The sequence below is a fragment of the Phyllobates terribilis genome, unplaced genomic scaffold (genome assembly GCF_046119375.1).
Source record: "Phyllobates terribilis strain yellow unplaced genomic scaffold, ASM4611937v1 Scaffold_17__1_contigs__length_24005725, whole genome shotgun sequence".
In the NCBI taxonomy this organism is placed as follows: domain Eukaryota; kingdom Metazoa; phylum Chordata; class Amphibia; order Anura; family Dendrobatidae; genus Phyllobates; species Phyllobates terribilis.
The window spans coordinates 13,820,748-13,888,750 of record NW_027362777.1 but is presented as its reverse complement, the minus strand read 5'-3'; the positions used below and the strand labels follow the sequence as shown (position 1 = coordinate 13,888,750).

Sequence of the window (68,003 nt, the reverse complement as noted above, 5' to 3'; positions counted from 1 at the left end):
CAGGACCGGAGTTCCTTTGCGACCAGTGTGAAGAGACTGCCGTTGAAGACAACTTCAGTCTTCAGGATCCAGATGTTGACCCAGAGATCCGTCCTGATGTCAGCACCCTCATCACCAATTCCAAGGAAAAGGATGGCTTGGACTGTCGGCGATTTGATCGCTTCTCCAGATGGACAAGGCTTGTTCGTGTTATTGCAAGGTTAGTCCACATCGCACAATGCTACTGCAATAAGGACAGTAACGCTGAGTGTCGCAGTTGGCACATCTGTCATAAGCCTCTCTCTGCAGAAGACATTATTCTGAGTGAACTGTTTGTGATACATAATGTGCAGCAATGAAATGGAATGTATACTTAAAAAGCAAGATGTCCCTTAAAACAGCCCTATTGTCAACTTAAATCCCGTAATTGATAAGAAGGGTTTACTGAGAGTCAGTGGTCATTTAAACAAAGCCAAGTTGGAGGAGGCAGAAAAGAATCCTCTAATCATTCCTGGCCATCACCACTCTGCTAATATGACATTACCATGAAAAGGTCAAACATCAAGGCAGACACTTCACTGAAGGTGCCTTAAGAGTTGCAGGCCTCTGGATTGTGGGAGCAAAGAGACAAGTTTCCCATTTAATTCATCTTTGTGTTCAGTGTCGCAAGGCAAGAGGAAAACTGCAACAACAACAGATGTCTGATTTGCCTGCTGATAGGACAAGCACAGAGCCACCGTTTACCTATATTGGTTTGGACGTTTTTGGCCCGTGGGAAGTCACTGCATGTAGGACTAGAGGCGGACATGCACAAAGTAAATGTTGGGCAGTGTTGTTCACATGCATGAGTGTACGAGCAATACACATAGAAGTAATAGAATCAATGGATTCCTCCCAGTTTTATCAATGCCTTAAGACGATTCCTCGCCATACCAGGACCAGTCAAGCAAATAAGGTCTGATTGTGGAACAAGCTTTGTAGGTGCCTGTCGAGAACTACAATTAGATTCAACAGCAGTCCAGGATTTCTTGGCAAACAATGGCTTTTCGTGGGTCTTCAACCCTCTTCACGCTTCCCATATGGGCGGATCATGGGAAAGAATGATAGGCATCACTCGTTGGATACTGGAGTCTATGTTGATGGACTCAAACCTCTCGAGACTCAGTCAAGAGACCTTAACCACTTTCTTAGCAGAAGTATCTGCTATTGTAAACTCAAGACCACTTGTTCCCATATCTATGGATTCGGAATCTCCTGCTATTCTTACACCAGCAACTCTCCTCACTCAGAAACTTGGAACCCTTCCTAACCCACCTGAAGACTCTGTGTCCGGTAACAAATATTAGAGACGTTGGAAACACGTGCAACATCTGGCTGTTTCTGGAGTAGATGGAAGAGGGAGTACCTTAATCTTCTTCAAGGACAGAGAAAATGGCAACAAGTTAAACCTAGCTCACAAGTAGGAGATTTTGTTCTCATGAGACCAGAAAGCAAAAAGAAACGCATGGCCTATGGGACTTATATCGAAAACCTTTTCAAGTGAAGATGGCAAGGTGTCCAAAGTGGAAGTAACAGTCAAGAAGCAAGGTGACCCCAAATCTTTCATTAGGCCTATATCAGAGGTCATCTTACTTATGTCAGTTGAGAATTAAGGACTATCCATTCAACCACAAGGAACTTTCCAAGAACTGTAACCACTGGATTACAATTGGGTTGGAGACAGTTTGGCCTAGTGCGGCTTCTCCAATCCGAAGATGGGCATCCTTTGGATTGCTTCAGGAACTGTTATAGACATTCGTCTACCTCGTTTGTTATTTGTTATTGTTGCTTTGCATGCATTGTTTGTCTTTCAGGTTGAGGTATCCCTCAGTACTTGAGGAAAACACCTCCACCTCAAGACATTTAATATAGTGAAATCCAGGGATTTCAGATAGGGAGTGTGCTGTCCAGCTCTTTGTTTGAAAAGACTTTCAGCCATTTTGAGCATTACCTAATGTTACATGATTATTGTATTGTTGTGCTTTGCTGCCATTTACTGGCCATTGTTATAACATGTATTATTCCTGTGTTTTACCCACAACACCTTTCGGTCTGTAACTCCTCCTATCTCCTGCTCAGCACTTCCTTCTTCTTCACATCCATCTTGACTACACATGCTGCAGGACTGGAGAAAGGATTCTCTTGTTACCACTTTACCTAGCAACTCTAATACCTACAATTCCTACCCTTTCCTCATCCTTCACTTTCCCTCATCTCACTTCATCAAGAACTGTAAATAAATCTGTTGAATTCATCACTGCATCATCATTCCGGATTACCACGTGCAGGTCATGAGGAACAGAATCGCAGGTCAGTGAGTTGACGGTATATGCCATTGCTTATACAGAGATCCGTGTCACATCCCTGAGACACATCTCGCCCCACGTACATCGGTGGCAGAATAGTGAGTATCATTAATAGTTTAGTTTCTGCATGTATTTTGTCAATCCAAGGTTGAGATGTGAGTGTCCAGAGAGAGAGGTCCTCTTCCAGTTTCATCCACTGCTTATTTTACATAAACCTAAATCAGTCCACTGTTCTCATAAGAATCGAAGATTGATGGGATTTTTTTTTAGATCTGGCAGATTAGTACCCCATTTTATTCTTTGGGACGACACAATATTTTAACACGTATCCTAGGCCTCGATGTTCCCCATACAAACTTGCTGTTAGAATTGTTGAGATGGGAGAAAAAGGTCTGAGGAACGCAGCACGGAACGGTCTGAAATATATAAAGAAGATCTGGTAAAATGCCAATTTTGATCACATTAAAACGTCCAAACCAGGACAAGGGTTTTAAGTTCTAATTAATTAGATTTTGAATCGTTTGTTCAAGGATGGGGGATATAATTTAAATGATACAGATCATCCAAGTTCACCGGAATTTGTATACCCAGGTACTTTCTAGCATCTTTCTGCCACTTAAAGGGAAAGTTAGAAATAAGTTATTGTGTCGGTTCAGCGTTAAAAGTTATGTTTATGGCTTCTGTTTTAGAGTAGTTGACTTTAAAATTGCTTACATGGCCAAATTCTTTTAAATCCTTTATTATAGAGGGAAATGAGATAAGTGGGTTTGAAACATAGAGCAACAAGTCATCTGCATGTAGAGCTAGTTTATAGATATGTGAGTCTATAGTAACTCCACTAGTATCTGGATTTTTACATAACGCTACCGTGAAATGTTCCATCACCAATGTGTATAGGAGAGGTGATAAGGGACACTCTTGCTTTGTCTCATTTTTAATAGAAAATGTGTCAGAATGAAGGCCGTTTACCATATTGCTTTAGGGTCAGCGTATAAGGATCGAATTTTAGACAAGAAAGAGCGCAACCCAATTTGTGGTAAGGTGCTCTTCAAGAAAGTCCAATGCACTGTGTCAAATGCTTTTTTAGCGTAGACAGAAACAAGGCACATTGGGATCCCCTCGGCTTTTGCATGTGAATTTAACAACAATGTTTTATCTACAGTATATTATCACGAGCTTCTCTAACCTTAACAAAACCAACCTGATCGTTGCTAAGAATTGAGGGTAGATAGTGGGAGAGCCATGTTGTAATTATTTTAGAAAATATTTTGACGTCTACATTAATGAATGATATTGGATGAATATTAGGGCAGGTATTTGGTCCTTTTCCAGGCTTTGATAAAACCATTATATAAGCTTCAAGTGATTGGGGGGTAAGGTCTTCTGAGATTTTATTGAACAATTTAGTTAAAAAGGTAATAACAGAGGTGCAAACATCTTATAAAATCTATTATTGAATCCATCTGCCCCAGGGCTCTTCCCGATAGGGAATGATTTATTGGCCTCTCCTATCTCTTGTTCAGTGAAAGCTTTGTCTAGTACCTCCTGCTCAGGGGTCTGTAAGGAAGGAACGGCAGTGTCCATAATATATTTATAAATTTTTGTTTCAAGAGTATTAGTGGTATTGTCCATGAATATTATATAGTGAGCTATAATAGCAATGAAATGCTTCAGCTATGTCAGTGGGGTTATGAATTTATAGCCGCGGTGCTCCTTTTATTTTGGATACGTATGTCCTTTGCATCCGTAGATGTAACCTTCTTGCCAATGAGAGACCACATTTATCTGTGAATTCGTATGAGTACCTTCACATGCGATCTTGATATTTTGTATACGTTTGATCTAGTAAAGACCTTCCCTCCTTTCTTTTTTTCAATCAGATCATTTTTATTTAACAAAAGAAAGACCAACATTTTGTTTTTGTCATATAAACTTTGTGACAAAAAAAATAATAAGAAAGAAAAACCAGTAAACAATACAAGAACCGGTTTACAATGATATAAATCCCAATATCGCTCTATAGTACAATGTTTTGGAATAGTAATTTTACATTTGTACATAAATATCTGAATACTTCCTGACGGCTTATTTTCACTATTGGGACATCAAAAGAAAAAGAATATATCTAAGAAGGGACAATTGTGTGGACTGAGACAATTAATATTTGCTGACACCTTAGATATAAGGATATACATTCCTGGTTTATTGCAGGGATAATGTACAAATGGTCCAGTATAGTATTTCTGAAGCAATACCTGGGGTAATTAACCATTGCTCCCATATGTGTATGAATTTCTTGAGAGCATTCCTTTTTATATAAGATCCACTTTCCAACCATAGAGTGTTATTTATCCTGGATCTTAGTTCTGTTATCGTTGGGGGAGAATTGTCTATCCAATGTAGTACTAACAACTTTTTGTCTTGGAATAATATTCCTGAGCTAGCTATTGCCATATGGGAGTCTGGGTCTATGTCCTCTCCCAGGAGTCCTAGGATACAGATTTTAGGTTCCAACTGAAGTAATATCCCAAATACAGATAGTACAAGAGCGATCACCCCCTTCCAGTAGTCGCCAATATTTACACATTCCCACGTCATATGCATCAAGTGGGTAACATTTTAACCACATCTAGGACATGTGTCATCCGTTTGTATTTCAATTTTAAATAAAATACTTGGGGATCTATATACCCTATGAATGAGAAGAATTCGGGACAATCTTTGTGACTCTGACAATGAAAGTTTCGGTGTCAAAATCCAGTATTTCCCCCATTGCTCCTCAGATAAGGGACCCACATCCTCCTCCCATTTTGTCTTAACCATCAAAGGATATTTATCCAAATGTAACATAGTATCATAGTGAGATGTAGGTTTCCATGTAAGCAAGTGATGGCTTATTAAGGAAAAGTCTCTACGGCTATATGTATTGTGTAAAGGAGGATAATACGTACAATCCTTTAAGTCTGGATGTAGTATCCTCCATACATCGACCAGTTGGAAAGACCAGAGCAGGTTTAGCAAAGCTTTTGATTGTGATTTAGATTGGTGACACCAGCCCAGGGACGCGTCTAAACAAGGATCCAAGACAAAATTTAAGTCACCTCCAATGATGATAAGGTCCTTAGCAAAAAGTAAGTATTGACGGCCTGTCTTAATTTGGTCACAATTAGGGAGATAGCCGTTTACCAAAGTCAAAATTTTGGAGTAGATCGAGATCTTAAACACATACCTCCTCTCCGTGTCAGACAGTGTTTCTACAATAGCATGCGACAGTGATCTGTGCCGGCCTATACTCAGCACCTTAGACTTCAAAACTGCATTTTTCTGGGACGCCAAGATGAATAATATCTGTTAGAAAACTGAGGTATATGATCGTCTCTAAAGTGTGACTCCTGAAGAAAGAGAAAATGTACGTGCTGTTTATGCCTACGATAAAACACTTGAGCTCCTTTCTCTGGAACATTAAGTCCTCTGACATTCAATGAACAAGTCTTGAGTTGTGCCATATTATATGAAAAAAAAGGAGGAGGGGGAAGAGAGAAAGATTAAAAGAAAAGAGGAAGTATAGACGATAGATAGTAACGTCTACCTCTCAGTGTCTAAGAAGTATAGATTATGAATATATCAAAACAGTAGGAAATTGCGAAACAAGCAGATCCCAATGCAAGTCCCTAACTGGGGGTTGTCTTTACAGGCGTAAGTCAAACTTTCAGTTCTAGGATTCCTATTAGGTGGAACCATGGAATATAAAGCAAGTAAAGTAATACAGCCTGATATTACAGTAGTATCATGTGAACTCAACTTATATGCTGGTCTAAGATCTTATATGAACTTAGACATTCTATATAGTGGAAGAGTGGCACCTAATGCTCTATTTAGATATATCTAATTATATGCTTAAAGAAATAAGTAAGCATCTGCAAACTGTCTCTCATCAGGGAAGACAACATTCATTTCAGGAGCTCATATGATTGGCAGGTTCCTTTCCCATCTGGCTGCATCATCATCAAGTTCCTGATCCATTGAACGCCTTCTGTGACGTGCTGGAACTCTCTGTGGCAATGGTGGAGCAGGTGGCCAGTCAGATATATGGATTCTGGGAATGTCCAGGACATCACAGAAAGGTCTCGTCACTTTGATCTTTCAAAGTATACAATGTTCCATTTTTCGGACCTGCAGCTGGAAAGGGTACCGCAGAAGTACATCAGGCCATTTTTCAATAGAGCATCAAGTAGTGGTTTCAATACCCTTCTTTTAGCAAGTGTCATTCAGGATAGATATGTGATCGATTGTATACGTTTTCCATTGAAAATCACCAGGACTCAACTCCTCTGCTTTCCTCACAATGGCCTCTTTTACATTGAAAAAATGTATGTGACAGATAATGTCCCTTGGATGCTCAGGATCTGGGCCATGATTGCCTAATGTATGGTGTTCCCTGTCAGTCTCCAGCTCCTTATCAATAGGGTCACCAAGGATATTATTGATTAATGTCAATAGTGTTGGCATGATCGCTTGTGCATTGATGATTTCATGTATACCCCTTATCCAGATATTATTGTGATTTTCATGGTCATCAACCAAATTAAACAGACTGTTTATTTATGAGCATTTGGATGGTCCACATCTTGTACGACATCCGCCTCTAATCTCTGTACCTCGTCAGTAAGCTGTGACAGGCTAGAAGTGAGGGGACGTATTTCAGTTTTGTATTTGGTCTCCAGCATTTGTATATAATGCTGCATCTATTGTTTAGTAGGGATAGATGCAATATGATATACAAATCAATTATGGCGTTCTCCATATCAGAATTCCCTGTGGCTGGGGGAGTAAATGTCCCTGTGAAGCAAGCACTGCTCAGGCCGACATTAAGAGAGAAGTTGGTGCAGGATTTACAGGCTGGAGCTGTCTGGCATCATGAGGGTTAAGACTGCTTCTTTTACCACGCTGAGATGAGGCAGTAATGGCTCCGGAGCAGGAAGATAAGACCTTCCATAAGAAACGCTGCATACCAGACATGCTGACGGAGGTGGAGGACCTCAGATTAACCTCCGATCTCCTCTTTCTTTCCTATATCGGACGTCATGTTTGAGGCTGTAAATTGCTTATAATTCCCCCCGGAACACGGTCTGAAGAGAGTGTTTTCAGTGTGTGCGTTCTCTCGGTGCTATGTCCATGCCATGGCCTTCCTGTTGATGTTCAATACATCCAAAGGTGGTGTTGATTAGGAGCAGGATTGTGTGATGTAACAACCTTATGTGAGCACTGGAAACGCAAGTTGTGACAACAATGGAACGGTGCCAGAATGGGAGTTGCGTATGATTGTTTTTTATTTTAACAAGGCCAAACATGAGGAATGAGAAGAAGTTGTCCTAGTAGTGGAAAACCCCTTTAAAAAGATACAATTTTAGATTAGAATGAAAAAGGCTTCTCCCCTGTGTGACTTCTCTGAAGTTTAAAAAAAGTTGATTTCCAAGGAAACCATTTCCCACATTAAGAACATAAAAATGGCTTCTCTCCTGTGTCAGTACTTTGGTAACTAAGAAGTGATGATTTATTCACAAAACATTTCCCACATTCTGAACATAAAAAGGCTTCTCCCTTGTGTGGGCTCTCTGGTGGTCATCAAGATGCGCTTTCCGTATAAAACATTTCCCACATTCTAAACATGAAAAAGGCTTTTCCCTTGTATGAGTTCTCTGATGCTTGTTAAGAGTTGATTTATCTGCATAACATTTCCCACATTCTGAACATGAAAAAGGCTTCTCACCTGTGTGAGTTATTTGGTGATTAACCAAAGCTGATTTCTGGCTAAAACATTTTTCACATTCTGAACAAGAAAAAGGCTTCTCCTCTGTGTGAGTTCTCTGATGATTAACCAAAACTGATTTCTGGCTAAAACATTTCCCACATTCTGAACAAGAAAAAGGCTTCTCCCCTGTGTGAGTTCTCTGGTGATTAACCAAAGCTGATTTATGGCTAAAACATTTCCCACATTCTGAACAAGAAAAAGGCTTCTGCCCTGTGTGAGTTCTCTGGTGATTAACCAAATCTGATTTATGGCTAAAACATTTTCCACATTCTGAACAGGAAAAAGGCTTCTCCCCTGTGTGAGTCCTCTGGTGATTAACCAAATCTGATTTCTGGCTAAAACATTTCCCACATTCTGAACAGGAAAAAGGCTTCTCCCCCGTGTGAGTTCTCTGGTGATTAACCAAAGCTGATTTCTGGATAAAAAAATTCCCACATTCTGAACAGGAAAAAGGCTTCTCCCCTGTGTGAGTTATTTGGTGATTAACCAAACCTGATTTCTGGCTAAAACATTTTTCACATTCTGAACAAGAAAAAGGCTTCTCCCCTGTGTGAGTTCTCTGGTGATTAACTAAAGCTGATTTATGGCCAAAACATTTTCCACATTCTGAACATGAAAAAGGCTTCTCTCCTGTGTGGGTTCTCTGGTGTATAACCAAAGATGATTTATGGCTAAAACATTTCCCACATTCTGAACAAGAAAAAGGCTTCTCCTCTGTGTGGGTTATCTTATGTCTGATAAAACTTGATTTCAGCTGTCCCTCTGATCTCTCGGTACAGTCATCTGGAAAGAATAAAACCAATTATTATTTATGAATAACATATCCTTAAAATTTATATTGTTGAACATTTCTACTTAAACTCTCCGTAAAAATTCACTTTATGTAAAAGTTATTTACCAAGAAAACATCACAGAAAAATCAGTCTTACCAACACCAAATCAGATAACAAATGCACTAGCAATTTAGTGTTGGTTGGGTGTACTGGGGTGTCTGTCCATGTGGGTGCACTTATATAGTGCTGGGTAGCCCTCCTGATCTAATAGTATGAGCATCATCAATAGGCTAAGCCAGACACTGTGCATCAAACCTGCCTGTGTGACTGGTGTCCTATGCAAGCTTCTTCTGTGTGCATCTAATATATATAATTATCTTATCCCGTCTGTCTGTCCAGGAAATCCCGCGTCGCTGATTGGTCCGGCCGCGGCCAATCAGCGACGCGAGATTTCAGAAAAAGATGGCGGCCGTTAGCGGTTCATCTGCCGCACGGAGGTCAGTGGCGATGCAGCCAGCTGCTGGCAACATAAGTACCCCGACCGGAGGCGCCGCTGACCTCCATTCGGCTACCGTCGGGAGATCAGCGGCAACGGGCATTATATGGGGGTTATGTGACTTCCTGCATGGGGCATTATAAGGGTGGGGGGGATGTGTCTTCCTGCATGGGGCATTATAAGGGAGGGGGGGTGACATCCTGCATGGGCCATTAAAATAGAAGGGGGAATGTGACATCCTTCATGGGGCATTATAAGAGAGGGAGGGGATGTGACATCCTGCATGGCGCATTATAAGAGAGGGAGGGGATGCAGGACATGGGGCATTATAAGGGAGGGGGGGATGTGACTTCCTGCATGGGGCATTATAGAGGAGGGGGGAGGTGACATCCTGCATAGGGCACTAAACAGGGGGGAGGGAGACATCCTGCATGGGGCATTATAAGGGGGGTGACATCCTGCATGGGCCATTATATGGGGGGGATGTGACTTCCTGCATGGGGCATTATATGGGAGCGATGTGACTTCCTGCATGGGGCATTATATGGGGGGGATGTGATTTCCTGCATGGGGCATTATAAGGGGGGGATGTGACTTCCTGCATGGGGCATTATAAGGGGGGGGATGTGACTTACTGCATGGGGCATTATAAGGGAGGGGGGGATGTGACTTCCTGCATGGGGCATTATATGGGGGGGTGACATCCTGCATAGGGCATTAAACAGGGGGAGGGGGTGACATCCTGCATGGGGCATTATATGGGGGGATGTGACTTCCTGCATGGGGCATTATATGGGGGGGGATGTGACTTCCTGCATGGTGCATTATATGGGGGGATGTGACTTCCTGCATGGGGCATTATAAGGGAGGGGGGATGTGACTTCCTGCATGGGGCATTATTAGGGGGGGTGACATCCTGCATGGGCCATTATATTGGGGGGATATAACTTCCTGCATGGGGCATTATATGGGGGGGATGTGACTTCCTGCATGGGGCATTATTTGGGGGGGATGTGACTTCCTGCATGGGGCATTATAAGGGAGGGGGGATGTGACTTCCTGCATGGGGCATTATAAGGGGGGGGTGACATCCTGCATAGGGCATTAAACAGGGGGGGGTGACACCCTGCATGGGGCATTATAAGAGGGGGTGATATCCTGCATGGGGCATTATATGGGGGGAAGTGACTTCCTGCATGGGGCATTATAAGGGAGGGGGGGGATGTGACTTCCTGCATGGGGCATTATAAGGGGGGTGACATCCTGCATGGGCCATTATAATGGAAGGGGGGATGTGACATACTGCATGAGGCATTATATGGGGGGGTTGACTTCCTGCATGGGGCATTATAAGGGAGGTGACTTCCTGCATGGGGCATTATATGGGGGGTATGTGACTTCCTGCATGGGGCATTATAAGGGAGCGAGGGATGTGACTTCCTACATGGGGCATTATAAGGGAGGGGGGGTGACATCCTGCATGGGCCACTATAATGGAAAGGGGGATGTGACTTCCTGCATGGGGCATTATATGGGGGGGATGTGACTTCCTGCATGGGGCATTATAAGGGAGGGGGGGGATATGACTTCCTGCATGGGGCATTATATGGGGGGGAGGTGACATCCTGCATAGGGCATTAAACAGGGGGGGGGGTGACATCCTGCATGGGGCATTATATGGGGGGATGTGACTTCCTGCATGGGGCATTATATGGGGGGGATGTGAGTTCCTGCATGGTGCATTATATGGGGGGCTGTGACTTCCTGCATGGGGCATTATAAGGGAGGGGGATGTGTCTTGCTGCATGGGGAATTATAAGGGGGGGTGACATGCTGCATGGGCCATTATATTGGGGGGATATAACTTCCTGCATGGGGCATTATATGGGGGGGATGTGACTTCCTGCATGGGGCATTATTTGGGGGGGATGTGACTTCCTCCATGGGGCATTATAAGGGAGGAGGGATGTGACTTCCTGCATGGGGCATTATAAGGGGGGGGGGGGGGTGACATCCTGTATAGGGCATTAAACAGGGGGGGGTGACACCCTGCATGGGGCATTATAAGGGGGGGTGACATCCTGCATGGGGCATTATATGGGGGGAAGTGACTTCCTGCATGGGGCATTATAAGGGAGGGGGGGGGATGTGACTTCCTGCATGGGGCATTATAAGGGTGGGGGTGACATCCTGCATGGGCCATTATAATGGAAGGGGGGATGTGACATACTGCATGAGGCATTATATGGGGGGATGTGACTTCCTGCATGGGGCATTATAAGGGAGGTGACTTCCTGAATGGGGCATTATATGGGGGGTATGTGACTTCCTGCATGGGGCATTATAAGGGAGGGGGGGATATGACTTCCTGCATGGGGCATTATAAGGGAGGGGGGGTGACATCCTGCATGGACCATTATAATGGAAAGGGGGATGTGACATCCTGCATGGGGCATTATAAGGGAGGGGGGGATGTGACTTCCTGCATGGTGCATTATAAGAGAGGGAGGGGATGTGACATCCTGCATGGGGCATTATAAGGGAGGGGGGTGACATCCTGCATGGGCCATTATATGGGGGGGATGTGACCTCCTGCATGGGGCATTATATGGGGGGGATGTGACTTCCTGCATGGGGCATTATATGGGGGGGGGGTGACTTCCTGCATGGGGCATTATAAGGGAGGGGGGATGTGACTTCCTGCATGGGGCATTATAAGGGAGGGGGGTGACATCCTGCATGGGCCATTATAATGGAAGGGGGGATGTGACATCCTGCATGGGGCATTATATGGGGGGATGTGACTTCCTGCATGGGGCATTATAAGGGAGGGGGGGATGTGACTTCTTGCATGGGGCATTATAAGGGAGGGGGGGGTGACATCCTGCATGGGCCATTATAATGGAAAGGGGGATGTGACATCCTGCATGGGGCATTATATGGAGGAGATGTGACTTCCTGCATGGGGCATTATAGGGAGGTGACTTCCTGCATGGGGCATTATAAAGGGGGGATGTGACTTCCTGCATGGGGCATTATAAGGGAAGGGGGATGTGACTTCCTGCATGAGGCATTATAAGGGAGGGGGGGTGACATCCTGCATGGGCCATTATAATGGAAGGGGGGATGTGACATCCTGCATGGGGCATTATATGGTGGGGGGGGACAAGGGACATCCTGCATGGCGCATTATAAGAGAGGGAGGGGATGTGACATCCTGCATGGGGCATTATAAGTCCTCACTATAATTGCCCGGTCCTCACTAACACGGTTCGCTGACTGGTCGCGACCGGCGGCTGCGACCAATCAGCGATATCAGCCCCAAATTTAAACACCGTCTCCGGCCAATTGGCGCCAGATTTAAAATAAGTACGCCACCGTCGGGAGACATATTCTAGAATACCCGATACGTTAGAATCGGGCCACCATCTAGTCTTTAATACTAGGCAACCACACCCTCCATGAATTGGTAGGTTTGTGAGTGATTGCTCCATAAGTATTTTGCACCTGCACTGCCTTTATCATGGGGGTCTGCAGCATCCTGCTAGTGCATTTGTTATATGATTTGGTGTTGGTAAGGCTGTATCTTTTTCAGAGATTTTTTTTTAATTTTGCCTTATGTTAGCCGTCATTATTCACCAAGACAATAACAGTTCACAGTCTAATAGAAAACCTCATAGAAAGAACCAGTGGAGCGTGGTGTTCAACTGTTTGTTAATTCTGCCTCCAAAATATGGAATAAAAAGCCACCAAACAATGTTATGTAGGTGAAAAAATACCAATAAAAAGTTCTACTCATCTCACAAAAAAACAAGTCCTCACTCAGGTCCATCATCTGTCAGTGGAAAACCAGAGGTTTCCACATCATTAGTGGCTCAAAGGCTTTTGAAAAGCAACATGGCTTCCATAAACCAATCCAGCAATATCCGCTCTCCCAAAGTCAGATCTCCCCCTCGCTTCTGAGCCTTGCAGTGCGCCCAAAACACATTTAGCATCCATGTATTTGGCATTACTATAGTGAGAAGAACCCACTTAATTGATGGTGTGTGTCTCCTGGAGCACAATCTGGACACTATGTGTTGAGCAATAAAATGATATATTTGTAATTTTCACTCTCCAACATCCACTGCGTGCTAATATCCAGAAAGTGCCTGTGGAGTCAAAATAGTCACTACTCCTATAGATTAATTCACTGAGGGTTATAATTTCCAAAATGGAGTCACTTTATGGGGATTTCTACTGCTCTGGTTTTCTGAAATTTGGTCACATTAGGGCTTCTGTAAATGGTGGGTCCCATCTCCTCTGGGATCTGCTCCTGCGACGTCTGCTTCTGTCACCAGGAGCCGCCTTATTCATCCTGCAGGCAGCGCTGGTGATGGAGGAGACGTCAGAACCAGAAGCTCTGGGCGGAGCAGGCTCTGTCCAGCCAGTAAGATTAGGAAGCCTGGGACCTGTAGTACTATCCAGTCTGGCAGTATGGGTGTGTGTGCTGTCCAGCTGGAGTAATCTGCTTCCTGCTTCAGCCAATTGGAAAGCACCACACCCTACTAAAGCTGAAAGCATATTGCCGGAAGCTGCCAGATACAGGCTTGTTCTCCTCTGGTTCAGTCCTCTGTGCTCAGCTCCCGGCTTGTGTATTTGTTTCCTGTTGTGACCCCGGCCCGTTTACTGACTACTCTTGCGTCTTCTGATTTTGTATTTTCTCTGCCCTCATGGATATGACCCGGCTACCTGACCATTCTTCTTCCCATCTCACACCACAGAACAGCAGGTAACACCATGGCCCAAGCCTAGGGGTCTCTGTGTAAGTCCAGATCCATGTAGAGGGGTTAAAGGGTGATGAGCAAGGCAAACCCAGGGATCAGGAAAATGGAGTAGATGGCGCCAAGTCTGTTCGTGGTAGCCATCTTTTGAGCTGCCAGGTGACTATGAACAGTGCCCCCAATACATTGTGTCTGCGAACTATTCTATCAAGATCTGCATTCAAATAGCTAAATGGCGCTTCTTCCCTTCTTAACCTGCCATGTGCCCAGACAGTAGTGTACAACCGTATATGGGGTAGTGTCACATTCAAGAGAAGTTGGAATATTATTTGTAAGGTCCATTTGCTTCCTATTATCCTTTGTGAAGAATTCCAAAATTATCACCACATAAAGTGACACACGTCAGATTTGAAAAATGGGCCCTGATAGGAACACAAAACTGGCTGTAGGAAAGGGTTAAATCAGAGTATTTTTGGCACTAATTACTGTAGTCAAAACTGTGACTATAGACAATAACACATCTACTGAAATGATCAAACTCAACAGTCTCCATCAGTAAATAGTGAGTAACTAGTGGTGAAACCTCTCTGGGGTAATTAGAGTATGGGGCTCGGTGGCTCTTGGCAATCTAAACTATCGTAAGGGCCAATATTTTCTGTCAGATGAATTTCATGAAGAAATATTAGACGTTCAAAGAGAACTTTTTATAATAGTGCAGAGCTGAGGTGTCTTAAATTTAGCTTAGAGATACAGTATATCATAGCACAGGTGTAATGTTTTTAATATAGTTTATCACTATCCTGTTTGAAGTTAGTCGGTTTTAAAATAAATTGAAAAATCAGGATAAAGGGAAACTCTGTTGTTATTGTACAGAAATTCACACTTGGCCCTCACTGCGCATTTAATGTTGTAGATCATAAAAGTAAAGTTTGGCCAGAAAGACTGGACCTGGTCTTGTAGGGACCATATGAGCACATTCAGCAGCACAGAAGGGAGAGAAGGTGGATTCATCCAATAAGATATCAGGGATCTAGGAAGGAACAGCATCATTACCCTCCGCTTTCTCTTACAGACCCATCATATTATTTTTCATCAAGTGATTTTCTAACTTGTCAGCAAATTCTATGTATGCGGTCATTTGGCTTTGTAGTTTACAGATCTGGGCAGGTAACGATCAGCGTCTACTAATCCCAGGGGGTAGGTGGATTCTCCAGGTTGTAAGTTCTATGGAAAAGGGTTTTAATGCTCAAAATCATTTGAACAGTTTTGGGTGGAGGAGAATGTTGTGGTCTAGAGGCAAAATGGTGATCACATGATTGTGATACGGCCGGACTACACCACTGATAAAGCAGCCACAGCCGGTGACTGAGAAGAATCTGTGACTTCTCTGAGTTTAGTGGTTATTACTCACCTGGGTAGTCATATGTAGGAATTTCCTCTTTACACCACTCATCACCCCTTACATATGTCTCTGTAGTGTTAATATGGGTCAGATCTTCACCCTGAAACAAATATTGTAAAAGTCACAGACAGATGAGAAGTCACATCTATGATCAGCTCTAATCCTGCCATCTCCACCGTTCTCATTACACAAGCAAAAAACACATAATACTGGTGGATAAAACAAGACTGAGCACAAGACCTTCACAGCCGTGTACACATCATAGGGGAGCTCTCATGACACCTTCTCTCCATCTACCTGATGATCCTGAGGAACATTGGGCTCTTCTTGTTTACAGTCCTGTGGAAGAAGAGGACGGGGACATCTCTCTGGTGTTGTCCTCTTACTGGATATATCTGGAGGAAACACATACAGGGACTGAATTCATTCTTTACATACAGATAATTATAGACCGTGTGTATTTAGCCTCGTCTGTTACCTGGTGATATGAGGGGCTGGAGAACCTCCATCATGACGTCTTTGTACAAATCTTTGTGTCCTTCTAAATACTCCCACTCCTCCATGGAGAAATAGACAGCAACATCCTGACATCTTATAGGAACCTGACACATACAATCATACAGTCATACCCCTGATCCTTTCATAGTATTACTGTGTAATGTCCCAGCATTCCCAGCAGTGTCACCTCTCCAGTCAGCAGCTCAATCATCTTGTAGGCAAGTTCTAGGATCTTCTGGTCATTGATGTCCTCATGAATCAAGAGGTGAGATGGAGGCCCTGTGATTGGGCTCAGGGGTCTTTCCCATCCCTCAGATACAGGGGCCTGGCAGTGCCCACTAGAGGTCTTCTTCACTACTATGTAATCCTGGTTATGGAGAGACACATTATTAAATCTCACTTCAGACATTTCCAGAGTCCTCACCTCTCCAGTTCTGTCCATCTGTTATTCCCATAGATAAGAATGATGTAATGTGACGTCATCAGAATCTCTCACCTCTCCAGTAAGCTGGAAGAGGATCTCTAGGGTAAGATGTAATATCCTCTTCGCCATCTTGTCTCTGTCCATATCCATCTTTGATGGGTCCATAAGAAAAATTCTCTTAAATGGAAGACCTTCACTGAGAGGATCTGATATTGTAGGGACCTAAATGAGAAGATGATGAGCCGATGTAACATCATAAAAGTCCTGTGTAATAATACAATTACTGGAGATAATAAAGGGAAACATATGAGGAGATATATTATTTTACAGTATTTAGATTTCTTCTTTACATCTGGTAATAAAACCTATATATTTTAGGCCACAGACAACAAGCAGTTTCTTTCTTGGAGTCTGCAGCTGAACACTTTCTCAAAGATTCATCTTCCATAAAGCTAATTCTCGTCTCATTTACCGACAATGTTTCAATAATCCACCTCAACGCGTTTCCCCAACAGGTTCATCAGGAGGCTTGATATAAGGATGATAATTCATGATGTTCAGCATAGTGTGCCTAATAGCCAGGTGCCCATGTATAAATATCCCAATTCATCCAAAACCCCTCCCAGACTAGGAGGCTCATTCCCATTCCTAGAGGTGAATTGTCACAGGATATACAAAATGGAGTCTGTCTACAATAATGTACTGCACCTACGCTATTTCTCATGAGCTAGAGGTCCGATAATGTCCATCCCCTAGTGCGATTGTCCAGAAGTGACGTGCTTTATGCTGAAACACCAGATAAACTGATTGCCGCTGCTCCACTCGTACCTGTGACTGTGCATGCCCGTACTTATCATTCCACGCCGGAGCGAATCTAGGATCATTGTCCACGATTGCGCATGCCCAGATGTCTGCGCTCCACACCGGAGTGCATATGATATTGGATCGCATTCCATCAAATGAAAAATCCTCCCTCTGAGATCAGCATCATGGGAGACTAACAACAAGTATTGCACATCCTCCCATCATACAATAAGCATGTAGATCTACTTCTAGAAAATATGGGATGGTGGCCCACAGTAAATTTCTAAATGGTCAAATTTGACCCCTATTGCATAATTAGACATACACAAGGAACACCACACTTGTTAGTTACTAAATAGTATAAGTGGGATATAACTAATAAGAAATAATTCTGATACAGAAGCTCAGATCTCTCGAAGAAGTAAAACAATATGTGAACCCCATTCTCAGGAAACTGAGTAGCAATGGGTAGAATATAAAATCCAAAAATGTAAATCAGAATATGGATGTATTCACACAAAACAGGCATAGGAAATTTGCTCCTCGAGTACCTTAGGGGCTTGTGCATCCAGTCTGGAATCCACTCGCTTTCCTTTTTGATACATCTATTGTGATCACCTCCTCTCACATTGGGTTTAACCGCCGCAATGATACAAAACGAGATGTTTCCGGTTTCACCTCGATGTGCACTGTTCATGAGTCTCACTAATTGGGGTGTCCTGACCATGGCATAAATTACCCAAATGCCCCCTCCCCCACCCTCCTCTTAGACTGCCTCTTGGTCGTTCATACAAAATCTAGGGGGCAGGTGCATGTGGCCATATATAAAAGTCCTGAGGTTTTACAGTTGGAATAATCCCTCTGGAAAAAGATTTTACCTGTAGAGGAACTCGAGAAAGATTTACATGGTCTCATCCAATTACATGTACAACTTTATCCACATCTAAAGAAACCGCACACTCTTCTATCCAGCCAAGTCCACTTGGGTGCAGGTTTTTATAGAAACTATGCACTAAACGGTCCCTAATTGACCGACCCTTTCTGAAAGTTATTGTGGGAGTACATCCCACAGCACCCTCAGGTCCCGGTTGGCCAGGGTTTTCTGAGGATATTAAAGATATGGTCACTCTGATTGTGATAAGTTCCTATTACTCGTGTTATCCCATCTTTTTCTTGCTCTCTTGGTTAGGTATGGAGGAATGTCTGTCTCTCCTGATTTTCTGCAAACAATCGTGTGGAATCCAAAATGTATCGTGGGTACCCTTTTCCATGAATCTGGTGTTCATGTCTATTGCCTGTATATTAAACTCTGTGACATTAGAGCAGTCTCTTCTCAATCGTAAAAATTGGCTCTTGGATATTGCTTTTTTTTAATGAGGATGGGGTGGTGACTATCCCACTTCAATAGTTTATTAGTGCTTGTAGGTTTATGGTAGATGAGTGTACCTAAGGTCCCATCCCCTTCATTCTTGATTAGTACATCCAGCAAAGGCAACTGGTAATATTTAAACTCTGACATAAATCTCAGGCTCACTCTATAGATATTGAGTTCCCTGACAAATTCAAGAAACTTTTCACTCGTTCCTGACCAGATGATAAAAATGTCGTCAATATATCTATACTAAACCCCAATATATGGATGCCACCACTTATGATCATCTATGAATATTGTATTTTCCTCCCACCAGCCCAGGAATAGGTTAGCATATGAGGGGGCACAACAGGTCCCCATCGCAGTACCCCTGAGCTGGTGGAAGTACTTCCTGTCAAAAAGAAAGAAGTTATGTGTAAGAGTGAATTTTAGAAGATCCTCCATGAAGTCATTATGTCTGCTACACTCTATTGATCTCGATTTCAAGAAATGTCTTACTCCTCTGATATCATCCTCATGCGGTATATTACTGTACGAAGCCTCGATATCTAGTGAGGCCTGCTCCCCTACATGAGTGTATACATGCTCAAGGGTCTATATGTAGGGGAGCAGGCAGAGGGAAAACCATTTTCCAGAGGGATTATTCCAACTACAGGACCTCAGGTGGTACTGGGGAGAAATTATACTGTGGGTGGGGGCATAATACATACTGCATAAGGGGCATAATGGGGGCATTACACTGTGTGGGGTATCATACATACTGCATAAGGGGCATAATGGGGGCATTACACTGTGTGGGGGCATCATACATACTGCATAAGGGGCATAATGGGGACATTAAACTGTGTGGGGCTTCATACATACTGCATAAGGGGCATAATGGAGGCATTACACTGTGTGGGGGCATCATACATCCTGCATAAGGGGCATAATGGGGGCATTACACTGTGTGGGGGCCTCATACATCCTGCATAAGGTGCATAATGGGGGCATTACGCTGTGTGGGGTATCATACATACTGCATAAGGGGCATAATGGGGGCATTACACTGTGTGGGGGCATCATACATACTGCATAAGGGGCATAATGGGGACATTAAACTGTGTGGGGCTTCATACATACTGCATAAGGGGCATAATGGAGACATTACACTGTGTGGGGGCATCATACATCCTGCATAAGGGGCATAATGGAGGCATTACACTGTGTGGGGGCCTCATACATCCTGCATAAGGTGCATAATGGGGGCATTACGCTGTGTGGGGGCATCATACATACTACATAAGGGGCGTAATGGGGGCATTACACTGTGTTGGGGCATCATACATCCTGCATAAGGGGCATAATGGGGGCATTACACTGTGTGGTGTCATCATACATACTGCACAAGGGGCATAATGGGGGCATTACACTGTGTGGGGGCATCATATATACTGCATCAGGGCAATAATGGGGGCATTACACTGTGGGGGGCATCATACATCCTACATAAGGGGCATAATGGGGGTATTACACTGTGGGGGGCATCATGCATACTGCATAAGGGGCATAATGGGGGCATTACACTGTGGGGGGCATCATACATCCTGCATAAGGGGCATAATGGGGGCATTACACTGTGGGGCCAGTAAAGGGGCCCTGTACTATGAGAACAATACGTTTCCTCCCTCCCTGTCTCCATAGTTGGGTCGTATGTATCTATTACAGGAAACAGAACAAAAACCTTATGATTCTTATAAAGGGGCAACACAAGACCCCAAAAGAGTCTCCGTGCTGAAGGGGTTAATGCCCCCTGCGCCCAGTAATGGGAGTCTCCACATACCTCCACCTGCAGAGCCGCCACCACATATATGGCTGCTCAGTGAGCACAGGAGCTGTGATGAGGTCACAGGAGGGGAGGAGTCAGGGGTCACATGATCAGGGGCCTCAGTGGATGCAGGACTCTGCTGTGCTGGTTGTCATGGTGCTGGATGAGCTGAAGTTTATGTGTGGGGTCAGGAGGGGTTTACAGTGTGGATGTAGCAGAGCCGTGTGTGTACGAGGTGCACGGAGCGGAGCCGCGCGTGTACGAGGTGTACGGAGCGGAGCCGCGCGTGTACGAGGTGTACGGAGCGGAGCCGTGTGTGTACGAGGCGTACGGGGCGGAGTCGAGTGTGTACGAGGAGTACAGGGCAGAGTCGCGCGTGTAGGAGGCAAACGGAGTGAAGCTGCACGTTTCCGAGGCATATGGGGAGGAGTCGCGCGTGTACGAGGCGTACGGAGCGGAGACGCGTGTGTACGAGGCGTACGGGGCGGAGTCGAGTGTGTACGAGGCGTACGCAGTGAAGCTGCACGTGTACGAGGCTTACGGGGCGGAGTCGCGCGTGTACGGGGCGTACGGGCCGGAGTCGCGCGTGTACGAGGCGTATGGGGCGGAACCGCTCGTGTACGAGGTGTACGGAGCAGAGCCGCGCGTGTACGAGGCGTACGGAGCAGAGCCGCGCGTGTACGAGGTGTACGGAGCGGAGCCGTGTGTGTAGGAGGTGTACAGAGCGGAGTCGAGTGTGTACGAGGCGTACAGGGCAGAGTCGCGCGTGTAGGAGGCGTACGGAGTGAAGCTGCACGTGTACGAGGCTTACGGGGAGGAGTCGCGCGTGTACGAGGCGTACGGAGGGGAGACGCGCGTGTACGAGGCGTACGGAGGGGAGACGCGTGTGTACGAGGTGTACGGAGCGGAGCCGTGTGTGTATGAGGTGTGCGGAGCCTCGCGTGTACGAGGCGTACGGGGCGGAGTCGAGTGTGTACGAGGCGTACAGGGCAGAGTCGCGCGTGTAGGAGGTGTACGGAGTGAAGCTGCACGTGTACGAGGCTTACGGGGTGGAGTCGCGCGTGTACGAGGTGTACGGGGCGGAGTCGCGCGTGTACGAGGTGTACGGGGCGGAGTCGCGCGTGTACGAGGCGTACGGGGCGGAGTCGCGCGTGTACGGGGCGGAGTCGCGCGTGTACGGGGCGGAGTCGCGCGTGTACGAGGCGTACGGAGCGGAACCGCGCGTGTACGAGTCGTACGGAGCGGGGCCGCGCGTGTACAAGGCATACGGAGCGGGGCCACGCGTGTACGAGGCGTACGGAGAGGAGCCGCGCGTGTATATTGTGTACGGAGCTGAACAGGGTGTGTATGAGGTGTACGGAGCAGAGCCGTGTGTGTATGGAGCGGAGCCATGTGAGTACGGAGCGGAGTTGTGTGTGTACAGCTGTAGAATCCCCAGGTTCGGTCGGCACCGGTTACGTAGATCTTATTGTTGTATTTTATTAGCAATTTGCTTGCTCGTCAGTTGAGATGGGTGAACCCGAACAGTAAAGTTCTGGGTTTGTTCCAAACATCTAGTGATCGGGCATGGATCCTGGAGACGGACTTCATCTAACAGCGTGAGTCCGCAGCGCTCTGACCAGTGATAACAATCTTACCGCCGATCAGAGCCTGTGTTTCCCACAGATGTTTGGGCCCCCCATTCATATGAATGAGGTTCAGGTTCAGATACCATTCGGGTACCCAAACCAAAATTTTTTAGGTGTTCGGCTGAACCTGCTGAACCCAAACATCCATGGGTTCGTTCATTACTACTCGTCAGCTAAGGTGCACAAATCTCTCAGGAATTGATGTTTTCATTCAGTTACAGTAAACAGAGGACACGTGCTGGCTGGATCTTATGAATATATAAGGCCAGACAGGAGATAGGTAAAGATAAAGCAATCATTCCATCACTCTCATCAGTGTTTCAGGGGCCTCAATTAAGCTATTCACCCAGTCACTAGGAGGAGATGGAAGCGTGCCCTTCATTAGGCCTTTCAGACGTCAGTGTTGCGTGTACGTGTGGTGTCCGTTTCCACATGTACTGGAGACACTGACACTCGTAGACCCATTAAAATGAATGGGTCTGTGCACATCAGTGTGTTTCCACGGACAGTGTATCTGTGGGCAAAACACGCTGATACGTCCATTTTTTTCTCACAGCACGGCCGCAAAACGTCTTGCACACGTGCACAGTGATGACACATGGATGACATCCGTGTGTCATCAGTATCACACGTACCGGCGCCTGGGAATCAACGGTACAGGTAGCGCTGTTCCCAAGCACCGGGTGCTGAACGCTCCCCTTATCATTGTCCCCCGATCAGCGCGAGCAAGGGACAATCTTGAAAGTAGTATTCTGCTCCCCCTGTGTCCTGGTGTAAAAATAAGAATAAAATTAAAAAATCCTTATATTCACCTGTCCGAAGATGTCCCCCACTGTAATTCACCTGACCGCTCATGGCGGGGAGAATGACTCGCTACAGCGAGCAGGCCCCTGCTCTGGGCTGAGCTCAGCGGGAGCAGAATACTACTCTCATCATTGTCCCTTGCTATCGCTGATCGCAGTGTAAGCAGGGGACAATGATGAGGGCAGCATTCTGCACCCGATACTTGAGAACAGCGTTAACTGTACCACTGATTCCCAAGTGCCGGTACTGATGGGGCACATGGGTGACACACGGTTGCTACACATATCACACACATGGACACGGATATTTCCAGTAACGGAAATATCCGAATGTGTAAAAGAGGCCTTACAAAGAGGCATTCTGGATACTGGTGCTAGATTCGTCCTGCTCGCGGGACTTGAAGAAGCAAACCGATTTGATTCTGCATGATTAAACATCAATCATTCATATAGAAATGTATGATTATATTTGATTTTTGATTTTTTTCTTGGGAGTCAAAGAATCTACTCCTTCTGGAAATGATGGAGACAATCAATGTTTCACTGCTAAACACAGTAAGTCATCCTGACCCTCTTTGTCCGGTCTGCAGTGGTCTATAGGCCATCATGTTGTAGCTTGTGATCCAAAAGTGTAATGTGAACATGCACACGAAGACTCAGAAGGATGAACAGTCCAGCTTCTCAGTGTATAAAAAGTCTCCTTACTTTTTAGTTTTCTTCCATTTTTTTAAAAGAGGCAAATTCAGTCTTGTGCCAAACTGCTCCTGAATTCTGTGCCCATGACATGATATGGGCACATACTGATTCTCTATATGCCCTTAATGTTACAATGAAGTTTTATCTAATTGATTCTATGGTAACAATGTGGCATGCTGCAACTAATGTCATATTAATAATGGAACAAAGCTCCTTGAGAAGACATAAAGAAATATAGAGCTTCATATTTATCAGGTTTCAATGTAATTTAATGCAAACTTATTAAAGGGAACCTGTCAGCAGGATTTTGCTAAGAAAACTACAGGCATTGTCATGTTGGGGCTGTTGCTGTTGTCCTTGTTACATGGAAATTGCTGCTGTCACAGTTTTTGCTGCCATTAGATGGAAGTTGTAGTTATCGTAAATGGATGTTGCTGTTGTGGCTGTTACGTGGAAGTTGCCGTTGTTGTTCCCGTTACATGGAAATTGCTGTTGTTGTTGCCTTTAGATGGAAGTTGTTGTTGTTGCCATTAGATGGAAGTTGTTGTTGCCATTGTTGCCATTAGATGGAAATTGTTGCTGCCGTTAAATGGAAGTTGTAGTTGTTGTTGCCGTTAGATAGAAGTTCCCGTTGTTGTTGCCATTACATGAAATTTGCTGTTGTTTTTGCCTTTAGATGGAAGTTGTTGTTGTTGCCGTTAAATGGAAGTTATTGTTGCCATTGTTGCCATTAGATGGAAGTTGTTGTTGCCGTTAGATGGAAATTGTTGATGCCGTTAGATGAAAGTTGTTCTTGCCGTTAGATGCAAGTTGTTGCCGTTAGATAGAAGTTGTTGTTGCTGCAGTTAGAAGGAAATTGCCATTGTTGTTGCCATTTGATGTACGTAGTTGCCGTTGATGTTGCCGTTAGACGGAAGTTGCTGTTGTTGTTTCCATTACATGGAAATTGCTTTTGTTGTTGACTTTAAATGGAAGTTTTTGTTGCCGTTAGATGGAGGTTGTCGTTGTTGCCGTTAGATGGAAATTGTTGTTGCCGTTAGATGGAAGTTGTTGTTGCGGTTAGATGAAAGTTGTTGTCATCAGATGGGGAAGTTGTTGCTGTTAGATGGAAGTTGTTGTTGCAGTTAGATTGAAGTTGTTCTCATTAGATGGGGAAGTTGTTGCCATTAGATGGAAGTAGCTGTCATTAGATGAAAGCCAGGGTGTGCGTTTATGTGCTGTATGTACACCAACGTAAACCAATCTCAAATTCTGTGTTTTATCTTTGTATTTTTTGCATTCTGTGCAAGCCAGGGTGTGGCCTCCCTTCCTAGAGCTGGATAATACATTTAAAGCACTGAAATCAACTTTGACACATGGTAAGGTTTTTAATATTAGACAGAGTAGGACTATCCTGAATGGGTTCAATTTGCTTTGATGGGATAGCTTTCATGCTATTTTTGATTAAAACAGTGTTACTAAGCTTTTTATTTATTTATAGCAGGGTTTATGTTCATTTTGCTTCTAGTAGTTTTTTTTTATTAGATGGAAGTTGTTGCAGTTAGATTTAAGTTGTTGTTGCCATTAGATGGAAGTTGTTGCTGTTAGGTGGACATTGTTGTTGTTGCCATTAGATGGAAGCTTCTGTTGTCATTAGATGGAAACTGTTGTTGCCGTTAGATGGAAGTTGTTGTTTTCATTAGATGGATATTGTTGATGTTATTGCCGTTAGATGGAAGTTGTTATTGCCGTTAGATGAAAGTTGTTGCTGCCGTTAGATGAAAGTTGTTGTTGCAATTAGATGGAAGAAGTTGCTGCCATTAGATGGAAGTTATTATTGCCGTTAGATTGAAGTTGTTGTTGCCATTAGATGGAAGTTGTTGCTGTTAGGTGGACATTGTTGTTGTTGCCGTTAGATTGAAGTTGTTGTTGCCATTAGATGGAAGTTGTTGCCGTTAGATGGAGGTTGTCGTTGTTGCCGTTAGATGGAAATTGTTGTTGCTGTTAGATGGAAATTGTTGTTGCCGTTAGATGGAAGTTGTCATGAGATGGGGAAGTTGTTGCTGTTAGATGGAAGTTGTTGTTACCGTTAGATTGAAGTTGTCATTAGATGGTGAAGTTGTTGCCATTAGATGGAAGTAGTTGTCATTAGATGGAAGCCAGGGTGTGCGTTTCAGTGCTGCATGTACACCAATGTAAACCAATCTCAAATTCTGTGTTTTTTCTTTGTATTTTTTGCATTCTGTGCAAGCCAGGGTGTGGCCTCCATTCCTAGAGCTGGATAATACATTTAAAGCACTGAAATCAACTTTGACACATGGTAAGGTTTTTAATATTAGACAGAGTAGGACTATTCTGAATGGGATCAATATGTCTTGGTGGGATAGCTTTCATGCTATTTTTGATGAAAACAGTGTTACTAACCTTTTTTTTTTATTTATAGCAGGGTTTATGTTCATTTTGCTTCTTGTAGGCTTTTTTTTATTAGATGGAAGTGATTACCGTTAGATGAAAGTTGTTGTTGTTATTAGATGGAAGAAGTTTCTGCCATTACATGGAAGTTGTTATTGTTGCCGTTAGTATGAAGTTGTTGTTGCCATTAGATGGAAGCTTCTGTTGTCGTTAGATGGAAACTGTTGTTGCTGTTAGATGGACATTGTTGATGTTCTTGCCGTGAGATGGAAGTTGTTGTTGCCGTTAGATGGACGTTGTTGATGTCGTCAGTTGGAAGTTGTTGCCGTTAGATGGACGTTGTTGTTGCCGTTAGATGGAAATTATTGTAGCCATTAGATGGAAGTTGTTCTTGCCGTTAGGTGGAAGTTGTTGCCGTTAGATGGACATTGTTGATGTTATTGCCGTGAGATGGAAGTTGCTGATGTCGTTAGTTGGAAGTTGTTGCCGATAGATGGATGTTGTTGTTGCCGTTAGATGGAAGTTGTTGTAGCCATTAGATGGAAGTTGTTCTTGCCGTTAGATGGAAGTTGTTCTTGCCGTTAGATGGAAGTTGTTGTTGTTGCCGTTAGATGGAATTTGTTGTTGTTGCAGTTAGATGGAAGTTGTTGTTGCCTTTAGATGGAAATTTTTGTTGCCTTTAGATGGACATTGTTGATGTTATTGCCATTAGATAGAAGTTGTTGTTGTTGCAGTTAGATGGAAGTTGTTGTTGCAGTTAGATGGAAATTGTTGTTGCCACTAGATGGAAGTTGTCGATGTTGCCATTAGATAGAAATTGTAGCTATTGTTGCCCTTAGAAGGAAATTGCCATTGTTGTTCCCATTAGATGTAAGCTGTTGTTGTTGCCGTTGTTGCTGCCGTTAGACGGAAGCTGCCATTGTTGTTTCCATTACATGGAAATTGCTGTTGTTGTTGAAGTTAACCCCATAAGGTTCAATGACGGACACAGCATGTCATTAGCGTGTGTTAGTTCCTGCTCTTTGCCGTGCAGTGTTGGTCATGCATTTAAACTGTCACTGCCTGTAAGCAGGCAGTGACAGTTTCGTGCCGACAGCTGTCACAGACAGCTGATCGGTACGGGGTGCGGTGCAGGGACCCATGCCGGCGGTCTGCGCACCCATAGCGCTGCGATCGGTCAGTCAATGTGACTGACCGATCACAGCACGATCGCTCAGGAGGTGCTGAAATATCAGCATCTCCTGCACGATCAGAGCAGCAGCTCGGCGCTGTCAGTGGCATAGCTGCTGCTGTGAGAGCCGGGGGCGGTGCTGCTGTGGATAAAGGGGAATTACCTGTACCTATTCAGGATTTTTGGAACGTTTTTTCTGAGGAGGAGTCGCAAATTTTGCCTCCCCATAGAGACTATGATTGTACCATGAATTTGTCCCTGGAGCGACTCTTCCTAAAAGTCGTTTATTTAATCTTACTATTCCTGAGAGAAAGGCTTTGGAGGAATACATACAGACGAGCTTGGCCGCCGGTCATATCAGACCCTCTAAGTCACCTGTGGCTGTTGGATTTTTCTTTTGTTAAAAAAAAGGACGGCGGTTTACGTCCTTGTCTGGACTTTCGCGAGATTAATAAAATTACTGTACGCAATCCCTACCCACTGCCATTGATTCCTGATTTGTTTAACCAGTTAGTGGGGGCCAAGTGGTTCTCTAAAATTGGTCTCCGGGGGGCATACAATTTGTTGCGCATGAAGGAGGGTGATGAATGGAAGACTGCTTTTAACACTCCTGTGGGTCATTTTGAGAATCTGGTTATGCCTTTTGGTCTTACCAATGCACCAGCATTTTTTCAGAATCTTATTAATGACATCCTTAGACCTTTGATCGGCAAAAATGTGGTTGTGTATTTGGATGACATTTTGATTTATTCGCCTGATTTGGAGTCTCATTGGCGGAGCGTATGTGAAGTATTACAGTTATTAATTGACAATTCGCTTTTTGCTAAGCTAGAGAAATGTGAGTTTGCTGTACAGAGAATTAGTTTTTTGGGCTACATTATCTCCAGCGAGGGCTTTGAGATGGACCCGGTGAAAGTTCAAGCTGTGCAGGAATGGCCTAGGCCTATTGGTTTGAAATCGATACAGAGGTTTTTGGGTTTTGGCCTAAAAAATGCTCGCGTTTCCTATAGACCTAGAGTACAGACCAAAAGTTTGGACACACCTTCTCATTTAAAGATTTTTCTGTATTTTCATGACTATGAAAATTGTACATTCACACTGAAGGCATCAAAACTATGAATTAACACATGTGGAATTATATACTTAACAAAAAAGTGTGAAATAACTGAAAATATGTCTTATATTCTAGGTTCTTCAAAGTAGCCACCTTTTGCTTTGATGACTGCTTTGCACACTCTTGATGAGCTTCAAGAGGTAGTCACCGGAAATGGTCTTCCAACAATCTTGAAGGAGTTCCCAGAGATGCTTAGCACTTGTTGGCCCTTTTGCCTTCACTCTACGGTCCAGCTCACCCCAAACCATCTCGATTGGGTTCAGGTCTGGTGACTGTGGAGGCCAGGTCATCTGACTAGCACCCCATCACTCTCCTTCTTGGTCAAATAGCCCTTACACAGCCTGGAGGTATGTTTGGGGTCATTGTCCTGTTGAAAAATAAATGATGGTCCAACTAAACGCAAACCAGATGGAATAGCATGCTGCTGCAAGATGCTGTGGTAGCCATGCTGGTTCAGTATGCCTTCAATTTTGAATAAATCCCCAACAGTGTCACCAGAAAAGCACCCCCACACCATCATACCTCCTCCTTTATGCTTCACGGTGGGAACCAGGCATGTAGAGTCCATCCGTTCACCTTTTCTGCGTCGCACAAAGACACGGTGGTTGGAACCAAAGATCTCAAATTTGGACTCATCAGACCAAAGCACAGATTTCCACTGGTCTAATGTCCATTCCTTGTGTTCTTTAGCCCAAACAAGTCTCTTCTGCTTGTTGCCTGTCCTTAGCAGTGGTTTCCTAGCAGCTATTTTACCATGAAGGCCTGTTGCACAAAGTCTCCTCTTAACAGTTGTTGAACGGATATGTCTGCTGCTAGAACTCTGTGTGGCATTGACCTGGTCTCTAATATGAGCTGCTGTTAACCTGCGATTTCTAAGGCTGGTGACGCGGATAAACTTATCCTCAGAAGCAGAGGTGACTCTTGGTTTTCCTTTCCCGGGGCGGTCCTCATGTGAGCCAGTTTCTTTGTAGCGCTTGATGGTTTTTGCAACTCCACTTGGGGACACTTTCAAAGTTATCCCAATTTTTCGCACTGACTGACCTTCATTTCTTAAAGTAATAATGGCCACTCGTTTTTCTTTACTTAGAATTTGTATTATGGCAAGAAAAAAGCAGCTAACAGTCTATTTAGTAGGACTATCAGCTGTGTATCTACCTGACTTCTGCACAACACAACTGATGGTCCCAACCCGATTTATAAAGCAAGAAATCCCACTTATTAAACCTGACAGGGCTCACCTGTGAAGTGAAAACCATTTCCGGTGACTACCTCTTGAAGCTCATCAAGAGAATGCCAAGAGTGTGCAAAGCATTCATCAAAGCAAAAGGTGGCTACTTTGAAGTACCTAGAATATCAGACATATTTTCAGTTGTTTCACACTTTTTTGTTAAGTATATAATTCCACATGTGTTAATTCATAGTTTTGATGCCTTCAGTGTGAATGTACAATTTTCATGGTCATGAAAATACAGAAAAATCTTTAAATGAGAAGGTGTGTCCAAAGTTTTGGTCTGTACTGTACGTTGGGCTCGTTGCTCGAGTCAAGCACCCGAGTATTCCAATTTGCTCGACCCGAGCATCGAGCGCCCGGGCATTTTAGTGCTCGTCCATCACTATTCCTAAAGAAAAGGAGACTCGATTAACTCTTGGTAGTCTGGAGTTGGATAATCAAGGGGTGCATTTGTTGGCAACCTGCAGTTCCCGCTTTGTCCTGACAGCAGAGGTGGTGCTAGGGAGCAAAACCGAGAAAATTTCTGTGTTTGTTGACAGTGGAGCCGGAGTCAGCATGCTTGATGCTGAGTTTGTGAAAACTCACGGTATTGCTTGCTGTACTTTAGCTAAACCTATTTCCATCTTCATCATCGACTCGGTGCCACTTGCACAGAAAGCATTTACTCAGATTGTACATAATGTAAAACTGAGGATGGGGTCAGTTCATTGTGAAATAATCCCTTGCTATTTCCTGAACAATCTTCCCACACCTATTGTTTTGGGTATTCCTTGGCTTGTTAAACATAATCCATTGGTGGATTGACAAACCAGGGAGAATATTGAATGGGGAGATGACTGCCATGATAATATGCTCATTGAAGGCCGCAAAGGCATTTGACTCCATTTTGTGTGAATTTTTATGGGCAGTACTTGAAAAATTGGGTATGGGATCCATTTTTACCGCATGGATAAAATTGCTATAGGGAAACCAGTGGCTAGATTAAGGATAAATGGACAACTTACATCAGTCTTCAAACTTGGCAGGGGTACTAGACAGAGTTGCCTCTTCTCCTCTTTGCACTGGCTATTGAACCTCTTGCAGCAATTATTAGGAGACATTCGGCAGAGTGGGTTTCCGTAGAGGTGTAATGGAAGAGAAGGTGGCCCTTTATGCTGACGACACTTTTCTGTTTTTGACGCTTTACTAATTATTGAGAGATTTGAGGAATAATTGGAACTAATCAGTCTTACTCACACTAGATAATAATGATAATACACCTTTCTATGTTAGCTCTGGCCTGCAAGTAGCTTCTGAATTTAAAAATCTAGGTATCAATATAATAGCACAAATGTAAGACTATGACAGATTACATCTCACTCCAATTCTTGTGAAATTTAAGCATAAAAGGGAAACTTGGTCCAAATTACCTGTGCCTCAGCTAATATATGCACTTCATAGCTCCCCTATTTGGATACCCCAAAAATACTTTTTCCAAATTAATCGCATGTTCCGTGAATTAATTGTGGGTAGGCAAACTCCCAGGGCCGGCCTGAGAGATTATGGCGCCCTAGGCGAAACTATTTTTTTGCGCCCCTACTATTCTTGGCAGTAGATGAAAACTTGGGATATAAATTTAGGAGCAAAATAAACCACAACAACAATGATTAATTAACTGTCTCCTAACTCTTTAATCTTCTGAGAAGTTGTATAGGACAAATATATACAAAGTAATTAATAACACAAAACAAAAACGACCATAGGTAATTAAAATTTTTGTTTCCTTGCCTTTTTTTTTGAAAAGGATGACACTAAGTCACCGAGATTAATTTGTTTAGCAACTTCAGATTCTATCGAAATGTTGCCAACCCAACCAACCTCTCTTGCGTCATATTTGCCCTTAAATATGTTTTAATTAGCTTTAGTTTTGAGAAGCTTCTCTCTCCTGAGGCCACAGACACAGGCAGAGTCAAAAGAATTCCTAGAGCCACCAGCAGGTTGGGGACACTTTCTTTCAAGTCAGATTTAAGCAAAAGTTCAAGAACGTCTTTTGGTGATGAATCTTCTGGAACACGTCTTGCCATTGCCTGCAGTTCACCACATAGCTCTATGGCATCAATGTCTTTTGCTTCGTTGTGTGTAAGAGACTTTTCCAGAGCTTTACACTTATCCAGAACAAATTTGCTTGGTTTTCCCTCAAGTGAAATGATGTGGTACAAAATTCCAAATTTCAATTCCATTTCTTTCAGCTGAGTGAACCGCTTATCAACTGAATTTATAGCAGTATCTAAGATCGCAAAGTAAAAGTTAATTTTGAAACTCTGTTTCTCATCTCTTATGGGCTCATCTTTCCCTTCATAAGAGAACTGTCTGTTTTTTTTCTTTATACGTTTTGGCGCAGAACTTGACTCAAAATTAGCTGGTATGCCAAGCTCTTCTGCGATTTCCCTCGCATCAACTAACAGCTTCTCAAACTCTTCATCGCTTTTTTATTGCAGATATTTCTTGGTTTTGTCAAGGTGTTGAGAAGCAGCAGCTAAATCGAATTCTTGTGACTGAAGTAACTTACTTGTCAAATTGATTTCGTACAAAATGTTGAACCATACTAGAACAGATGTAACAAAAGAAAAGGTTCCAACTTGTTTAGCAAGACCTTGAGCTTCTAGCCGGGAGACATTTCCAGAGCTTCCTGTGAGACTAATATTTTCTGCTATGTCCATTAGGGCATCATGGACTTCGCTCAATTGGTAACGGAGGGGGGCCAGAGCATCAATTCTACTTTCCCACCTTGTTTCGCTTAGAGGTTTTAGAGTCAGAGATGGCAAATGATGCACTAGTACTTCCCAACGCTGATTTGACGAAGAGAAAAATACGTAGAGATTTTGAACTAACAGGAAAAAAGTTGTCGCTCCAAAACAACATTTAGCGGCATCGTTGACGACTAAGTTTAGAGAATGGGAGCTGCAAGGCACAAAGAATGCACGTGGGTTTATGTCCAAAATTCGTCTTTGTAGTCCAATGTTTTTTCCCTTCATGTTGCTCCCATTGTCGTAGCCTTGCCCTCGTAAGTTGTCCACAGAGAGCGACAGTTCTTCAAATTTGTTCAAGACAGCGGCTGTCAAACCACCTCCAGTTGTATCAGAAACAGGAATGAATCCCAAGAAGTGCTCTTTAATTTCAAACTTTTTGTCTTCTGATGTGGAAACAAACCGAACAATGATAGTCATTTGTTCAACATGAGACGCGTCAGAAGTACAATCCAGCACTACAGAAAAGGATTTTGCAGTTTTGACATCGTCAAGAATCTTTTCCTGAATACCATTAGCAGTTGAACCATCTCATTCTGTATTGTTTTTCCCAAATAATGTGCATGAATCTCTTTGTCCCGTATTTTCCGAATGTGCTCACACATGACGGGATCGAACATAGCCAAATACTCCACAAATTTCAAAAAGTTCCCATTATTAGATGCAAACAATGCATCATTTGATCCACGGAACGCTAAGTTTTGCGTACCTAGTACCCTCACTAGAGCTATCAACCTTTCTAAAATTTGATGCCAGTATTTTTCTTGCTCTTCAATTTTGCGTAAGTGTTCTTCGTCAATGGTCTTGTTCATCTTAAGTCTATTTTCGAGTTCCTTCCATTTTTGAAAGCTAATCATGTGATCTTTGCTTTTTTCGTGGCTGGCTAAAATGGCAGATATGTTTTTCCAGTCATTTACACCATCAGTACCTAAGGCTGAGCGTTTGATGATTCCTAGTTGAAGTGATGAGTCTGGAAACAACGTGCAGCAAAAACAAAAAAATGAATTTTTCTGAATAGAATACGTTAGCCAATTGCGTTCAAGACTTTCACCATTGACAAGACGACGTTTATAGTGAACACAAGAAAATTTTCTACGATTAGTGTCCAAAGGAAAATCGAAATCTTTAACTTGTGTGGGGCCGAGTTTTACTACATCTAGGCGTAAGTCATCATTGATTACGGTCCACGTAGCGGGATCGTCCTAATAGTCTTTACGTAGTATTTCTATAGATGTACCAGCCTCCATGTCAGTACTGGTACTTTGATCAGATCTACCACCAGATATTGATGGTTGTAGTTCACTATTTTCAGCATGAGAAACAAATTCTATTTCCACATTCGATATTTCCGAGGCAACAGAAGCCTGTTGTTCCAACGTTTGGAATTCCGCGTCTTCATTTCTATTGCTTAGATATTTTAAAAATGACCCTTTGATTTTTGAAAGTGATTTCTCCTCCTCAGCTTTTCTTTTACGGTTCTGAAACCCCGAAAGTTTTTTCTTCTTATCAGCCATGACTCGTTACAACACACAGCATTTACCTAAAAGTTAACGCGCCGATTAAAATTGTTATCTGAACATTATACAATACGATTTTACTTTTAAGACAAAAACCACAAATTTCTTTAACAATTTCCAATGTTTCCAATATTTTTGAAAATCAAAACAATATACCTACCTCGCAGCACCTAATACTTTAGAACCTAGGCCAAAAATTTACTAAAAACCTCCTATTTTCTATTTGCATTCATGAAACCTCATGGAACAATGAATCTAATGAATATACAAAATAACAGCAATGGCTCACATGATAAAGCATGCAAACAGTAGAGACATACCTCGAAAATATTATAATCGCGCGCGCCGATATGCAAAAAACGTAGATACTATCTCCCTTGCCTTAGCTGGCCTGACTGGCAGTCCAGGCAGTCTACGCCAAAGCGTCAAAACAGACTCCTCCCACTAGCCGCATCGACTGCTGATGACATCTATCAATATAATCGCCAACACCTACCTTTTAAGTATACGTATTTTTTTCTCTCGGGCGCCCGCTTAGTGTAGTGTGTGCATTTTTGGTTGTTTGCTTTGCTTTGCCAACATTTGAAAACTTAGGAGCAAAATAAACGCGCGGGATCAAACACCTGTAAGGAGACGATGCAAACAACTCACGTCCGTAGTTTAGCGCCTCCTTTCCGTGCGTAAATTGAAGCTCAACGGTTTTTCTTTTAAATTTATGGTAAAAAATGTATGTACACTTTTCTTTCCATCCCTAAAACTTTTTGCCTTTTGAAAAGATTTTTTATAATTTTTTCTATTTTTTCTCTGGCGCCCCCTTAGGGTCGGCGCCCTAGGCGGCCGCCTACTTCGCCTATACGTTCGGGCCAGCCCTGCAAACTCCAAGAATTAAACTGGAAACATTCCAAAGAGAACAAAGTAATGGAGGTCTGGCAGTTCCTAATCCTTGAGTTTACTTCATAGAAGCTCAACTACAATGTACTGTATACGAGCCTGGGATGACCCTGTGGGCAGGGGAGCTTCACGCCACATAGTACAATACCATTACCATTTTAACTCCCCTAGACGTGCCCACCTCAACAAGGTATACCGAGTCTACAGAATACCTATGTTTCGATTCAATATTGGGCTTACACCACATTCTCTATGTCCTAGATGTAAGTCAAACCCAGCAGACTTATTGCATATGCTTTGGTCCTGTCCTAAACTAGACTCCTCTTGGGAGGATGTACTGGACACTATTCATTGGATTTACTTAGTGCAGATAGACACCACACCTTTGGTATGCATATTTGGGTAATTTAAGACCTGGCTATTGATGAATATGGTAAAATTGCTGTCTCTCAAATGTTATATATGGCTAAGAAATTAGTAGCTCAATACTGGATATCTGAGGAGACTCCCACAATCCCAAAATTCATAAAAAAGGTCGATTGGTTGTTGAATTTGAAAAGAAGCATTTATTTAGAGAAAAACACTGCCACTAAGTTCGAGAAACTTTGAGCCTCATGGATAGAAGGATCTGGTTTGGCATCATGAGATTTTACCAGCAAATGTTAAACTCACTATATGTGCTAGGTATCACGGCGGCGATTGACCACATGGACATATCCACCCTAAAAACGATTCCGCGACACTTTAAACTCCATCATGCTTGTAATGCAAAGATATTGAGAGTGAGGGACATTGACAATATTGTAGATAATATACGTGGAGGCCCTGTTTCCCAACGGCTAGCACAAATGAAATCCACATGGATTTGGACGCTTAAAACATTACATCTGTGACGCTCTCAGCCCTCCCTAGGAGATGGGGTTACTCGGAGCCGGGTCAGATGTTGGGGGTTGCAGTCGTGGCCTGGACCCGGTCCGTGCCCAGGGCCGTCACATAAAAGATTTAATGGGCTTTCAAGTAAGAGTGGTATTTTTCGACTACGCCACCTGTGGTGTCCGGTGACGAGCACCAGCGCTGCGACAGTCCACTGAGGCCGGTGTTATGGGCAGCTAAGATGGGATGGCTCCCCACAGGCGGAGCAGGCCTCAGGGCAGTGTGATGAAGGATGTTGGGTGAAGTGCCCCTCAGGAAATAACAGGCTGAAGCAGGGTGTGAAGTCATCCAGGGTTTTTACTCACATTAAGATGAACTTTAGCCGCAAAGCTTCCCTCTGCTCCTCGCGGCGTACTGCGGCCACCAGGAAGGGGGTCCAGCACTTTCCAGATTGATCAGGAGCACCTGTCGAGACCCCTCTGGTGTGTGTGTTCCTCTCCTTGGTGAGTTCTCCCACTAAGTCTCCTCCTGACTGTATGTGTGGTTAGAACTAGGTGTAAGGCCGGGTCCCACTGGATAAACGCAGGTAGAGAGTTACAGGTGGCGTATGCCGCTCCGTCCGTATCCCTCCTGGGATCCACTAAGCCTCCGGGCTTTTCTGACTGAGATGTGAAGTAGCAAAGTCAGATATCGGGGGCCGGTCACCCCTCTTGCAGCAGGAGTCCCTCTGACTAGGCCAGAGTAAGAAATACAGGTGGCGTATGCCGCTCCGTCCGTATCCCCCACGGATCCTTTTGCCTGTGGAGCTTGTCTCCTCTACGCCCCTCCAGGCCTTCTTAGGTAGGGGCAGTGGTTAACTCTGACCCGCTCCTCGCCTCAAGGCCAGAGAACGAGGACCGTGTATCTTCAATAGGCTGCAGGTTCTAGCAGAAGGCCACAATCAGCGGTGAAGATCACAATCAAAGACCTTGAACTTAAGATGGCTGAAGATTAAATATGAATGAATAAGTGTTTCCTAAAAGTCTGTCCTCCACCCTCACCTACTACATGGTTCCCCTTATCTTTGGTTCCCCCCATCTCCTATATCCCAGGCCGGGGCAACACCCTGGTGCATTTAGGCCCCCCTACAGGACAGGAGTGGTGTAGTGTTGAATGATGAAGTAGGATCCTGAGAAGTGCTCCATCCCTACCTGGAAGAGGAGATACCACACCTCGGGCTGAGGTGCAGTACCCCTGTGGCGACTGAACCCTCTGGGGCGCCACACATCCATCTGGACTGAATGAAAACATCAGTTTCATCCCTTTCTTGTAGTTCCCCATCTGCTAGAGGCCCTGTGTTACATCTTGACATATGGTTGTTTTATCATTGTTTTTAATACTAATTTTATTGTGCTTCATTTATACTAGGTTATATGTATCAGCCTATACCCCTTCGTTTTTTGTTGTATATTACATCACTATCCATGTTGGCTAATAAAGGACATAAAGGGGAACAGTTGGAATTCAGAATGGAAGCGGAAATAAAGAGTGATGATGCCAATGAATTGAAAGTATAGATATGAACAATGAGAAATAAGCATCCTGTTTGCACATTAGTGCTGGTATATTCATGCGATATGGAATGCAATATTCTATTTATTGTTCTATCTTAAGTATCCGTTGTAATTATTTATATTCCTGAATCTGGCAATTTCACTTTTTGACAGATGTATGCATTGTATAGGATATATATATTAGGTATAATGTAACAGCACCTCAGAGGAGTATATATACTAAATATAATGTAACAACACCGTATAGGGTTTGTATATTAGGTATAGTGTAGTAATACATAAATGTGCTATGTTTCTGTCTGTGGACCGCACACATGGTTACAGGGGTGGCCAAAAGTATTGGCACCCCTGCAATTCTGTCAGATAATACTCAGTTTCTTCCTGAAAATGATTGCAATCACAAATTCTTTGGTATTATTATCTTCATTTAATTTGCTTGCAAGGAAAAAACACAAAAGAGAATGAAGCAAAAATCAAATCCTTGATCATTTCACACAAAACTCCAAAAATGGGCCAGACAAAAGTATTGGCACCCTCAGCCTAATACTTGGTTGCACAACCTTTAGCCAAAATAACTGCGAACAACCGCTTCCGGTAACAATCAATGAGTTTCTTACAATGCTCTGCTGGAATTGTAGACCATTCTTCTTTGGTAAACTGCTCCAGGTCCCTGATATTTGAAGGGTGCCTTCTCCAAACTGCCATTTTGAGATCTCTCCACAGGTGTTCTATGGGATTCAGGTCGGGACTCATAGCTGGCCACCTTAGAAGTCTCCAGTGCTTTCTCTCAAACCATTTTATAGTGCTTTTGGAAGTGTGTTTTGGGTCATTGTCCTGCTGGAAGACCCATGACCTCTGAGGGAGACCCAGCATTCTCACACTGGGCCTTACATTATGCTGCAAAATTTGTTGGTAGTCTTCAGACTTCATAATGCCATGCACACGGTCAAGCAGTCCAGTGCCAGAGGCAGCAAAGCAACCCCAAAACATCAGGGAACCTCCGCCATGTTTGACTGTAGGGACCGTGTTCTTTTCTTTGAATGCCTCTTTTTTTTTCCTGTACACTCTATGTTGATGCTTTTTCCCAAAAAGCTCTACTTTTGTCTCATCTGACCAGAGAACATTCTCCCAAAACGTTTTAGGCTTTCTCAGGTAAGTTTTGGCAAACTCCAGCCTGTCTTTTTTAATGTCTCTGGGTAAGAAGTGGGGTCTTCCTGGGTATCCTACCATACAGTACCTTTTCATTCAGACGCCGACGGATAGTACGGGTTGACACTGTTGTACCCTCGGACTGCAGGGCAGCTTGAACTTGTTTGGATGTTAGTCGAGGTTCTTTATCCACCATCCGCACAATCTTGCGTTGAAATCTCTCGTCAATTTTTCTTTTCAGTCCACGTCTAGGGAGGTTAGCCACAGTGCCATGGGCTTTAAACTTCTTGATGACACTGCGCATGGAAGACACAGGAACATTTAGGTCTTTGGAGATGGACTTGTAGCCTTGAGATTGCTCATGCTTCCTCACAATTTGGTTTCTCAAGTACTCAGACAGTTCTTTGGTCTTCTTTCTTTTCTCCATGCTCAATGTGGTACACACAAGGACACAGGACAGAGGTTGAGTCAACTTTAATCCATGTTAACTGGCTGCAAGTGTGATTTAGTTATTGCCAACACCTGTTAGGTGCCACAGGTCAGTTACAGGTGCTGTTAATTACACGAATTAGAGAAGCATCACATGATTTTTCAAATAGTGCCAATACTTTTGTCCACCCCCTTTTTTAGGTTTGGTGTGGAATTGTATCCAATTTGGCTTTAGGACAATTCTTTTTGTTTTTTTTCATTGAAGACAAATTAAATGAAGATAATAATACCAAAGAATTTGTGATTGCAATCATTTTCAGGAAGAAACTGAGTATTATCTGACAGAATTGCAGGGGTGCCAATACTTTTGGCCACCACTGTATATAGAAATCAGAACATGGTGAATATACTGTATATTTACATGATTATTGTAGCGTCGGCGTCCCTGCCTCCTGCTAGGCAGAGACGCCGTTCCCCTCACCTCCCTGCTCCGTCCTCGGTGTCCTTTTCCCGCGCTGCTGGCAGCGCTCGCTGCTTACCGGGCACTGTGCTTAGGGCGCGCGCGTGCTCCCTCTCTCTTAAAGGGGCAGCGCGCGCCGTCCTAAGGAGTCCCTGGCCAATTGCCGGTGGAGCTCCTATATATAAGGCACCTCCCCCAAAATGGAGGTGCCCGAGCAAAGTTGTTGCAAAGCCTTTCACTTCTGCTTCAGCCCTCAGGTCCCGTTGCCAGTCTGTTTTCCAGCTCTGTCTACCTGCTTGCATTCCCTGCGGTCCGACACTCTGTCTACCAGCATCCGCCAGTCTGTCTTTGGACCAGTCCGCCTGCGGATCAGGAAGCACCTGCCTGATACCTGCCTGATACCTGCCTGAGACCACCTGCCAGCCAGCCGAGAGACTCTTAACCGCACACCTGGGAGCGCTCACCTGCTACACGCCAGCTAGCCTACCTGGAGGCTCTGCGGTCACTTGCCGTGACCACCCGCCTGTCTAGAGACTCTTACCCTGCTGTCACTTGCCGTGACCACCCGCATGTCAAGAGACTTTCTCCGTCACTTGCCGTGACCTCCTGCCCTTCTACCCAGAGACTGCTCCTGTCACTTGCCGTGTCTACCTGCCCGCCTTCCCTGGGAGTCACCCGCTTCCTTACAAGGACTGCCCCTTTGTATAGTAGCTCAGAGGTTCCACCTCCCAGACCCGTTACAATTATCACGAGTATTAATTTTGTGTGCAGCACACATGGAGATATGACATATCATGCAATATGTAAGATGTAGACATGTTGATGTGAATAATGAAATTTATGCGCCCTTTTTAATGCGGTCTATTATTCGGTCCCTTTGAATATATATGTACCCTGTGTAGATCAAGTAATTAATCAATGTATGGATTAATCTAGTTACAGACCATTATGGCCTTCCAATCTGTATTCCGTGTCTTCCATTTACAGACCCCTTTTGGAAAAAGCATGGTTCTGGTCCACAGGTACCGCAATTTCTGTATGCGGTGGTGTCACAGTCCCTCTGCACCGGTGGGCTTTCGGCATCCCAGTGATGCCGATGCCCCCTGATTGCCTAGGTTACAATGACGCTACCGTGTCACATATAGACATGCGCGGTGAGTGTTTTGAGACACATGATGCATATTACATCAACACCGATGACGAAACCAGCGTCATCAGAGCCATGCGCACTACACCGTAACTCGCACACTTCCGGTGACTCAGTCAGCGTCATCAGAGACATGCGCAGTACACCATAACTTGCGCACTTCCGGTGACTCAGTCAGCGTCATCAGAGACATGCGCAGTACACCGTAACTCGCACACTTCCGGTGACTCAGTCGCGTCATCAAAGACATGCGCAGTACATGATGTTGCGCGCTTCCGGGCATGCGGCCACCATTACCGGCACAAACATGTGCAGGAGATGTATTCTGGATGAAGACGCCCGGCTTGACATTGTTGTACTTGTGGTACCTTGTTTGGGGGCGTGCCTACTTCTCTACATGTGCAATAATTACTTGGGACCCTATTTATACCAGCCCATCGTTATGGATATACACCCCTTGAGGAAGGCTCACGCCGAAACGCGCATCGGGGGAGGTGCACTGTGTGGCCGGTGTTTCTGGACTTGAGAGACTGAGGTAATATGTATACAGTGGTCATACCATTGTGGTCATATATTATATTTTTGGTAAATTGATGATATGCGGGTACATAGTTCATGATTATGATAACTTATACTAAATTCTATATACATCCACTTTACAATGTTTATGTACTCTGACCAATTTACCATATGGGTCCAGCACCTTGTCACCTGTAAGCACTTAGGTGTTTTTATGGGGGAGGTGCACTATATGGCGGTCTTGGACTCCAAATGAATGAAATAACATATGTAATGTAGTACCACTTGTTTATGTGAACAATACAATGTGCCTAGATTAATGATACATAGTCATCTGATATTTTTGGATAGCACGAGATTTATCGTATTATATATTATGTATCATATATATCCTTTATGGTTCTTGAAATGAAAAAATGAGTCCGGTACGTGCCATTGAGAGCACCTTTGGTAATTTTTATCTATTTGTCTGACGCATTTTATTCTACCTGATATTAATAAAGTTCTACAAGTTTTTCACCCATTGAAGACCCAGTATCGTTCATTTCTGACCTTCGCGTCACCCTCTTTTTTGATAGTATATAGAACGATTGGTCTATATAATAAGTCCCAATAGTAGCACAAAACAATATGGCTTCTTGTCACATGACGTTGCTACAGTTTTCGCGAAGCCTTTATTTATTGATGAATATGGTAAAATTGCTGTCTCTCAAATGTTATATATGGCTAAGAAATTAGTAGCTGAGTACTGGATATCTGAGGAGACTCCCACAATCCCAAAATTCATAAAAAAAGTCGATTGGTTGTTGAATTTGGAAAGAAGCATTTATTTAGAGAGAAACCTCCACTAAGTTCCAGAAACTTTGAGCCTCATGGATAGAAGGATCTGGTCTGGCATCATGAGATTTTACCAGCAAATGTTACATTCACTATATGTGCTGATTAGCTGAATACTATTAATCAAACAATCCTTCCTATTGAACCGTGAATTAACTATTCAGTGAATATTTTGTTATGTCTTACTTTAAATTTTAGGGATAGGAGGGATCGGGCGTTTGCGATTGTATTTTCTTGTTTTGTATTATTTCTAAACTGGAAAAACCTTTTCTCAATAAATAACATCTGATTTATAAAAAAAAATCATCAACACCACAAGGACTGGCATCAGCCATCCAACCAGCAATACTACCAAACACAAGTCACAATTAGCCTCCTTTACTACTGGGAAGCATGGCAGTGAGAAGTAAGCTGACGGCTCTCTGAAACATATGGCACGTCACAGGTAGGGCAGGATGATATCACTTCTGACAGTGGCACCGCCAGTTTGAGGGTATGTTTGGCACAGTCCCCCTCATCCAGCACAGGAAAAGTTAAAGTGTAATGTCTTTTTCATTTTTATTTCATAAATAATCTATCTGTAGCTTGGTCGCCATAAAAGGAGGGGGGCCCAAAGACATTTCTTACATAGGTGTCCACCCTGATTAAATATAATTATTTCTATTGTCTATAGAGCATTTTCATGTATTCTCCAATAGGGTTTATATTTTAATATTCACATATCTTTGTATATTCTTAACTAAGTGATGTCCTGGGAGGGTGGAGGTTAGCGGTTTTGTAAACTGTCTGTCTGGCAATATGTGATAAGTTACGATTAAGACCAGTTGGTCGAAACGCGTCAACGATATTTCACCCTCCTGCCGTGGAAACATTTCAAATGAATTTCAAATAGAAAGGAATGATTTTACTGGAGACTTCAGGACTTTTGTAATGGTATTATAGTATGAGCCCGAGCTGACGGGGTTTCTGACAGAAGCCAGTGTGTAATGTAGGCAATATTAATAAGTAAGAAAATTAACCGCAATCTACATTACAGGTTGTATCCTGTGACGAGATGTCTACTGGCTGTATAGGCCTGTGCACCAAATCCCAGATGGCAACTTTTATCTCCTTCTGGTTTACTTTAGAAGATACAAAGTGGTATCATTGGATGCAATGGGAGGCAGCATGTATGTGTAAAGACCACCAAAGACATAGCTAGCATACAATAAGCCAAATAATACATATACTATATTCAAAAACGACACCATGTAAGACCCTCCAGACATCCAGCCCAGCCATGTTCATGCATCCTACTTCTCTTATACTGTGTTATAAAAGTAAATTCTATGTCTAGAAATATAAGGTTCTCATTCATTATGCATATATTACATGTTTACATCATAATGGTTCAGTGGTCACAATAGTCATGATGGGCTCCCACCAGAGCTTTGTGACATCATAATACTTTCTATGACATCACATGGTTCTAAAATAGAGTTCAGCCAACATTTGGGTCACTGTTCAACTAGCGATTGCTGGGAACGGTTGCGCGTCTATTGACACTGCGATATTCTTGAAATGGGGTCCTCTAAAAAAAACAAAGAAGGCCCCAAATCAGAAGGAGAGAGGAAAAGACATAGAGATGGGTCAATGTCAATTGGCCCTGAAAAAAAAAGACCATGTCCCGTGGAAATACATGGGGATATGAAGGAAAATGAGAATGGGTCTAAATCACCAAGACTCTCAAATAAAAGACCATGTTCTGAAGAGCATCATGGAGACCAAAAGATGCACAGAGATGGGTGTAAATCACCAGAGCCCAAACGCAAAAGACCATGTCCTGAAAAGGTACATGGTAAAGACCTCAGTAAAGGAGGTGAAAAGAGAAAGAGGGGAGAAGATGATGGCTCGTGTGGGTCCGTAAAAAGGCCTAAAAATAGCGGTTCAAAGGCCAGGGAGGAAGAGGAAGCAAGGCCAGGTAGGACGAAAAGTCTTTCTAAAAAGGCACTTATAAATCATAGATACATTTATTATAGAGCTGTAATTGGAGATGGTACAAATAGAGAAATCAGCAAACCTTTTTTTTTCAATTCATTCATCTTTAGTTGCAATTCCTATTAATATGAAAGCCACCATCTTCAAAACCTTTCTTAATATCAGCGTCTGTAGTTTATTATTACATATGCACACATTCAGGAGTTTCAACTGAAAATTCTGCTGCAAATCCAGATGTGTTGGCAGGAAAAACGCTGCGTAAAATACAGATGTTTTTGCCAGGTTTCTCTTGAGTTTTTGTCACGATTTTTAAGGTTTTTTTTGCGGATTTTTCCCCTCTCATTATTGTGTGTGAAATCTGCAGCAAAAATGCTGAAAGAAAGAACTGCACAGAAAAAAAGACCACAAAAAAGCGATGTGTGCACATACACTTAAGCAGTTTTTGTCAATTCTGCTCAACAGTCGAATAAAATGTGTGCCTTCTATTATTCACTGTATCTTCCTGTAATAATTATTTCTATATAAACCAATAATGTGTTATTTTATCCCATTAGGACCGAGCACTGCCCCTCAGAGCTGCCCTACAGACGGAAACCGTATTTCTATCAACAGGTTTACGTTTCATAGGAAGATTGGCCAAGGTGCTTTTGGGAAAGTAAGTTGCTCCATTATATAATATAAAAATAAATCTAAAGCTGAAGCTATCACTGAATCATCCATGCTACTGACACGCCACCTCTCTGTCCTATATAGGTCTTTCTAGCATCTGATAACATCACCAAGAAGAAGCTGGCGATAAAGATTGTGACCAAAGGAGTTTCAGCTGCAGCAGAAGAACAACTCCTGATGGAAAAGAAGCTCCTTCAGCTGACGTCCGGAAGTCCTTTCTTGGTGAATAGCTGCATAACTTTCCAAACTAAGGTAAAACCATCAATGTTTTTAAACATTTTCTAGGTTATCTAACCAGGGTTCCCCAACTCCAGTCCTCAAGACCCACGAACAGGTCATATTTTCAGGATTTCCTTACTATTACACAGGTGATGGAATTATTGCCTCTGCAGGTGATGCAATGATCACCTGTGCAATACTAAGGAAATCCTGAAAACATGACCTGTTGGTGGGCCTTGAGGACTGGAGTTGGGGAACCCTGATCTAAACAATATGTACAATGAATGTGAATGACTCTTTGTTCTCCATCTTCTTGTAGAAGCACTCGTGTTTTGCCATGGACTATGCTTCTGGAGGAGACCTGAAGAGCCTCCTAGAAAAACAAGGATGTTTCCCACTTAGCAGTGCAAAGTAAGCACAAAGGTTTTATAACTATATTCTAGACTGATTTTGATGACCATATTCCTAATAACATTACCATATCCATCTATGCCCCCACTAACAAGGGTGATTTTACCACAGAAGCAGTCCGTTGTTGAAGAAGGGGGCTCTATCCAAATTTGGACCATCCTGTGCGATCATTGCTGTGGAGTCCCTAATTTTCTATATATAACATTGCCAATTAAATGTAGGCTATCATAACATTGTTAATAACTCTGTTCCCCCAGCATCCGATTGCATACATCATATGTGACGTCTTCTCTAATATCCAAGACTTACATTTTTTCTTATTCCTTCCCCAACAGATTCTATGCGGCTGAGATAACATCAGGCCTCCAGTTCCTGCACTCAAAGGGCTTCATTCATCGGTAAATCCATTTCTTCACCTTGATGCACAAGTTCTGCTGTAATATGGTCACATCTCTGTGCTTCTCCTCAGCAGAACACTGAATATAGAAGAACAGTAGATGATCATGTTTTACACATTCAGTCACTTACGTGTTATATATACTATAGACTGTGTATACTCATACATGTTCCATGAAAAATATCTTTACCTTTCTTTACACAGACACTTAAAAACAGCTAATATTCTGATTGACGGCTCTGGTCATCTAAAAATTGCAGATTTTGGGCTGGCCGTCAATAGAATGGATGGAGTATCTGGAAAAGTAGGAACACCGGGCTACATGGCTCCAGAGGTGAGTGTCTGGATAGTAATTTCATAGACTATAGTGGGATTGATAGAGACAGGACATTGGAGGATTCAATAGTCTCCATACATCGGGAATACTAATTGGAGCTTCATGAATCTAAACTTACAAAGCGTCGTTATTGTCTGTAGCATGTAATGAAGTCTTCCCTTCTTCTTCACAGGTCATTGCAAGGAAGAAGTACAATGCAGCTGCTGACTGGTTCTCTTTGGGCATCATCCTGTACAAGATGGTGACAGGAGATAAAAAGTCCTATCAGAATTCGTCAGAAGTACCCACATATAATCTGGACTCTGACTTGAAAAATATCATTGAGGAGGTGAGGTGGAGCAGATGCTTAGTCCTTAGAACAGGGATGTTATACAGAAAGATGGCAGTAAGAGAGATTGTTGTAAACTCAAGCCTCTATGGTGATGCCCCATAACAATGGTCGCCAAAGAATGAGTAGAACTAAAGAGAAGAAAAACTGTAATTTATGACGGTGGCATGGAAGGATATTATCACTACTATGGGGGCAGCCAGGAGGGCATCACACAGAGATAGAGAACTTGCACAGGAGTGAGAAGGCATCACATATAGTGACACCTTTATATTTTATATCCAGATACTAATATAGATTTTGTTCTTCTTTACAGCTACTGTGTGAGGACCCAAGCAGACGACTGGGAATAAATGGCTGCATTAGACAACATCCCTTCTTCCAGCACATAAATTGGGAGGATCTGGAAGCCCTTAAAGTACCACCACCGTTTATACCAGGCACTGTAAGTACATAAGCCCCATTTACCCAATTTGGTCTCACCAAATTTCTGGTGTAAAACACTATGGAAGGTAACATAAGTGTCCCCACCAATCCGCCAAAGTGAATAACGCATGGGCGTGACAAGGTGTGGCAATGCCAGCCCAATAAATTCTTCAAAACTTATGCCAATTTAGTGGTGCAACTTATGACAGAGAAGTACCTGAGTCCCTGCCAGGAGTAAGATTTCTGTTATGTCGCAGGAAGGTGCACACTAGTGATAAGATGAGTCTAAGGCATTAAATGGCATGTTCTTCTTAATAAATTAGGTGCATCTTACTCCATCTCGCCCCTTCAGTAACACTTTTGTGACCTACGCGTTAATGATTAGGCCCATAGTCGTTTGCAGTTATGACTCATGTAAAATGTTTAAATGTTGAGCAGCTACAGAAACCATTCTGATATATGATATTTTCCATCTACAGCCATCAGAACAGAAGCCTGTACTCCAGACCCCTCAGAACTAGTTATGCTGGCAGCCAGGGAAAGCCAAGTTCTGCCCCAGGAACTCCATAGACCATTTATGAGATTACAGCACAGCTCTCAATGATTCATTCCCTGCAATACTAAAATGACTTTCCACAGCGTCCCTATCTCGTGTTCCTATGAAGAACACCTTCTCAGGACTCATGCAACCTGTAATACGAGGAATAGTGGACTTAATACCGGATGTGACTTGAAGCCTTTGAAAAACCATGATGGTCCCTGAGCAGAAAAAAGGGAAGCTTGCTCAAACCTCTATTGGGAGTTTTCAAGGCTAAACCTGGATGTGACTTATCTCTATGGGTTAATAACTTTCTGTAAGAAAAAAGTCAATCTTCAGGTTCTCCTCCAAATATGACAGTTGGCACACTTTAGAGATCTTCATAGACAGGACATGGATAAATCCAGGGAGTAATTCCGATTGCCAAATTTGGAGTCAGGAAGGAATTTTTTTCCCCTATATGAGGACAATTACCTCACAGATAATTTATAGGGGTTTTTCTTTCGCCTTCCTCTGGATCAATAATGGGTTGAATTTAAAAAACTTTATTCACCCTCAATACCCATTTACCTAAGTGTGCAGAAGAGCTGTGAACTGAAGAGAAAGCTTGGAAAGTTAACCCGAAGACTACTCAGCCAACTTATGACAAACTTTACCGGATTTGACTTTACAAATTGTGGTGACCCTTCACCATGCTGCTGGTGAACATCCTGGCATTTTCTGCTATCAACATCAATACCATCGAATGCCCCTATAAAACATCTACAAGTAGCCACAATAAAAATGCTACTATCAAACTACATGTCTTCAAGTTCTTTATTAATGTTTGACATAGAGAAATCTTTCTCCCAGATTAAAACAAAACTAGAAGTGACAGCTCTTTCCTATCAAACAGTACATTGGGCTGACACAACCGATCATTTAAGTAAGTTATCCAAACTTTTTTTTCTCTATTGGGCTAAGCACTTATCTGTGGAGAGTTGCGAACCACCCGCCTGTTCTGCCATACAACGCTCTATCCCGGCACATGGCAGTAATTCTCCTGCTTTTCCTGATTTCACCTTGACACAACAATTCTTTGTCGTCTGCTCTGCTTTTTCCAGGGGGCGTCACTACAAGTGTCATGTTGATTGACAGCTGGATCCCGCCTGCCCAACATTGGGGGAGCTGGTGTCAATCAATATGATATCAGCAGGGGGCTAAATTATATGAATTATGATACAACTGACATATAATATAAGTTATATATTACACTATTTTTGGTATTTGTATCTGATAACAAGACCAAACAATTTACTAATAGTATTTAAGGTGTAGGCGGCCGACAGGGAAGATATTGGACGGACTGAACATCTGTCCCTGAAAGTTAAGCTGGGCAAAATATTAAAAGCCGAGTAGTGCTGGTTGGTGCAGCAGCTTAGTTGCAGAGCCGTTTTATTTATGGTAGCTCCAGGCCGGTTTTTATTGGAGTGATGAGTAGGATTTGACAGTAGGACTCATCACTCCCACTCCCGCTCCAGTACAGATAGTACTGGAGGCTTATGCAGCTCAGCTGAGAGAGGTTGTCTTATTATTGACACAGAAAAGGAAAAACTTTCATTGGGGTCACAGCCTCCAGACTGACAGGAGGTGTTCCTGAGGAGGAAATGCATGGCGGTTAAATGTGCTAAACCGGAGTTGCTGAAAAGCCAGGTCCGCATACAGTCAGAGGTATGGTAAGTTAGTTAGCGCCTAGCCGGGCAACACTTTGTTGTTTTTTGGTGGCTTTATTGTTTTGCTGCATTTTGGCTGAAAATAAAAGCCCCACGTTTTCTTTATATGGACTGTTGCTGACTATATCACTGCCATGCCGCCCTGCAATGCCCTTAGGTCGTTATAAAGGGTTTAGATTAGATAGGAGCTAATCAAATTGCTGCAAATCACATCCATGTCAAATTTTATGGAATTTGCAGGTCCCAGCGATTCAGTTTGTTCAAATCACTTAAAATATTCCCTTCATCATTTTACACAAAGCAGATAATTGCATCAGTCAGTAAAGGCCCACATTATCTCAGGTGCGGGTACGCAGGCTTCCCCATAATGATTTGCAGCAATCACGTCAAATGGTATAGTGCAGCCAGTCAGGAGGGATTTTCATATCCTGTAAAAAAGACGAGGCTGGAAATGCAGCAGACATTTTATGGTAAGTCAGGATAGAGAGAGGGTGGCTCACAGCTCTGCAAAGGAGATGTCACGGGTGTGTCAGAAGTGACAAACAGTCTCCCTGCAGTTGGTTGCAGGAGATCTCTTCGTTTGGCATTACAGACAACTTCTTGGAAGCTGTATCCCTAGGACCCAGCGGCTACCTTCCTCTGCCTAATTAACACCCTGGCGTGGGTGTATAAATACCAGCTGTGTGCCAGAGGGATGTGCCGGCGATATTCTTTACCCCTTGCGAAGGCTTGAGCAAGAGCAGTGCTTCTTCCTCTCTGGTACTAAAGGATGTGTGCGCATTTGTCTGGAGTCGACTAAAGCTAAGCGATTTTCCCTTGTTTGTCCCCCCCTGTTGTCTTTAGTGTTCAGTGGGGATCGACTAGTGCTCATCCCCTCCCTTCCCTAGCCTGAGCCTAATGCTAGGGAAAGACAGGGCGAGGTACGCGTGCGGCGATTGGTGAAGAACCAATATAGGGACATTAGTGGAGACAGGGTGACACTAGATCAGCCTAGGAGGTCTCCACTCCCCCCTTTCCCTAGAGTCTGGGCTCCCTTTTCCTCTTCCCTTTCTGTTGCGCTTAGTCTTTCCCACATCTTGCGTGACATTATCGCCGGCCGAGCACATTTTGAAAAGGAAAAAAAAAAAACTGAGACTTTGTTGTTTTTTTTTCTCTGTGTGTCTTTGGTTGTGGACCTTTTTTTTTCCTTTCTCCCTTGGTATGGGTTCAGTTGCAGAGCTCGCAGAGTGGCTGCGCAGTCTGTCTCTGGAGGTGAATGACCTCCGCTGTGAGGTTCAGCAGCAGCATCAGCGACTACAGATCGCCAATGTGGGTGTTTCTGCAGGTAGCCTGAACCTGAGGTTGCCCTCCCGGAGAGGTTTTCAGGAGTTATGGACAAGTTTTTTGGTTTCAAGGAGACCTGCAAACTGTATTTTAAACTTGGTCCTTACTGTTCCGTAAATGAGGAGCAACAGGTTGGAATTGTGATCTCTCTACTGCAGGGAGATCCTCAGCCATGGGCGTTTTCTTTACCGCAGGACTCGGTTTGTCTCCAATCAGTGGAGGGGTTTTTCATGGCTCTGGCCCTCAACTATGATGACCCTGACCAAGTCGCCTTGGCTGACTCTAGGCTACACCACCTTCAGCATGGAAGCGGTCAATGGAGACGTACAGACTCAGCCTTTAGAAGTCAATTTTGTGAGGGTCTTACTGAAAGGTTGAAAGATGCCTTGGCAGTATATGAAACCCCTCAGTCCTTGGAGGCTGCCATGTCGTTGGCCATACGTCTTGATAAATGCCTTTGAGATAGACGGGTGAGACCACCTTCTCTGGGGCCTTCTTGTCGGGGTTGTGTACCTCTTCCGGGGAGCGGTCTGGGGGTGAACCAGTACTTGGGGAGGTGAAGGAACCCATGTCATTAGGGGGTGTCTCTGCATCATACATCTCCCCGGAGATTCGCAAGAAAAAAAGCATATTTTTTTTGTGGAAAAAAGGGACATTTTGTTGGGACCTGTCCTTCACTTCCTAAATAGTGATGAGTGAGCATGCTCGCTTCTGCTCGGTGCTCGCCCGAGCATCTCACTGCCCTAGATGCTCGTTGCTCGTCGAGTATTTCCAGGGTTGCTCGGTGGGAGCTTGGGTCCCCTCCCTGCATGTTTAGCGCTCTTTAGAGCACCAGTCAACATGCAGGGCTTGTCTGCCACACCGCAGCCATGTTGGTTGTGGCATTACATTGATTGGCTGGCCACACAGCATCATCAGGTATATATCAGACCTGGTGCCGCCATGCTCATCACAGTCGCTTCGGAATCAGACAGTGTAGGGAGAGCTGATGCTGAGCTAGGGAGAGATTTGCTTGTTTCTAGTTAGTATAGGTATACCAGACTATATTAGAGACACATATTCATCTCAACTAACAGTCCTTCTGAGGATTAATCCAGCTGCAGAGATATCAGTGCTAGGCAGGCAGGCAGGGTGCAGTGCACATAGCAAGAGGATCCATTTCAGTTCTGTCTGCTGCTTTTACAGATATTTGTAGAAATAGCCCCAGGTATCAGGGGCCAGGAATAATTTTTTCTTAATTTTAATCCTGATTATTTGCTTAAAAAGCAACCCGAGGAAACGTTTTTCTGCGTCATTTGCTTATTGGCACTGCAGAATACAGCCAGGTCCTTTCCATATTACAGAGCTAAGAATCCAGCTATTTAGAACTGTGGCTCGTCCGTCACACAGATCACATATAATTGCGCTGAAAATATTGCCATTTCTGGCCTCCATTGAAATTTTGTTGCAGTGTGTCAGTGAACTTATTGACACGAGGTCGGTGCTGTTAAAAATAGTTACCTACAGGCCAGCTATTTAAAACTGTGGTTTGTCCATCACACGGATCACATATAATTGCGCTGAAAATATTGCCATTTCTGACCTCCATTGAAATTTTGTTGCAGTGTGTCAGCAAACTTATTGACAAGAGGTCGGCGCTGTTAAAAAAGAAGTTACCTACAGGCCACCTATTTAAAACTGTGGTTTGTCCATCACACAGATCATATATAATTGCGCTGAAAATTCTGCCATTTCTGGCCTCCATTGAAATTTTGTATCAGTGTGTCAGTGAAGTTATTGACACCAGTTTGCTATTAAAAATAGTTACCTACAGGCCAACTATTTAAAACTGTGATTTGTCCGTCACACGGATCACATATAAGTTCGCTTCGAATTCAGCAATTTGTAGTGAGCGTGGAAGATATTGTTCTCCATTCAAAATGGGCAAGGCATGTGGCAAGGGACAGGGAACTGGACGTGATGGTGATGGTGCATTCAGAGGCCGAGGCTGTGGGCAAGCTGAAATTGTGCCACAACAAACACCCACATCTTCTCGCTCGACCTTCCTGTCCCAATTAATAGGGAACCGCAGAACACCACTATTTAACACAGAGCAGTGTGAAAAGGTTATTGGTTGGATAGCAGATAATGCTTCCATCTTCCACACGGTAAAGTCTCAGTAGCCGTGAGTCTGGACCCTGATCCTCCTTCCTCCCAACATGCCGAGTGCCCAGAGACAACTGATCCTACACTTGGACACTCCGAAGAGCTGTTCACTTTTCCATTTATAGATTCGGGCCTCTCGCCCGGTCAACTTGAAGTGGGGCAAGAGGAGATCGCATGTAGCGATGCCCAAATATTTGAGCAGCCACAGTCACACGAAGTGTCACAAGAGGTGTACGATGATGAGACACAATTGCCAGAAAGTCAGGAGGAGTACCAGGGTGCAGAAGTGGAAGAGGAGGTGGTGGATGATATAGTAACTGACCCAACCTGGCAGGAGGACACGCAGAGCGAGGACAGCAGCACACAGGGGGGGTGGGAGACAGAGCACCCCAACAGGCAGGAAGACGCAGTGTGGTGGCTACAGACAGAAGGCAGGCAACCGTTCCCCGTAACACCAACACGAAGGTTTATGCCAGTACAACTGTTAGGTCTTCCCGAATCTGGTTCTTTTTTAAAGGTTCTGCCGATAACCCCAAAAAGGCCATTTGCACCACCTGCCAGGCCGGCATCAGCAGGGGTGGCAAAACTACCAGCCTGACCACCACCAGCATGATCAGGCACATGGAAGCAAAGCACCCATTTTTGTGGGCCGAATCCCAGGGTCCAGGAACAGTGTCTTCGGGTAACACTACTGCTTCTTCCCCTGTTGTGCATGGAAGTCAATCCCCTGTCCATAGTGCAGGCAAAGATGCCTCCTGCCCTGCACCTGTCGTTGCACACTCTCAACTAGGACCAACAGCAAGCACGTCCTTGTCCCAGCCCAGCATTCAGTTGTCCATACCCCAGTCCTTGGAACGCAAGCGCAAATATGCAGCCAACGCCCCAGAAGCCACACTACTAAATTCCCACATTTCGCGACTGCTTGCCCTCAAAATGTTGCCTTTTAGGCTCATGGAGACGAAAGCTTTCTGCAATCTGATGGCGGTGGCCATCCCTCAGTACTCGGTCCCCAGCCGCCACTATTTCTCCCGGTGTGCCGTCCCCACATTACATGACCACGTGTCCCAGAACATTAGCCATGACCTCAACAATGCATTTACAGGGAAAGTCCATTTAACCACGGACACGTGGACAAGTGCTTGTGGGCAGGGACGGTACATCTCGCTGACGGCACACTGGGTTAACATAGTGGAAGCTGGGACCCAGTAGGACTTTGGAACGGAACACATTCTCCTGACGCCGAGGACTGAGGGCCCTAGGACAATCAGGGTTGCCCCCACAGTCTACAGCTCGTGCACCTCATCCTCTTCAGCCTCCATCTCCGAAAAGACCACATCAGTCACAAGCTGGAAGCACTGCAGCACTGCCTCAGTCAAGCGGCAACAGGCTGTGCTGAAGCTAATATGCTTAGGTACAAACCGCACAATGTGGAAGAGTTGTGGACAGCTCTGAAAAAGCAAGCAGATCTGTGGCTGACACCGCTGAGCCTACAGTCAGGCATGGTCGTGTGTGACAATGGCCGGAACATGGTGGCGGCTCTGAGGCGAGGCGAGCTCACACATGTACCATGCCTGGCCCATGTGCGTAACCTTGTGGTTCAGCGGTTTCTCAAAACCTACCCGGAGCTGCCGGATCTGCTTGTCAAAGTACACCTGTGTGCCCATTTTAGAAAGTCAGCTACAGCTTCCGCTGCCCTTGCCGAGCTTCAGCAGCGTTTGCAGCTTCTGGCTCACTGACTGAGCAGAAGAGGGCAGTTGTTGACTACCAGCATCAGTAAGTCCGTCGGTATTCAGTTCACTCTCCACACATAAGACCTCAGGAGTGAACATGGATGTCAGACACCTGTACCATCCCCAAAAGCTTTGAGGACTCCACCAAGATGGTGAGCGGCAATGACGCCATAATTAGTGTCACCATCCCGCTTATCAGTCTTCTGAAACGCTCTCTGCTCACAATCAAAGAGGATGCATTGCAGGCAGAGCATGATAAGATGGAGCAAGGAACCATACAGGGTGATTACACACAGCCCAGCCTCATCTCATCCCAATGTGAATTGGGTGACACTGAGGAAGAGGAGGAGGAGGAGGAAGAACAGGAGCTAGTTTCATGCGCTATAGACGGTACTACCTGCACAACTGTCATACCGTCTGTTCAGCGTGGATGGCCTGAGGACAGGGAGGAGGGGGAGGAGAGCATAGTCAGTGGTCCTCAGTGAGGACATGGAAGTTTTACCTGTTAGCAGTCTGGCACGCATGGCTGAGTTTATGTTACACTGCCTTTCCCGTGACCCTCGCGTTCTCAAAATTTTGGGTGACAGTCATTAGTGGTAGGTGACACTTCTAGACCCAAGCTACAAGGAGAACTTTATATCTCTCATTCCTGAGGCGAACAGGTCTACAAAAATGGGGCAGTAACAGAAGGCCCTTGTTGCGGAACTATTAAAAAAATTCCCATCTGAAAATGCTGGTGGCAAAGGTCACAGTTCGTTGGACAACCAAGGAGTACACAACTCCAATCCAGCAGAGGCAGGGGAACACTGTCAAAGTTCTGGGAGAGTTTTCTCAGCCCCTCCCATCGCACAGGCCCTGAGGCGCGGGGTACTCTCACAAGGAGTGCAAAGTTTGGGAAGATGCTGAGGGAGTACCTTGCTGACCGTACCAATGTCCTCGGGGATTCTTCTGTGCCTTATAACTATTGGGTATCCATGCTGGACACGTGGAATGAACTGGTTCTCTACGCCTTGGAGGTCCTGGCCTGCCACTATTGTTTTATCAGAGCGGGCTTTTAGTGCCGCTGGTGGAATTATAACTGATAAGCACATCCGCCTGTCAACTGAAAATGCTGACAGGCTGACTCTTATAAAAATGAACAAGGGCTGGATTGTGCCAGACTTCTCAACACCACCGAATGATAGGAGCGTAACATAAACTCAAATCCAGTGTCTTTTTTTGGGAGATGTAATCCCATGCACCTTTTCACACCCACACATGGGTATACGCTTCCTGATTTTGGATATTTGCTCTTGTCCTCCTCCTTCTCCTCATCCTCCACCACCATATCACCAGGGTGACCATGCTCCGTGATGCAACACCCACATAATTTTTTTAAAGGTTGTTTGTCATGCCCTTAAAAAAATTTTTTATACAGTATGTTCATGTATACCCCCCCCCAGGGGTAAATGTTTGTCAGCCCAAACACTTAGTGCATGGGCATTACAAGTATATGAGACCCGCTCCTTTCTAATGGGAAAATTTTTTATGAGGCCCTCCTCCACGTCTTTTCCAAGGTGCATTGAAGTGCCTCCAATTTTTGGCAGCCCTTGCATTCATTGCATGGGCAAACACAATAGGAGACCCACTTCCTAATAATGGGAACATTTTTTCATGAGGCCCTCTACGTCTCTTCCAAGGGGCATTAGAGTGCCTCCAAATTTTTGGCAACCCTTGCATTCACTGCATAGGCAAACACAATGGGAGACCCACTTCCTAATAATGGGAACAATTTTTCATGAGGCCCTCTATGTCTCTTCAAAGGGGCATTGGAGTGCCTCCAAATTTTTGGCAGCCCTTGCATTCACTGCATAGGCCAACACTATGGGAGACCCACTTCCTAATAATGGGTAAATTTTTTTTCAGGAGGTCCTCCTCCACGTCTCTTCCAAGGGGCATTGGAGTGCCTCTAAGTTTTTGGCAACCCTTGCATTCACTGCATAGGCAAACACAATGGGAGACCCACGTCCCAATAATGGGAACATTGTTTTCAGGAGACCCTCTGACCTCCAAGTCTCTTCTAAGGGGCATTGGAGTGCCTCCAAATTTTTGGCAACCCTTGCATTCACTGCATAGGCCAACACTATGGGAGACCCACTTCCTAATAATGGGTAAATTTTTTTTCAGGAGGTCCTCCTCCAAGTCTCTTCCAAGGGGCATTGGAGTGCCTCCAAATTTTTGGCAACCCTTGCATTCTCTGCATAGACCAACACAATGGGAGACCCACTTCCTAATAATGGGAACATTTTTTCATGAGGCACTCTACGTCACTTCCAAGGTGCATTGTAGTGCCTCCCAATTTTTTTTTCAGCTCTTGCATTCACTGCATAGGCCAACACTATGGGAGACCCACTTCCTAATAATGGGAACATTGTTTCCATGAGGCCCTCTATGTCTCTTCCAAGGGGCATTGGAGTGCCCCCAAATTTTAGGCAACCCTTACATTCACTGCATAGGCAAAAACAATGGGAGACCCACTTCCTAATAATGGGAACATGTTTTTTTCAGGAGGCCCTCTACGTCTCTTCCAAGTGGCATTGGAGTGCCTCCCAATTTTTTTTTTCAGTTCTTGCATTCACTGCATAGGCCAACACTATGGGAGACCCACTTCCTAATAATGGGAACATTTTTTCATGAGGCCCTCTATGTCTCTTCCAAGGGGCATTGGAGTGCCTCCAAATTTTTGGCAACCCTTGCATTCACTGCATAGGTAAACACAATGGGAGACCCACTTCCTAATAATGGGAACTTTTTTTCTGAAGGCCCTCTACGTCTCTTCCAAGGGGCATTGGAGTAGGTCCAAATTTTTGGCAGGCCTAGCATTCAAGGCTTAGGCAAACAGTATAGGAGACCCACTTCCTAATAAAGGAAACATTGTTTTCAGAAGGCCCTCCTCTAAATCTCTTCAAAGGGGTATTGGGGTGCGTCCAAATTTTCAAAGGGGTACTGGGGTGCGTCCAAATTTTGGACAGCCCTGCCACTCACTGCATACTCAATAACAGTATAGGAGACCCATTCTTTAGTAATGGAAACATTAAATCATAGCCGGCTGATGGCTCTCTAAGAATAGTGAGGGCCGACTGCTGGCCCTTTAAGAATAGTAAAGGCCGTCTGATGGCTCTATAAAAATAGGCTTTGTGACTTTCAGAGTCCCTCCTTCATAAATGAATCAGGATGTGTCTGATGATGTCTGACACACCACATGGCCAGAAAAGGTTGTAAAATGTTAAAATGACATCTCGCAGTGAATGCATTTGACACGGTTGAAAGCAATGCAAAAGTGCAAAGATGCTTCAAAAACGCTACGTGTGAACATAGCCCAAGGTGTGGAGGAGTATTTTTGCCTTTGGTTATTTATTTTGCCTTATATACAAGTCATTACCCTGGAAAGGATGTTCCTTAACATATTTCCCAGGAAAATACATTTTGGTTTAGTTTTTGTATGATTTAATGTGAGTCCGTAAAAGTGGCGTAATACCTCTGACAACGTTGTTCTCAGCAGTGACCTGGGAGTCAGAAATGCTTCCATGGGTCTTCCCCATCCTGTTCCCATGTCATTTGAGCACTGTTGCCATCGATTCGGGCAATTTTTAGGCCTCTGCAGACCGCCGGGAGGAGCCGCCTAAAAAATGCTTGCGTTTCCTATAGACCTAGAGTACAGACCAAAAGTTTGGACACACCTTCTCATTTAAAGATTTTTCTGTATTTTCATGACTATGAAAATTGTACATTCACACTGAAGGCATCAAAACTATGAATTAACACATGTGGAATTATATACTTAACAAAAAAGTGTGAAATAACTGAAAATATGTCTTATATTCTAGGTTCTTCAAAGTAGCCACCTTTTGCTTTGATGACTGCTTTGCACACTCTTGGCGTCCTTGCATAGTGGTCCATCTCCCACTGTGCAAGAGCACGCACTTGATCTCCAGTCCAGTCTGCTAGCCTGGCTTCCCTCCATGCTGTCTGCTTGCCTCTGTTTCTGTTGCTTCTTGTAGCTGCTGCAGGCACACCCCTTGTGCGTCCTCAGCCTATTGCTGTCTGTCACCTGGTATTTAACCCAGCTCCTCCCTGGAATCCATGCCTGAGCATTGTGTTCTGTCAGTTGGCTTCTTGTCACTGATGTGCCAGGTCCTGTCTATGCTTCCTGCCTTGCGGTATCAGTTCCCGTGTCTGAACTGTGTCCTGTCTGAACTATCTTCTAGCCTGTTGTCTTCTGCCTATCCTGGAGGTTGTATTTCCAGGCCAGTGTGAACACGCTCCTAGCCTGTTCTTTCCGCCTTCTAGGGGCCGCATACCTAGACCCGTTCCTGTATCTTGCCTGTTCCTGTCTGAACTCCCTCCTAGCCTTTTCGTTCCGCCTTCTAGGGGCCGCATACCTAGACCCGCTCCTGTATCTTGCTGCTGTGTCTGTTCTTGTCTGAATACTCTCCTAGCCTGTTACCTGTTTTTCTCTATGTCCGTACCTTCCCTTTTCCTGCAGAATCTGATCCCGTACCTAACTCCTACTCGTTGTCCCTGTACTCCCGTTTGTGAGTTTAGAGTCCGCTCGCTACTTCATTGCAAGTATCCTGTGTGTACCTGGTTCTGTCTTTCCCTTCCAGTCTGTTCCGTGTGTACAGAGCCCTGTCCCCTCTCCTCTGCCTTGCTCACCGCTCCGGCGGTTCTTGCCTGCTCTGCCTTGCTCGCTGCTCCGGCAGTCTCGCTCTGCTCTGACCCTTTGCTCGCTGCTTCGGCAGTCTCGCTCTGCTCTGACCCTTTGCTCGCTGCTTCCGCAGTCTCGCTCTGCTCTGACCCTTTGCTCGCTGCTCCGGCAGTCTCGCTCTGCTCTGACCCTTTGCTCGCTGCTCCAGCAGTCTCGCTCTGCTCTGATCCTTTGCTCGCTGCTCCGGCAGTCACACCCTGCTCTGACCCTTTGCTTGCTGCTCCGGCAGTCTCGCTCTGCTCTGACCCTTTGCTTGCTGCTTCGGCAGTCTCGTCCTGCTCCTGTACTGGGTCCTATCCACTCGGTGCTCCAACCTGTCGTACCTGCCAGTACCTCCCTGCCTGCATACCAGTCGTGCTTACCAGCATCCGCCAGTCTGCATACCAGCCGTGTCTGCCTTACCCAGCAGTCTGTGTGCCAGCCTAACCTGCCTGTTCCTGTATTCCCCTGTGTGGGTCAACAGCCGTGTCCGGGGTCTGTCCTGGAGTAGCACCTGGTCCCTCTGCTCGGTTCCTCCTTGGTGCACTGGCATCGTATGCCGTCGTGCGACCCTGGTCGGATCGGGTGGATACTTAGTTACGCCCCTCCAGGTATTCACTCTCCGGCACGGTCCAGTGGAATCACTACATATACACGCACATGCCACTCAGCCCGGGCGTGTGCATTACACAAAGTCAGATATCGGGGGCCAGTCACCCCTCTTGCAGCAGGAGTCCCTCTGACTAGGCCAGAGTAAGAAATACAGATGGCGCATGCCGCTTCGTCCGTATCCCCCACGGATCCTTTTGCCTGTGGAGCTTGTCTCCTCTACTCCCCTCCAGGCCTTCTTAGGTAGGGACCTTGACCGGGTAGAGGCAGTGGTTAACTCTGACCCGCTCCGCGCCTCAAGGCCAGAGAACGAGGACCGTGTATCTTCAATAGGCTGCAGGTTCTAGCAGAAGGCCACAATCAGCGGTGAAGATCACAATCAAAGACCTTGAACTTAAGATGGCTGAAGATTAAATATGAATGAATAAGTGTTTCCTAAAAGTCTGTCCTCCACCCTCACCTGCTACATGGTTCCCCTTATCTTTGGTTCCCCCCATCTCCTATATCCCGGCCGGGGCAACACCCTGGTGCATTTAGGCCCCCCTACAGGACAGGAGTGGTGTAGTGTTGAATGATGAAGTAGGGTCATGAGAAGTGCTCCATCCCTACCTGGAAGAGTAAATACTACACCTCGGGCTGAGGTGCAGTACCCCTGTGGCGACTGAACCCTCAGGGGCGCCACACATCCATCTGGACTGAATGAAAACATCAGTTTCGTCCCTTTCTTGTAGTTCCCCGTCTGCTAGAGGCCCTGTGTTACATCTTGACATATGGTTGTTTTATCATTGTTTTTAATACTAATTTTATTGTGTTTCATTTATACTAGGTTATATGTATCAGCCTATACCCCTTCATTTTTTGTTGTATGTTACATCACTATCCATGTTGGCTAATAAAGGACATAAAGGGGAACAGTTGGAATTCAGAATGGAAGCGGAAATAAAGAGTGATGATGCCAATGAATTGAAAGCATAGATATGAACAATGAGAAATAAGCATCCTGTTTGCACATTAGTGCTGGTATATTCGTGCGATATGGAATGCAATATTCTATTTATTGTTCTATCTTAAGTATCCGTTGTAATTATTTATATTCCTCAATCTGGCAATTTCACTTTTTGACAGATGTATGCATTGTATAGGATATATATATTAGGTATAATGTAACAGCACCTCAGAGGAGTATATATACTAAATATAATGTAACAACACCGTATAGGGTTTGTATATTAGGTATAGTGTAGTAATACATAAATGTGCTATGTTTCTGTCTGTGGACCGCACACATGGTTACAGGGGTGGCCAAAAGTATTGGCACCCCTGCAATTCTGTCAGATAATACTCAGTTTCTTCCTGAAAATGATTGCAATCACAAATTCTTTGGTATTATTATCTTCATTTAATTTGCTTGCAAGGAAAAAACACAAAAGAGAATGAAGCAAAAATCAAATCCTTGATCATTTCACACAAAACTCCAAAAATGGGCCAGACAAAAGTATTGGCACCCTCAGCCTAATACTTGGTTGCACAACCTTTAGCCAAAATAACTGCGAACAACCGCTTCCGGTAACAATCAATGAGTTTCTTACAATGCTCTGCTGGAATTGTAGACCATTCTTCTTTGGTAAACTGCTCCAGGTCCCTGATATTTGAAGGGTGCCTTCTCCAAACTGCCATTTTGAGATCTCTCCACAGGTGTTCTATGGGATTCAGGTCGGGACTCATAGCTGGCCACCTTAGAAGTCTCCAGTGCTTTCTCTCAAACCATTTTATAGTGCTTTTGGAAGTGTGTTTTGGGTCATTGTCCTGCTGGAAGACCCATGACCTCTGAGGGAGACCCAGCATTCTCACACTGGGCCTTACATTATGCTGCAAAATTTGTTGGTAGTCTTCAGACTTCATAATGCCATGCACACGGTCAAGCAGTCCAGTGCCAGAGGCAGCAAAGCAACCCCAAAACATCAGGGAACCTCCGCCATGTTTGACTGTAGGGACCGTGTTCTTTTCTTTGAATGCCTCTTTTTTTTTCCTGTACACTCTATGTTGATACTTTTTCCCAAAAAGCTCTACTTTTGTCTCATCTGACCAGAGAACATTCTCCCAAAACGTTTTAGGCTTTCTCAGGTAAGTTTTGGCAAACTCCAGCCTGGCTTTTTTAATGTCTCTGGGTAAGAAGTGGGGTCTTCCTGGGTATCCTACCATACAGTACCTTTTCATTCAGACGCCGACGGATAGTAAGGGTTGACACTGTTGTACCCTCGGACTGCAGGGCAGCTTGAACTTGTTTGGATGTTAGTCGAGGTTCTTTATCCACCATCCGCACAATCTTGCGTTGAAATCTCTCGTCAATTTTTCTTTTCAGTCCACATCTAGGGAGGTTAGCCACAGTGCCATGGGCTTTAAACTTCTTGATGACACTGCGCATGGAAGACACAGGAACATTTAGGTCTTTGGAGATGGACTTGTAGCCTTGAGATTGCTCATGCTTCCTCACAATTTGGTTTCTCAAGTACTCAGACAGTTCTTTGGTCTTCTTTCTTTTCTCCATGCTCAATGTGGTACACACAAGGACACAGGACAGAGGTTGAGTCAACTTTAATCCATGTTAACTGGCTGCAAGTGTGATTTAGTTATTGCCAGCACCTGTTAGGTGCCACAGGTCAGTTACAGGTGCTGTTAATTACACGAATTAGAGAAGCATCACATGATTTTTCAAATAGTGCCAATACTTTTGTCCACCCCCTTTTTTAGGTTTGGTGTGGAATTGTATCCAATTTGGCTTTAGGACAATTCTTTTTGTTTTTTTTCATTGAAGACAAATTAAATGAAGATAATAATACCAAAGAATTTGTGATTGCAATCATTTTCAGGAAGAAACTGAGTATTATCTGACAGAATTGCAGGGGTGCCAATACTTTTGGCCACCACTGTATATAGAAATCAGAACATGGTGAATATACTGTATATTTACATGATTATTGTAGCGTCGGCGTCCCTGCCTCCTGCTAGGCAGAGACGCCGTTCCCCTCACCTCCCTGCTCCGTCCTTGGTGTCCTTTTCCCGCGCTGCTGGCAGTGCTCGCTGCTTCCCGGGCACTGTGCTTAGGGCGCGCGCGTGCTCCCTCTCTCTTAAAGGGGCAGCGCGCGCCGTCCTAAGGAGTCCCTGGCCAATTGCCGGTGGAGCTCCTATATATAAGGCACCTCCCCCAAAATGGAGGTGCCCGAGCAAAGTTGTTGCAAAGCCTTTCACTTCTGCTTCAGCCCTCAGGTCCCGTTGCCAGTCTGTTTTCCAGCTCTGTCTACCTGCTTGCACTCCCTGCGGTCCGACACTCTGTCTACCAGCATCCGCCAGTCTGTCTTTGGACCAGTCCGCCTGCGGATCAGGAAGCACCTGCCTGATACCTGCCTGATACCTGCCTGAGACCACCTGCCAGCCAGCCGAGAGACTCTTAACCGCACACCTGGGAGCGCTCACCTGCTACACGCCAGCTAGCCTACCTGGAGGCTCTGCGGTCACTTGCCGTGACCACCCGCCTGTCTAGAGACTCTTACCCTGCTGTCACTTGCCGTGACCACCCGCATGTCAAGAGACTTTCTCCGTCACTTGCCGTGACCTCCTGCCCTTCTACCCAGAGACTGCTCCTGTCACTTGCCGTGTCTACCTGCCCGCCTTCCCTGGGAGTCACCCGCTTCCTTACAAGGACTGCCCCTTTGTATAGTAGCTCAGAGGTTCCACCTCCCAGACCCGTTACAATTATCACGAGTATTAATTTTGTGTGCAGCACACATGGAGATATGACATATCATGCAATATGTAAGATGTAGACATGTTGATGTGAATAATGAAATTTATGCGCCCTTTTTAATGCGGTCTATTATTCGGTCCCTTTGAATATATATGTACCCTGTGTAGATCAAGTAATTAATCAATGTATGGATTAATCTAGTTACAGACCATTATGGCCTTCCAATCTGTATTCCGTGTCTTCCATTTACAGACCCCTTTTGGAAAAAGCATGGTTCTGGTCCACAGGTACCGCAATTTCTGTATGCGGTGGTGTCACAGTCCCTCTGCACCGGTGGGCTTTCGGCATCCCAGTGATGCCGATGCCCCCTGATTGCCTAGGTTACAATGACGCTACCGTGTCACATATAGACATGCGCGGTGAGTGTTTTGAGACACATGATGCATATTACATCAACACCGATGACGAAACCAGCGTCATCAGAGCCATGCGCACTACACCGTAACTCGCACACTTCCGGTGACTCAGTCAGCGTCATCAGAGACATGCGCAGTACACCATAACTTGCGCACTTCCGGTGACTCAGTCAGCGTCATCAGAGACATGCGCAGTACACCGTAACTCGCACACTTCCGGTGACTCAGTCAGCGTCATCAAAGACATGCGCAGTACATGATGTTGCGCGCTTCCGGGCATGCGGCCACCATTACCGGCACAAACATGTGCAGGAGATGTATTCTGGATGAAGACGCCCGACTTGACATTGTTGCACTTGTGGTACCTTGTTTGGGGGCGTGCCTACTTCTCTACATGTGCAATAATTACTTGGGACCCTATTTATACCAGCCCATCGTTATGGATATACACCCCTTGAGGAAGGCTCACGCCGAAACGCGCATCGGGGGAGGTGCACTGTGTGGCCGGTGTTTCTGGACTTGAGAGACTGAGGTAATATGTATACAGTGGTCATACCATTGTGGTCATATATTATATTTTTGGTAAATTGATGATATGCGGGTACATAGTTCATGATTATTATAACTTATACTAAATTCTATATACATCCACTTTACAATGTTTATGTACTCTGACCAATTTACCATATGGGTCCAGCACCTTGTCACCTGTAAGCACTTAGGTGTTTTTATGGGGGAGGTGCACTATATGGCGGTCTTGGACTCCAAATGAATGAAATAACATATGTAATGTAGTACCACTTGTTTATGTGGACAATACAATGTGCCTAGATTAATGATACATAGTCATCTGATATTTTTGGATAGCACGAGATTTATCGTATTATATATTATGTATCATATATATCCTTTATGGTTCTTGAAATTAAAAAATGAGTCCGGTACGTGCCATTGAGAGCACCTTTGGTAATTTTTATCTATTTGTCTGACGCATTTTATTCTACCTGATATTAATAAAGTTCTACAAGTTTTTCACCCATTGAAGACCCAGTATCGTTCATTTCTGACCTTCGCGTCACCCTCTTATATTGATAGTATATAGAACGATTGGTCTATATAATAAGTCCCAATAGTAGCACAAAACAATATGGCTTCTTGTCACATGACGTTGCTACAGTTTTCGCGAAGCCTTTATTTATTGATGAATATGGTAAAATTGCTGTCTCTCAAATGTTATATATGGCTAAGAAATTAGTAGCTGAGTACTGGATATCTGAGGAGACTCCCACAATCCCAAAATTCATAAAAAAGGTCGATTGGTTGTTGAATTTGGAAAGAAGCATTTATTTAGAGAGAAACCTCCACTAAGTTCCAGAAACTTTGAGCCTCATGGATAGAAGGATCTGGTCTGGCATCATGAGATTTTACCAGCAAATGTTACACTCACTATATGTGCTGATTAACTGAATACTATTAATCAAACAATCCTTCCTATTGAACTGTGAATTAACTATTCAGTGAATATTTAGTTATGTCTTACTTTACATTTTAGGGATAGGAGGGATCGGGGGTTTGCGATTGTATTTTCTTGTTTTGTATTATTTCTAAACTGGAAAAACCTTTTCTCAATAAATAACATCTGATTTATAAAAAAAAATCATCAACACCACAAGGACTGGCATCAGCCATCCAACCAGCCATACTACCAAACACAAGTCACAATTAGCCTCCTTTACTACTGGGAAGCATGGCAGTGAGAAGTAAGCTGACGGCTCTCTGAAACATATGGCATGTCACAGGTAGAGCAGGATGATATCACTTCTGACAGTGGCACCGCCAGTTTGAGGGTATGTTTGGCACAGTCCCCCTCATCCAGCACAGGAAAAGTTAAAGTGTAATGTCTTTTTCATTTTTATTTCATAAATAATCTATCTGTAGCTTGGTCGCCATAAAAGGAGGGGGGCCCAAAGACATTTCTTACATAGGGGTCCACCCTGATTAAATATAATTATTTCTATTGTCTATAGAGCATTTTCATGTATTCTCCAATAGGGTTTATATTTTAATATTCACATATCTTTGTATATTCTTAACTAAGTGATGTCCTGGGAGGGTAGAGGTTAGCGGTTTTGTAAACTGTCTGTCTGGCAATATGTGATAAGTTACGATTAAGACCAGTTGGTCGAAACGCGTCAACGATATTTCACCCTCCTGCCGTGGAAACATTTCAAATGAATTTCAAATAGAAAGGAATGATTTTACTGGAGACTTCAGGACTTTTGTAATGGTATTATAGTATGAGCCCGAGCTGACGGGGTTTCTGACAGAAGCCAGTGTGTAATGTAGACAATATTAATAAGTAAGAAAATTAATCGCAATCTACATTACAGGTTGTATCCTGTGACGTGATATCTACTGGCTGTATAGGTCTGTGCACCAAACCCCAGATGGCAACTTTTATCTCCTTCTGGTTTACTTTAGAAGATACAAAGTGGTATCATTGGATGCAATGGGAGGCAGCATGTATGTGTAAAGACCACCAAAGACATAGCTAATATACAATAATCCATATAATACATATACTATATTCAAAAACGACACCATGTAAGACCCTCCAGACATCCAGCCCAGCCATGTTCATGCATCCTACTTCTCTTATACTGTGTTATAAAAGTAAATTCTATGTCTAGAAATATAAGGTTCTCATTCATTATGCATATATTACATGTTTACATCATAATGGTTCAGTGGTCACAATAGTCATGATGGGCTCCCACCAGAGCTTTGTGACATCATAATGCTTTCTATGACATCACATGGTTCTAAAATAGAGTTCAGCCAAAATTTGGGTCACTGTTCAACTAGCGATTGCTGGGAACGGTTGCGCGTCTATTGACACTGCGATATTCTTGAAATGGGGTCCTCTAAAAAAAACAAAGAAGGCCCCAAATCAGAAGGAGAGAGGAAAAGATATAGAGATGGGTCAATGTCAATTGGCCCTGAAAAAAAAAGACCATGTCCCGAGGAAATACATGGGGATATGAAGGAAAATGAGAATGGGTCTAAATCACCAAGACTCTCAAATAAAAGACCATGTTCTGAAGAGCATCATGGAGACCAAAAGATGCACAGAGATGGGTGTAAATCACCAGAGCCCAAACGCAAAAGATCATGTGCTGAAAAGGTACATGGTAAAGACCTCAGTAAAGGAGGTGAAAAGAGAAAGAGGGGAGAAGATGATGGCTCGTGTGGGTCCGTGAAAAGGCCTAAAAATAGCGGTTCAAAGGCCAGGGAGGAAGAGGAACCAAGGCCAGGTAGGACGAAAAGTCTTTCTAAAAAGGCACTTATAAATCATAGATACATTTATTATAGAGCTGTAATTGGAGATGGTAGAAATAGAGAAATCAGCAAACCTTTTTTTTCAATTCATTTATCTTTAGTTGCAATTCCTATTAATATGAAAGCCGCCATCTTCAAAACCTTTCTTAATATCAGCGTCTGCAGTTTATTATTACATATGCACACATTCAGGAGTTTCAACTGAAAATTCTGCTGCAAATCCAGATGTGTTCCCAGGAAATACGCTGCGTAAAATACAGATGTTTTTGCCAGGTTTCTCTTGAGCTTTTGTCAAGATTTTTATGTTTTTTTATTGTGGATTTTTCCCCTCTCATTATTGTGTGTGAAATCTGCAGCAAAAATGCTGAAAGAAAGAACTGCACAGAAAAAAAGACCACAAAAAAGCGATGTGTGCACATACACTTAAGCAGTTTTTGTCAATTCTGCTCAACAGTCCCTTAAAATGTGTGCCTTCTATTATTCACTGTATCCTCCTGTAATAATTATTTCTATATAAACCAATAATGTGTTATTTTATCCCATTAGGACCGAGCACTGCCCCTCAGACCTGCCCTACAGACGGAAACCGTATTTCTATCAACAGGTTTACGTTTCATAGGAAGATTGGCCAAGGTGCTTTTGGGAAAGTAAGTTGCTACATTATATAATATAAAAATAAATCTAAAGCTGAAGCTATCACTGAATCATCCATGCTACTGACACGCCACCTCTCTGTCCTATATAGGTCTTTCTAGCATCTGATAACATCACCAAGAAGAAGCTGGCGATAAAGATTGTGACCAAAGGAGTTTCAGCTGCAGCAGAAGAACAACTCCTGATGGAAAAGAAGCTCCTTCAGCTGACGTCCGGAAGTCCTTTCTTGGTGAATAGCTGCATAACTTTCCAAACTAAGGTAAAACCATCAATGTTATCTAACCAGGGTTCCCCAACTCCAGCCCTCAAGACCCACGAACAGGTCATATTTTCAGGATTTCCTTAGTATTACACAGGTGATGGAATTATTGCCTCTGCAGGTGATGCAATTATCAGCTGTGCAATACTAAGGAAATCCTGAAAACATGACCTTTTGGTGGACCTTGAGGACTGGAGTTGGGGAAACCTGATCTAAACAATATGTACAATGAATGTGAATGACTCTTTGTTCTCCATCTTCTTGTAGAAGCACTCGTGTTTTGCCATGGACTATGCTTCTGGAGGAGACCTGAAGAGCCTCCTAGAAAAACAAGGATGTTTCCCACTTAGCAGTGCAAAGTAAGCACAAAGGT

General features: G+C 44.1%; 1 protein-coding gene across 1 annotated transcript; it reads right to left on the bottom strand.

Annotated features, from left to right (window-relative positions):
- Positions 1-7,642: 7,642 nt before the first annotated feature.
- Positions 7,643-20,567, bottom strand: LOC141176229 (uncharacterized). The gene is made up of 7 exons (XM_073660213.1): positions 20,491-20,567; positions 16,565-16,714; positions 16,256-16,435; positions 16,049-16,172; positions 15,868-15,965; positions 15,580-15,670; positions 7,643-8,919 (listed from the first exon to the last, which is right to left on the bottom strand). The coding sequence occupies exons 2-7, from the start codon at positions 16,655-16,657 to the stop codon at positions 7,883-7,885; spliced, it is 1,623 nt and encodes a 540-aa protein (XP_073516314.1). The 5' UTR covers positions 16,658-16,714; positions 20,491-20,567; the 3' UTR covers positions 7,643-7,882.
- Positions 20,568-68,003: the final 47,436 nt, after the last annotated feature.

Bases quoted from the DNA above. Each gene is read 5' to 3' on its own strand.
- LOC141176229 (XM_073660213.1), bottom strand. From the start codon at position 16,657: ATGGACCCATCAAAGATGGATATGGACAGAGACAAGATGGCGAAGAGG. The intron at 15,966-16,048 runs GTAACAGACGAG...TGTTTCCTCCAG, and splicing joins CCAGCCCCTCATATCACCAG to ATATATCCAGTAAGAGGACA. The intron at 15,671-15,867 runs GTAGATGGAGAG...TATTTGTTTCAG, and splicing joins ATGTTCCTCAGGATCATCAG to GGTGAAGATCTGACCCATAT.